At 47.2% G+C, this 69,779-nt stretch overlaps 4 protein-coding genes across 5 annotated transcripts; all 4 read right to left on the bottom strand.

Annotated features, from left to right (window-relative positions):
• Nucleotides 1-47: 47 nt before the first annotated feature.
• ZBTB39 (zinc finger and BTB domain containing 39) lies at nt 48-2,183 on the bottom strand. Its single transcript, XM_065888334.1, has one exon. The coding sequence runs from the start codon at nt 2,181-2,183 to the stop codon at nt 48-50; it is 2,136 nt and encodes a 711-aa protein (XP_065744406.1).
• Nucleotides 2,184-11,738: 9,555 nt separating this feature from the next.
• Nucleotides 11,739-18,663, bottom strand: TAC3 (tachykinin precursor 3). Its single transcript, XM_065887288.1, has 7 exons — nt 18,536-18,663; nt 17,854-17,972; nt 15,342-15,450; nt 15,120-15,149; nt 14,575-14,628; nt 14,098-14,172; nt 11,739-12,028 (listed from the first exon to the last, which is right to left on the bottom strand). The coding sequence occupies exons 2-6, from the start codon at nt 17,965-17,967 to the stop codon at nt 14,099-14,101; spliced, it is 381 nt and encodes a 126-aa protein (XP_065743360.1). The 5' UTR covers nt 17,968-17,972; nt 18,536-18,663; the 3' UTR covers nt 11,739-12,028; nt 14,098.
• Nucleotides 18,664-23,716: 5,053 nt separating this feature from the next.
• MYO1A (myosin IA) lies at nt 23,717-44,065 on the bottom strand. The gene is made up of 28 exons (XM_065888399.1): nt 43,846-44,065; nt 42,198-42,376; nt 41,976-42,091; nt 41,618-41,712; nt 41,320-41,424; nt 41,080-41,126; nt 40,877-40,940; nt 40,576-40,674; nt 38,435-38,538; nt 38,172-38,319; nt 37,578-37,696; nt 37,411-37,497; nt 36,002-36,067; nt 35,754-35,858; nt 33,613-33,675; nt 33,206-33,406; nt 32,806-33,032; nt 32,241-32,441; nt 31,885-31,978; nt 31,279-31,428; nt 31,101-31,169; nt 30,582-30,656; nt 26,173-26,304; nt 25,442-25,548; nt 24,920-25,052; nt 24,653-24,805; nt 24,347-24,474; nt 23,717-24,070 (listed from the first exon to the last, which is right to left on the bottom strand). The coding sequence occupies exons 2-28, from the start codon at nt 42,309-42,311 to the stop codon at nt 23,944-23,946; spliced, it is 3,129 nt and encodes a 1,042-aa protein (XP_065744471.1). The 5' UTR covers nt 42,312-42,376; nt 43,846-44,065; the 3' UTR covers nt 23,717-23,943.
• A 9,140-nt stretch (nt 44,066-53,205) lies between these two features.
• NEMP1 (nuclear envelope integral membrane protein 1) lies at nt 53,206-69,108 on the bottom strand. Of its 2 annotated transcripts, XM_065888019.1 has the most exons (9): nt 68,970-69,108; nt 61,288-61,412; nt 59,878-60,097; nt 58,431-58,503; nt 56,954-57,047; nt 56,368-56,482; nt 55,427-55,652; nt 54,125-54,298; nt 53,206-53,389 (listed from the first exon to the last, which is right to left on the bottom strand). In XM_065888019.1, exons 1-9 carry the CDS (start codon nt 69,094-69,096, stop codon nt 53,206-53,208), a joined length of 1,338 nt encoding a protein of 445 aa, XP_065744091.1. In that variant the 5' UTR covers nt 69,097-69,108. The 2 variants fall into 2 exon arrangements, with proteins under 2 accessions (XP_065744091.1, XP_065744090.1); XM_065888018.1 differs by lacking the exon at nt 58,431-58,503 and having other exon boundaries at nt 60,024-60,097; nt 68,970-69,096.
• Nucleotides 69,109-69,779: the final 671 nt, after the last annotated feature.

Genomic DNA, 69,779 nt, shown 5'->3' with positions numbered 1-69,779 from the left:
GTCCTGGCTGCTGCCTGGGAGCTCCCCCTGGCTCTGCTGGGACCCAGTCAGCTGTCCAGGTTCTTTTCGGCCTCTTTGGAATGGATAATGTACATGAAGGTCTGCTCAATGGTGAAGTCAGGCGGGAGGCTGCCTTTGTGCACGCCGACGTGCTTGCTCATGAGGTTAAGGGTGGAGCTGTAGTGGCCACAGACCGTGCAGCGATACATGAGGGCCCCCGAGTGCGTCTTCAGGTGGCATTTGATGGTCGAGCGGCCTCGGAAGAACTTGTGGCACACCTTACACTGGTACGGCTTCTCGCCCGTGTGGATCCGCCGGTGGTAGTTGAACTCACTCGTGTGGGCAAACCTTTTGCCACACACCTTGCAGCTGTACTTGCTATTCCCGGGTTGGCCCTGCAGCACGAGCTCCTCATTCAGGAACTCCTCAGCCGGCAGCTTCCGCTTCTGGAGAGCTGGGTGCTGTAGCCCCAAACCAGGCCGTGCGTCAAGGCCACTGTTGCATTTGTGCTGGCTGACGTGGTAGCGATAGGCAGCCTCCGACTTGAAGCTCTGGCTGCACAAGTGACAGTGGAAGAGGGCGTCTTCCAGGCTTTGGTGCACAGCCATGTGCTTCTCCAGGAGAGGCCAGTCCACAAAGCTGTTCGCACAGACAGAGCAGGAGAAGACTGAGATACCGAGATGGGAGAGTGTGTGCCACATGAGGCTGCAGAGGTTGAGGTGGCGCTGGTCACAGACACTGCAGGCCTGGCCCTTCAGGTTCAGATGGTCGAGGATGTGGCCCCGGACCACGTGGAAATCCTTGGCCAATGCCTTCCCGCAGGCAGCACACTGCAGCTCTGCGGAGGCTGCCCCTGAAAAGAGACCCAGCTTCCCAGGCAGGGGGTCGTTGGGGTGGACGATGATGTTGTTCTCAAATATTCCATCCCGTCGGTGGAGGGTCAGCTGCCACTGGGTAAAGAACTTAGTTTCACACATGTCGCAGGAGAAGAGGAAAATACCAATGTGGGACAGAACATGGGTCACCCGGGAGTTTCGGTCCTGGAAGTGGGTCTCACAGACCTTGCAGTTGCCGGTCAGCAGGTCCACATGGTCCCGAGCATGCTGTCGGATCAGTTGAATGTTGGGCTCTAGAACTTTCTTGCATACCTGGCAGGGCATGGCCTTATTCTCTCGGTTGTCACTCTCTCCAAAAGTCAGCTCGTCCTCACTGTCATCACTCAACTCAATCACCTCCTCAGCTGTGCCTATCTCCTCGGTGGGGTCTTCAAACTGCAAGTCATCATCCCCCAGGTCCTCCAGCTGGAGCTCCTCCATCTGCCCAAAGCTCGGGTCTTTGGAGTGGTCGCTATTGCTCAGACAGGAGTTGGTCCCAGTGGTGATGTCTATTGCATTGTTGGGGGTGAAGAAACTGTTTTTACTGAAGTCTCCGTTGCTCTGGACTTTGTATGGCTGGCAGGACCTTGTGCTGGTTTGCATGCCCATGCTGACAGGGCCTAGGACAGGCTGGGTCACCACACCGGGAACGGACGTGAATGGAGCAGGGGCATCATGGTCTTCTGTCTTTGGCGGCAGTGGCTGCTGCGGCAGAGGCAGGCTATGGTTAGTGTCACTGGTAACGTTTCTCTCTTCCTCTTTATAGTTTCCTCCAGCATCACTAGGCAACGCATAGTTTCGATCAGGACCAAAGTGCTCCCCCCCACCCTTGAGTTCTCCAAGGGGATGGGCTGGTTCTGCTGAGCTACAACTCAGGGTACTGGAGTGGCTCTCACTGGTGCTGGTCAGGGGCTTGGCCACAGCAGTGCTCTCCAGGTCAGGAAAGGTGGAGTGACAGGCCCGGAGGAGATCCTCCATACCCAGTCGCTCAGCTACCTCGTAAATGACCCCAACGTTGATCAGGTCCGTGAAGAGCTCTGACGTGTAGACAAAGCTCAGAATCTTCTCAAAGTTGGCGGGGGTGATGAAGTCTACCACATAGGTCCTGGCAGCATCAAGCCCAGTGTTCAGGAAGAGGTTCTGGAAGTAGCCAGCTGCGCAGGCCAGCACGGCTTTGTGGGCTGGGAAGGAGCGGCTCCCCACTACGATGGTGACATCACACATGGTCTCGGAGAGCCGGCACTTGTTGAGTTCCTTCAGCAGGTTGTTGGGGTGGTTGGTGCTTTGCAGTTTGATCCTCATGCCCATCTTAGCAGCTCCTATGATGTTGCCTCCTTATCAGCACGGTTAATCTGTGGACAGCAAAAGGAAAAGGTGGATGGCCAAACACACCCCTGCCGGTGAGGAGTTCTGCAGGACAAAATGCCACCAGTCTGCACGTTTCCAAGCCCTGGGCGGAGAGCAAGAGTGAATGGACAGACACCTGCTCCATTCTGCTCGGGGCAAGGACAGCAAAAGTGACAGGGCAGTGACCTCTCTCCCTGCATACTCCCAAAGACAAGAGTTGTCACAACAAAATCCAAAACTATTGAAAAAAATCTGATGGGTTGGTCTTTTTTTTTTTTTTTTTTTTTTTTTTTTTTTTTTTTTTTTTTTTTTTTTATGCGTTACGCGGGCCTCTCACTGTTGTGGCCTCTCCCGCTGCGGAGGACAGGCTCCGGACGCGCAGGCTCAGCGGCCATGGCTCACGGGCCCAGCCGCTCCGCGGCACGTGGGACCTTCCCAGACCGGGGCACGAACCCGTGTCCCCTGCATCGGCAGGCGGACTCTCAACCACTGCGCCACCAGGGAAGCCCGGGTTGGTCTTTAAGAGTAAGAGAAGCTGTAGGCCTGGGTGGACAGAAGCTAGTGCCTTAAAGCCAAGCCAGAAGCATCCTCTCGACACAATCTTATACTCCATTACCAGAGCAACTGGTTCTAATTTTTCTCATATTAAATGCCTAATTTCTTCCTGAATCCAGGCTTTCCTATCTCACTGAGTATATTCTCTTCGCTTATGATGCCAAATGCCATATACATACTTGAACACAATTATCAAGCTCCATTAGCTGTTGGGGACAAGATAAGGATGCTCTACCCTTTAGTTTCCTATCATTGCTGTGATCGTTCAGGCCGTAAAAAAATCTCTTGCTTATTCTTGAGTTCCCATCTCTCCCTACCTACGCTACCTGCCTCCCCTCTTGTCTCTCCATAGCCCAGAGCCATTCAGATACTGCTCTATCACATTCTCTGTATGCTGTGGATGAAGTTAAGACACTCAGACACCAGAGAAGTAAAGCAAAGCAGAACACCACTGTGGCATTTAATATTACCTAAATATGCTTCAATTTTTCTTCCCACCCTTTTCAGGATTTATGCTTATGTTGACCAGAAGTAAGAGATATATACCTGATGCCATAAGAAGGCATCTAATTACATAGGTAACTCCTAAAGGCTTGCTCAGTACCACTTTTTCCCCTTTTTGAGTCCTGCCCGCCAGAAAGAAGACAAACTAGTTGCCTTCTCTCTCGGCCTCACGACTCGCCCTGGGCAACACAGACCCTTTCTTCACCTCACCACATTCGACTAACTCCCAACTTTTTCTGGGGCCCAGGAAGCTTCTGAGCATTGCTGGGTACCAGCCAAGCATCTCCCGGGCCCTGGTGGCCACATATCAGCGGTCAGTAGGTCCGGACACCGGGAAGCCCAAGCGGGCAGTGGGAGGGGACGGATTCGGAACTTCGGAGAAGGCACCCCAACAATCCCGCGGCGCCGCCGTCTCCCCTCTGGAGGGTCGAATCCGAGAGGAAGAGCGTTGGATCTGGCTGGGGCACTCCATCTGGGAGGCATCGAGCACTTCGGTCCCTCCCCAAACAGCGGGGGAATTCCTCAGGGCGACCTCGGGCGGGGACGGGGGCTGGCGGCGGGGAGCGGGGTCGGATGGGGATCGAGGGGATAGGCGGCGGGGCCGGCCAGGGTCGGCGCGCGGCCGGGGAGGATGGGTCCGGCCGAGGGGAGCGGGCAGGAGGGAGCCAAGCGAGAGCGAGAGAAAGGCTGGGACGGGGGTCGGGCCTCGACCGGGGCAGCCCTACGGCCGGGCCGCGCTTACCCGGCTCCGCGGGGCTCGAGCACCATCGCCGCCGCCGCCTCACACAAAGGCCCCGGCCCGCCGTGCCCGGCCCGACAAGGAGGCGGCGCCGCCGGCCGCGGCCAGACTCTCCATCCGCCGCGCCGCTCGCCGCACCGGCCCGGGCCGCCCCCACCGCCCGGCCCGCAGCGCCCCCCGCCGTCCCGGAGGAGGCAGCGCCCCCCGCCGCTCGGCCGCAGCGCCCCCAGCCGCCCAGGAGGAGGCAGCGCCCCCTCAAGGCGGGGCCGGGCGCGAGGCCAGCGGGCCAAAGCCGCCGAGCCTCCGGCCGGCCTCACCCCTCGCGCCCCCTCCGCTTCCCCGTCCGGCCCTCGCGCTACCTGGGACCCTCGGCCCCACCTCCAACCCCCGCGCGGCCCAGGGACCGCCGCCGCCGGGCCCCGCGGGCAACTGTGAGGACGTTTCCAACACCCCCATCCCCAACCCAGGCCTGGCTTTTCTGAAGCACTGATCCTCCGGATGCAGGACCACTCCCTCCTCGCGCTGGTACCTGGAGAAGTGAAAAACCCTATCCCAGCTCTGAGCTTAAATCGGCTTCCCTGTTCCACATCTCATATTCCCAGAAGTTTACTCTCAGAACGTCTGCTGTTGTAGTTTTACACGAAGTTGTGAGACTGTTTGATTAATTTACGTCTCCTCCACCAGGCAGTGACCTTCCTGAAGGCAGGGCGCCGTGGTTCTGCACACTACCGCGTCCCTGCGCTTCCCACACGCTTCTGGTTCATATGATAGGTGCTTAACAAAGCCTGTTTGAATGAATGAACAAGTACTTTTGGGTCCCTGGTGAAGAACCCTCTGGACGTTCACTGTGGACCCTCCTTCCAGCTAGGTGGGCAAATGAAGGAATTCACAGGATCTCACTGCACCTTGGCAGCGCAGGCCTGTTCCCGGCAGCTTGTCCTCCCTGGAGGGGAGCAGAACTTGACACCTCAAAATATGCCTCTTTGGCATAAGGATTATTTTTAAGAAGCAGCAGACGGGAGAAGCTCTGAAAAGTGAGTAGAAGTTACGCTTTTGTAAAAGATATTTACATTTATAAGGGAAATGTCCATTTGTAAGGTACCTCTCTGTACCAGGAAGAGAAGAGTTACTAAATGTCTAGAAACTCTTAGTTTTCCTGGGTATCTCCCATGTATACAGGAAGTATACATGTTGTTAAACTTCTGTTTCTTTTTTCCTTTTAATCTTTTATTATTTACTCAGCCAGGAACCTCAAAGGGTGAGGGAGAATTATTTTTCCTCCCCTACTTCCTCAACTCGTTTTCAGCTCAGTTTCTCTGCTTCCACCCACCCTTCTCCTTCAGTGCAGCAGTTACCCTCCAAATCTTCTCCCCAGATGCTCCTGCCCAAGAATTGTTATCAAACTGAAACTACCTGAGTTTAACTGAGAGATGTGATCAAAATTTAAGGCATTGGCACCATTACCAGCGATCAGTCTGAAGTTCTCATCACAGCTTTTACTGTGACATTCACAGGTCATGAAGGTTTTTTGACTGAATCTCTGTGGTATTCACAGGTCACGACTTCAGGCTCACAGTTTTTTAGTTGGTCATATTTTTTATTCCCTTTTTGGTGTTCCAGTCTTAGGGAGATCATTTGCTTGGTGGTTAGCAACTGACAACATGCATTTAAAGCCTTTAAGAGAATACAGGAGGCTTCCTTGGTGGCGCAGTGGTTAAGAATCCGCCTGCCAATGCAGGACACACGGGTTCGAACCCTGGTCCGGGAAGATCCCACGTGCTGCAGAGCAACTAAGCCTGAGCGCCACAACTACTGAGCCTGTGCTCTAGAGCCCGTGAGCCACAACTACTGAAGCCTGTGTGCCTAGAGCCCATGCTCTGCTGCAAGAGAAGCCACTGCAATGAGGAACCTGCACACAGCAAGGAAGAGCAGCCCCCACTCACCGCAACTAGAGAAAGCCTGCGTGCAAGCAACGAACACCCAACACAGCCATAAATAAATAAATTTATTTTTTAAAAAAAGAGAGAGAATACAGGGCACAAGGAGACTACTATAACGATTATAAGCAGGACAATTCCCAATGTCTAGAGTGCACTTCAGAGCCATGGTCCCCAAGACCCAAAGCAATCAAAATCAAACAAGTCAAAGCAAGACCCCATTAGAGGAGTCACCTTTTTAAGCCAAGTGGCTTGTTCAGTAATCTTATGCAGCTGAGTTTCAACTTCCCCAGAAGTGTTCATTTAGGTACAGTGGGTGGTGGTGGCCATAGCACAGATACCTCCTTGTTCAGCTAAAAGAAAATCAAGAACAACTTTGACTGGAGAGTCTAAGGATTTTTGTTGGGCAGGCATTAGTTTAGCAGCACATTCAGGAGAATCTTTAAGAGTTAAGGAGAGATTTCTGATCACAACCTCATCTGTACTCACTCCTAACCAGGAGTAGAGGGACCTGCCAAAGGAAGCAAATCCTGAATCATGAAAGCCTCCTGGTAGGTCCTTTCTAATTTGATGATGTAAATTCAGGGAAGTTGACCCAATAAGGTGTCTCAGTTTGTCTGTGAACAGTCAGGGGCACAGTTACATAACCTAAAAGGCATTGCCCAGTTATGCACTAGCCATCCAGGCATTCCTAGGCCCAAGGAGAATGACAACCACCACAGACAAAGATTAATTCTGTCAGGGCACAAACCAGTTCTGCTAAGGTGGCACTATTAATGGTCAGATCAGAGTTTTTATGACAAAACCAGCAGTCTGAAATGTTATCCCCCTTAGCAATGGCCTGGGACATATGGATGATGGTGTCATCTTTCCAGACCAATGACAGAGTAAAGGAAAGAAAGAAAAGAAGTAAGGGTTTCAAGTTTAGTTAAAGTAGGAAGTCTTGATCTGATGTCTTGGGTGGAAGAAGTTTACATCAATGTCAGCTACCCCTCTTCTTTGTCAGTTTGATTTTGAGGTCTCCAGCTGGCGTGCAGTTCCTAAAATCAGAAGGAGCCCTTTTTAATTAGGAGCTGTGGACCCAACGTTCAAGTTCCTGAAGTTTGGCTGCCATCCGGGTAAGACCTGGTATAGTCCCTTCCAAGGAGTTTCAAGGGCATTCTATTAGTGATTATTAGTGATTATTAGGTTATTAGTGATTCCAAATTAGAAGGGTGGGAGAAAATTGGAAACATTAGTTTGGAGAGTTGTAGCCAGATATTTGAGGAAACTAGAAGAATTCAGGATCTAGTTTAGTTTTCAAGTATATTACAAAACCTCAAAGATAATTAACAGAATTAGAATCTAATATTTACAAAGGTTAAAACATAATTTTTCTCTCTACAATCACCCCATTTCCCCCCAAAGATAACACAACAATTTGTTTGAATTTAACTTGGCCTGATTAGTTACATAAGTGCAACAAGAGTAGTGATTGACCATATAAGCTCTTTTTTAAGACTGCTTTACTAGGAGTTTCAGATTGAACTCTTAAAAGCCTCTGAAGCCAGGAAGCCAAGCCAAGGACTGCCATTAGATTTTACCTGAAAAACGTGTAGTTTGGGTGAATTCTCCTCTTCTCAAGGTCCTGAAAATATCCTGGGGTTCCTGGACCTGCTGGGAAATGACCTTCCTTACTTACATGGTAAGACTGCCAGGAACCCTGTAAGTAGAGTACCAAGCCAATTTTTCCAAGGGGCTTTACTGGCCTTATAAAGTCAACCTTAGTTCCTTAAAGCTACCTAGTCATATCTGAGTCTATGCACATTTCTCTTAACAATGACATTTCAGTCAAAGCCTTGATAATGTAGCCAGCATTTCCAATTGCATCCTGTTACAAGGAGAGCAGATTTTTATTGGACTTATGCAAATAACTAATCATATTGCCCTGAGAAGAATACTCAAGAGTTTCTGAATTCTGACAGGATCAGGTAGGGAGAAAAAGTACATGTTTCATCTTTGTTTACAAAGGTATATGTTACCAAATTGCTGTAAATCATAGATAGCTTAAGAAAAAAAAGGTTTTCTTAAATTTAGAAAAACAAAACATTAAGGGACCAGCAATGTTGCAAACAAAAAAGTCATAAAATTTTTAATTCTTCTCCTCATTTATTCAGTCCCATGTAAGTAATACTTGTTCTGCTTGAATCCAGTTTTTCCATTAGTTCTGGAAATTCTTACCTTGTTCAGTTATATGCTCTTAAAGTTATCATAAACCTGTACTTACCAAAGTCCTTTCCATGAATCTTCTTGAAAATGACGTACTTTTGCAGCTAATGTTGAAGAATTTGCATAAGGCCTTTAAGAACAATCTCTTTTCCAGTGTTTCCATTGATTACAACTGAACATCAATCCTTGGGGCAGCATTTTGATGATGGACACCTAGGAGGATGTAATAGGGGAGGCCTTGGTGTTGTTCTAGATACCTTTTGTGTTTTTAGTAAGATTTTGCCATTTTTGTAGATATTTATAGCTTCTGGAACCATCGTTCTTAGACATAAAATAGGCAGGTATGCCAGAAGGTGGCATGCTTGACTCTTTGGAGCTTAAGGATCCTGTTATATTTTCAGCTAAGATTTTGGGTCTCTTGGAGCCAAACTAATACCTAAGAGGGATGTGCCACTGGGTTGGAGATTGTGTGGTGTTTTACAAGTGTACCTCGTTGCATGGAAATTTTATTGAGGTTGGCATCAATCTAACCCATTCTATGACCAAATTATCCTAACATGGGAGTCTTTTGGTTAGGTGAGCACTCTAACAGTTTTTTTTGTTGTTTTGTTTTATTTTTTTCTAACGGCTTTTAAGTGCTCATCAATTTTTGTAACTTTATGGCTTCCAAGATTCCCATTAACAATAGCCTTTATCTACACTAAGCGAGACAAACAAACATGTGCATCTTAACACACCAGCAGTAACCAAGAGATGTTACCGCAGCTTGGCCAAGGAAAGTCCCTGAGTGCACCACCAACAATTCCCATGGAACTGGGGACTGGAAAAAAGATTGAACCAGCAGACCCCAAACAATGGGGATTGCAGACTGATTCCAAACAAATGAGGAGCTGCAGCTGCCACCAGCAGTTCCCAACATGGAATCTGGGGAAGGATTCCAAACAAATATGAAACTGCAGACCAAACCACCAGCAGTTCCCTGTGTGGAATCTGGGTACCAACCAGCAGCTGGGATTTTCTGCTCAAGTGGGGGAATTGTGGTCTGAACCAAGGGCTAGGGGATTGGGTTCTAGATGGAATCATCTGGTAGCTCAAGCTGACCTGTGCCAGATTGGAAAGTCAATTAGATCAGAAGCTTGACACAGAGAGTGGAGCTCAGAGCTGAGAGGAACTTACTCACAGCCCTTGGAAACAACGAGAGAGACACAGAACTCAAAAGAGTTTTCAGGGACCATGCCTACGCTTCCCGTTGAGTTGTTAACAAACCCCCTAAAGGTATAGATTAAAGTTTATACTCTTTATACTTGTGATATTGTGATTTATAATAAAATATATATATGGTCATTACCCCCATTTCTAGCACAGAACTCCTAAAACACTTGGAATTTCCTAAGTGATGAGAGCCATAAAGATATCTTTTGTTATGCTATCGAGTGACTTTGGGACTGCACCTAAAGATGGGGACTGGTCTCCAGGAGAACCAACTTTATGATTAAAAGGTTGGAACTTTCATTCCTAAGCCCCTGACCTCCAGGGAGGGAAGAGGGCCTGGAGGTTGAATCAATTATCGTTGGTCAATGGTTTAATCAATCATACCTATGAAATAAAGCTTCCATAAAATCCTAAAGGAACTGGATTTGGAGAGCTTCCAGGTTGGTGAAAATGTAGAGATTCAAGGAGAGGAGGGTGGCATGCTCAGAGAGAGCATGGAAGCTCCACACCCCGTTCCCCTGCCTTGCCTTATGCATCTCTTCCACCTGGTGTTCCTAAGTTATATCCTTTTATAATAAACTGGTGATCTAGTGAGTAAACAGGTTTCCTGAGTTCTGTGAACCACACTAGCAAATTCATGGAACTCAAGGAGAGGGTTGTGGGAACCTCCAACCTGTAGAGAGTTAACAACCTGGGCTTAAGATTGACATCTGAAGGAGGGGTGGGGGTGGGGGACGTCTTGTAGGACTGAGCCCTCAACCTGTGGAATCTGATACTATCTCCAGGTAGATAATGTTGGAGCACTGCTTGTTGGTGTGGGAAATCTCCCCCTCCACACACTGAATTGGGTCTAGAACCTTTAATACCGAAGTCTTTAAAGTAAATCATCGTGTAATAACAATAGCACACATATGCAAAGCTAAATGGAGAAGGGCCAGGAATTCAGCCCAAGGTCTTTTTGACCAGGTCCCCTTAGGCATCAACATCTTTACAACAGGAAGAAGAAGGCCAGGATTCCTTCACACATTCTCCAAGCACAAAAACAGAAATACAATTTAAAGTTTGTCTTCATTTTGCCTGGAATGCCCAGTACTGCAATTTTCATTAGTCCCACCAGAGAGCAACCTTTCTACACTTATGCTCCTACTTGGCAAGAACAGAACCACCTCGTGAAGCTTTCATGACCCAAATAAATTCCCCAGACTCTGCAAAATTACCCCACTTTTAAACTGGCTAGGTAGATCATTTTGAAAAGCCAACAATATAACGCGTTGGGAAAAGGCTTGAGGATTTGGGGTGAGGAGAGCTGTGGGTCCAAAGTTGCCCCAGTCAGGTTCTGGGAAGAGAGCACTTTCACTGGGGTGAAGGACCTGCAGGAACTGGTCTCTGGCTCCATGGCCCTGACTTTACACAGCCTTGGGAGAACTGAGTGTCGACTTTGTATCAGGGTGGTTCAGGGCCATGGCCAAGTCCCCTACACGGGGCTAAGACAGGGAGCCTGAGGACTTCCCAGGCTGTTCCATTAGGGTACAGAACTCCCCTTGGGATCAGTGGGCTGTGATAGTTAGCACATCAGATTAATAAAAGACACCCACACACACCTCATTTAAGTGCCTTATGTACACTGCAGACTACTAGACCAGCATTACAGGGGCTGGTAAGAGTTGCATCACAGAAGAGTAGGAAATAAATGTTTTCCCTTTATAACTGGCCACTAAGGTGGCCAGTTAACACTAAAAAGATCTGCTCTCTTCTTTCTCAGCCCCTATAGTAACTTCCCTGTCTATGCCCCACCCTAGCAAGATCAAGTGCTGTTTTCTTGTCTAAAGCCCTGCTACAGTGTAAACTCTGTTTACGGATCACCATCTTATCCACACGACCTGTTGCGGGATCCAAGTTCAATATTCGGCGACAGAAAAACAGTACAGTACTTGGATGCACCCTCCTCTGGGCTGGATCTTCGCACAGCCTTGACCCCACTTCTCTTCTTTGAGTAGGATTCAGGGACTGATGTCTCCCAGGCCCATCCTGGAAATACAGACAAGCCATTCAGAATATCTGTACTTCTTTATCTAAATCTGGTCTGCGAAAGTCTTTGAGTGCTAGAAACCATCTTCCAAATTCATTTCTTCTTTTAATCACTAAATAAATCTTCTGATACTAATTGTATGAAGCAAGGAGTAAGACACTGTTGGGGAAACCAATATGTGTACAAAATAAAGATACTTCCATTTATATATGATATATGTGTGTGTATCATATATATATATATATATATTTGTGTATGTGTGTGTGATGTAGCTGCAAGAGTCAAGAAAGAGGAAAACCCACCCACCAACCCACCAACCAAATACATCACTCTAGGTCATAATATGTAAAAATCCTTTATTGTTGAGGCGTGGAGAGAGACATCATATTTTTAGGATGCTACAGAAACTCCAGGGCAATCTATAGTCAATGCCTGCAGGGACTGGGGGGGCTCACTAGGCAGTTTCTACAGCGGGTGGGGTAGAGGGTTGGAGAAGGGGTCAAAGCCCAGGAGTGTTACAAGGATGTGGGAGAGGAAGGGAAATAGGAGTGTGTGCACCTGGGGATTGGGAGAGGGTGACAGGTGTCTTCACGATGCAGCCCAGGAGTCCAGAAGTGGAGTGCTGAGGACCAAAAAAAGAAGAAATCACATCTCTGTCCTGTAAAACTCCCACCAACCACCCACTGGGGAGGTGGGGGAGAAAGGGAGGGGCATCTGTAAGGGAGAAGTAGAGAGAATGGAAGTCTTAACCCTCAGCTATCCCTGTAGCCTTTGAACTAGAGGACCGTAGTCTCCTAGCCACAGGTGCATGCGTCTTCCCAGCTTCCATGTTTATCACGCTATGGTCTGAGGGGCCCATGCAGAAAGAAGTACTGGCAAAGTTCATAGCATCCTGGCATCCCTATGAGCCAGGCATACACACAGCCCTGTCCAATGCACCCTGGCACTAATGCTCCCCTGGCCTCACTCAGTCCCTCCTCCTCTTTCCAGAAACCTCCCAGAGGAAGGACAGGCCCAGGGATCACTTCCTTTTTCAGCAGTTTCACATGAATGAGATAAGATGGCACAATGATCTGTGTTGATCCATCTCATCTAACCTCCTTTAAATGCCAGCCCCCAGGGACCTAAGTGTCTATTCTTCCCAGCACCTAACAGGTTGAGAATGCACCATCAGTGGTGAGATTATGAGGGCTGCAATTATGGGCCTGGTCCCTCTGAAAGAGCCTACGTTCACCAGAAAGCATTAAAAGTAGATTTCCACGATGCACTTGTCTCTGCCATTTGTATAAAATACTATGGCAAAATTGTACTGTAGTTATGTTTATGGTTGATGCATAATGCTGGGGAGTGCATATCATCCAGATATAGCCGCCCGTATAATTATCTGACCGTCAGCAGGACTGAAATAACAATCTAATGAGAGCAAAATGATACAGTAAGTACCATGCAATCAGTGAGTTACGGTTATTACGGCTTTTTGTACCCTCTCACCTAACACTGAATGGGGGGCCAGACCCGGCCTCTGGGCCCGGGGAGTCACACACAGGCAGTTTCATTGAGAGCCTGCTCCTGGTCCTTGGGGCTCCCTGGAGACCAATGAGTGTGGGTAACAGGGCCACAGAGAGAGGGGCAGGAGTCTCTGTGAAGACTGAGCCTTCCTGATCCCTCTCCTTTCTTCCCGACACCTTCAGTGGAAGCCAGTGCAAAGAAAGCCATCAGTGAGCTGCTATTGCTGTGTGTGGGAAGATGGTGTCGAGGCAGACGGTTCCGTGTTTTGACAAGACACTTCCCCGGGGGACTCACACTTGCATACCAAGTGGAAGAGCTGTCAGCCCACTCGGGCCCAGGGTCCAGCCCAGACAGTTCCAGGCAGACAGACCGGAGCCCGCCAGGGTCAACACTGGGACCTTCCCCACACTTCCCAGACTACAGTCACAATAAAGCCAACACGCAGCACTGTGTGCCAGGCACTGTTCTGAACACTTTACCTAGACTCAAAACCACAGCCCTGCAAGGTAATACTATGACCCCTGTTGTTCAGATGAGGAAATTGAGGCACAGAAGGGTTTTGTAACCTGGCCAAGGGACACAGCTAGTGAGTGGCAGGATTCGAACTCAGGCCATGCTCATATTCATTACACAGAGCGATTAAGATATAGTTTCCAGCTACTCCCCATTAGATTTCAGAGTTTGTTGCATTTCTTGCTAAATCACCCTTGCAAATAACTATATAGTGGACCCGGTAACCTGAGATTCTGAATGATCTGAATGGTTTCAGCCTGCCTGGGAAGCAAAATGCTTCACCTGTGAATAGATGTGGTACCTGTAATTATCAGATGATGGTCTCTCCACCTTTTGCACAAGTCACAAGAATGGAGTCCAAACAAGAGAAGCTGCTCATCAAAGAAACCCCAGGGGAAACCCCTCCCTTGCCATTTCCTACCACTCAGCCATAAGCAGGGATCCATGAGACTGGAAAGAGATGAGAAACAGGGTGTGTGTGTGTGTGTGTGTGTGTGTGATCACAGGCAAGCACACACTTCGAAGTGTCAGGCACTGGTAGTGTATTTAGGCCATTAATTATGAGCATTAATACACATAGCATCAGAGGAAATGCTCCAATGCTCCTCTGGCAACCTACTCCCCCCACATACACACACACAGTCCCCTCTCCTCTCTCTAAGTACTTACTTCATTCCACATTGGAGGGATACTTGAAGGTGCCAAAGCTGGGGACGTTCTCTTGGTTCACATCAATAGGATTGTCTGTGGTGAAGTAAACAGCGTAGTTAGGAGGGATTTTTCTGCATATGACCTTCACCCTGACCCAATAGCAAAGGGCTGGCTATTAAGGACAGCTTTGGAAGACAGAGTTGGGAAGTAGACGGATGCTCTGTTTGGGAGATGGGGGCGGGGGGCGGGGGAGAAGCAGAGCTTGCCTGACCCCCTGCCAGCTACAGCAGAACTACCTTATAAAGGTCTCCGTCCTGTGCTCCCGGGGAGGGCTGGACTGTGGACCCAAGCCGATTGGGTAGAAGGGGCAGAGGAACCCTCACTGTAGCTAAGAAAAGTCCTGTCTTTCCCTCTGGTGAGAAATATGAAGCAGCTGACTTCTGCTACATCTTTGCCAGCACCCTAGCCCTTCCACCGACCTCCACATTTTCCTACCTGGCTGGATGTTCCTCTTGCCCATGAGACCCACGAAGAAGTCATGCATGCCACCTGCAGAAACAGGGCCAACATTTTCAGCGGTGATAGTGAGGGGCTGATACATTTCCCCAGACGTGTCAAGACTTCTGAGGCTGGGCTTCTGGTCTCTGTTTCAGTGTCTCACCACAGCTTACTCCCCGCAGTTAGCAGGCTGTCCCCTAGGCCCACCCTCTCTGTCTACCTCTCCCTCCCCCACATTTTGAGAACTCTCTGAAATTCTCCCACCCAACAGGTACCTGGCTTAGAATCTTCACAGCCACCAAGAGATCCTCTTGGTTCCCACTAACCTACCAGTGGAGGGAGACTCCACCGTGCTCCGCACACCTGCTTCCTCTGGCTCTCAGCGGCCTCTCCCATTCAGGAAAGGCTGGCTGAACAGTTGCAGCTGGCATGCTGTTTGCGCCAGCTGAGCCGGGGCCAGCCGAAATAGTCACTGTGCCCTGTGCCCATGGAGCTCTAGGCAAGTGGTCAGCAGAGATCAGGAGAGAGAAGAGGCTACTCACGTTTCTGGGGAAGTGACGACTCCTTAGGACCTGTGAAGCAAGAACAGGCATGTAACTGGGGAAAGGAATCTGCTAAGTGATGATTAGAGGGGGTTCAGATCACAGCCCTCAATAATTCACTAAGCCATCTCCAGTCTCCTTCCCACGCGAAGGGGTCTCCCAGGCCTATTTACTCTTCAGAATCCTGCCCCACACGCCCCTCTGCCCGGGGCTGCTTCCTACCCACGCTAGCCTTGCTCAGCATTTTGAGCAATCCATCTAGGGAGACTGAGCGGCTGTCATAGAGTCTCCGGAGCAACGACGGGGGCAGCTGGTAGAGATTCGAGTCCTTCTGGGGAGAGAAACAAAGAGGGCTGAGGAGGAGGCTCACACCCAATCCACTCACTCTTTCCCCACAAGAAATGGCCTCTTCTTGAGCTCATCACAGCTGAACTTAACATCCTATTTCTTTCAGGATTTCCTCTGGTTTTACAGTAGAAGCGAAGTAGGCTCTCAAAGTGTGGTCCATGGACCAGCAGCATCGCCGCTGGGAGCTTGTTAAAAATACATAATCTTGGTCTACGCCAGACCTACTGAGACAGAATCTGCATCTTAACCAGGCCCCCAGGTGACTCATAGGCACAGCAAGGTTTGGGAAGCGCATGTAAAGGGAACACATTGGGCATCCCTGTAGGCCGACCAACTGTCCCGGTTTGCCCAGGTATGTGGGGCTTTCAGTGTTCAAGCTGGGACAGTCCCCAGAAAGCTGGGAGTTGGTCATGCCATATCCCAAGCTCAAAGGGTACTGACCCTTGGGGCCCCCTCCCAGCTCCTGCCACCTCTCAGTGAGAAGAGCCATTGGTTCTTTTCTCCCTGGCACACCCGGAACCCGTTTGACCAACCATGTGGTTTCCCCACTAAGTGAATGAGCCAGGAATTCCCACACTCACAAGAAAGGCTCATCAGACAGAGCTAGTGTCCTCTGGTCTGTGCTCCATGATTGAGTCACAGACAGGACTCGGTCCTGGGGACAGGTGGGGGTAGGCAGTCAGGGCCGCCAGCAATCCTGAAATTGCCCCCACTCTGCACTGTGTCCGTGGATGTTTCTCTCCCTGCGTTTCCCACCACCTCGCCCTCTCTTTTCTTCTCCATCAGGTTTCTGCCTCTGTTTTTGTCCCCCTCTCCCCTCTCTCCCCTGGATTTAGAATTTCACGCGGGCAGCATGCTCAGGATGAAGCCTCTTCTTCCCCTCCACAGATGAACCCCATTCTAGACCTGCTGCCAAACAGGGGTTCTTTCTCATCTTGGTGGTTTTTCTTTTTTAGCAACTTGGGCAAGGCAGGATGGTTGGTGGGCACACATCACACACCCAGTTTATTGCGGCTGCAGAGAGATAATGACAATTGATCATGTTTGGAGATTTTCACCTTGAATCTCAGCGGTTCCTCTCTCTCCAGAGCCTAGGGGTCCTTGGGCGGCTGAGCACACGCAGATGGGCATTTACCCAGGATGCACCCACACACGTGCCAACCTGGCTGCCCAGGCACACATACATCCTACTCCCGTTCCGTCCCAATTTCCCTCATCCTCTCGGACCTGCAGGGAGAAGGGGCAGGATGGCAATCTCTATTTTGTTGACCAAGAGGGGCAAGGTCTCAAAGTAAGTTTGTCTCAGAGGAACAGACCCAGATATTCTGACTGTCTCCAGCTGGAACTTTGGGCTCCAAACACAGTGTCCAGCCCATATTTGGCACTCGCTGTGTGTTTTTTGAACTGGTTCTGGTCGTTTGGAGCTGGTGCAACTACTGCAAGGATGCCAACCTATCATACCTTAGGACACCTCACTAGCTGGATGAAGGCTGGTGATCTCTCTCTTTGCCCAGCCCACAACTTCCCACGCAGCCACTTCCCCAAATTGTTCAAATACTCTGCGCACCTCCTGTAACGAGATGCTAAACAGATCTGAGCTGGAGAGGCAGTTAGACTTCACACACTGAATATGTAGTAAGTTCCACATGTAATCATCTTAAAAACATTCGTACCAATGTAACTGCTGTCTTGTCAAAACCTTGAGAAGACTTCCTCCCTGCTCTCCCCCAGTACCCCTACCCTGACATCTACTCTTTTTCTTAGATGAACTTTGGAAATTGGGGCCCAACCTGTTTTGTGGGGTCTTTTCCTATCTTGACTAAGCAGAGACTAGAGGGGGACATGGGAGAGGAGGGAAGAAAGGGTTGGAATGTTAGGAGCACCTGATGTTATTGGGGGTGGATGAGCAGGGGATAAGGGAATTTATTTGAATTTTGAAAAAAAAAATACATATAGCTGATAGGTAAAAGAGCACACAAATGACTATTGGGGAGAGAAGTTCTGACTGTGTTTCATACCATCCAGGAAGTGGGGAGGATCTGCCCCCCTGCAAAGGGACAGAACCTGAGCTGGACCATAGGGAACCTGAGACAACACTATCCTACCCCTCATAGTACCACCCAATCACCAGGTCACCACACAATCAACCAACCAAACAACATATTAGTGCCGCACATTTTATGTACAAGGTGTCAAAGACATGCAGAGGGACAGAGACACTGACAGACATACTGGGAGAACATGAGGCCACTGGAGAGGCTGGGCTGTCCAACCCTCTGATGGGTAACTCCCAACCCGCCCGTCCCACCTTCCTCCCTACCACGGTGGGACAGGCAGAGTGCAGCCTTATGACGCCAGGCTGGGTGAGCCAGAGTGGGTGCCTTACCTTGCTGTGGCTCCCACCAGGCACCACCTGTTCCTGTGACTCCTCACACACTGCCCCCAAACTCCGAGCCAAGCTGAGGGCCAGGATTACTGCAAACAGCAGGGCACTTCTCATGATGCCTAGGAGTGCAGATGGACAGGACAGAGGGAAGGCAAGGAGGAGGAGGACACAACACAGGTGCAAACATGGGAGACATTCATGACTAGCAGCCTGGCTTGACCCTGCTTCCCCAGCCCCCAACTCTCCCGCCCAAGCCTTAGTCTGGGAGAGTCTCTGAGCTGGGAGGCGCTCAGTTTCCCTGCTCCCCCACCACATATTTCCCCAGGATATGCACCTGGCAATGAGCAATGGTGCAATAATGTGGGGGACTCTAGCCTCCCAGGGAAGATAATAGATTTATAGGACGTGCATGGGTCTATTTCCTTAGTCGGCTTGAGGAGGGATCCTGGGTGCTATTTTCCAGCCCTAGGTACCCCAAGACTTAGGCAAAAACTTTCTAATATAGGAAGAATCAGTCTGTACCCACAGGCTCTAAACACTACATCAACCCCCATTGACTCCTCTTCACCTTCCCAGTATCCTGCTCCCCCATCAAAGGCTGCCACCTGTATTCCCTCCTGACTCTGCCCCTGTCCTTTGGTGCCAGCTCCTGTCCATCCAACATTCTGCCGCTTGTGCCTACCTGTGGAGCAGCTCTGAGCCTGGGGCAGATGGTCCGGCAGGATCAGGGAGCTGGCCGGGAGCACTATCCGCTCCCCACACACTCTGCTGGTGCTGCCGTGAAGAGAGAAACAGGGAGTGGAGGGGCTTGGGGAATGTGGCAGGAGCTCCGGCCCAGCTCCCAGATAAAGGCTCTGGGAGGGTCTGGGGGAGCCGGGGGAGGGGCTGAGAATCACCAATCCCAGGGTGGCTGGAGGGGAGGGGGAGGCTGGTGGGGGGAAGAGGGATATAGGCTGCAGCCACACACACACACACACACACACACACACACACACACACACACACACACACACACACACACACACACACACACACACACACCACAGACCCAGCAGTGAACGGCGGTTATCCAGCAGCCCACAGTCCAATAGCCCCTGAGCTGTGCATGCTAAGGGAGGATGTTGCGTACGGTTTGTCACAAAATTTCCATGCCGGAGCCTACTCAACAGGTGCGGTCCCTGGGCTCTTTCTCCTCCTTGTCCACCCACCAGCTCTTTGCCCTTTAAACTTCCAGCCTCAACTGCCTGGCCAGAACAACTTCTGCCAGGTGCTGCTCTGGCCCTTCTACCACCAGGATGAGCAGGCTCAGGTCCCTGACGATTGAGAGGTGAGTCTGGCACACCCTCCAGTCCTCAGTTCTCCCTCTGTCCTCCCGGCTGGAGCTGACCCATCGCGTTGGTCCTCAGACCAGTAGGATTGGTACTTCTCCCCACTAGTGAATGCAGAAAACTCCAGGGTCTGCCCCCCTCCACCTCCCCAATGCCAGAGCCTCTCCTCATGGCCTCCCACCCCACTCTTGACCCCTGAATCAGCCTGATGTAGTTGCATCCTTCCAGGGTTCTGACTTCTATCCTTCCTGCTGTCATCTCTGAAAGGAGGGACAGAGCACCATGGCTGAGCTCTTCCCCTACCCTCACCTCCGCTCCAGCATTGATCTCTTAACTGCTTCTTTTTCTCCTCACAGTTGCATTTTTTTCCACTCTAATCTGTCTCCCTACAGCTCAGGCATCTTCTCCCCTGAACTTTCAAGCCTCTAGTTCACGCCCCACAGTCGAGGGGCCTTATTCTGCTCACTTCACACCCAAGGTAAGAGAATCCCAGGGGAGAGGCAGAGTCAGGATCTGATCCAGATCCAGAGAGAAAAGACCCAGAGAAAAAAACATACTGCTGTAGGAGACGAGGGGAGGGAAAGAGAAAGCCGGCTCCAGAGCAATCATCACTCTTAGCATTTATAATGGGTGCAGAATTTGAACATTTGCAAGACGCTTCGGCAGAGAGCAATCCAACTGATTTTCATCACCTCCACCGTGTGAGTAGGAAATATTCCTATTTTCAGATGAGAGAACTGAGGCTCAGAAAATTCAGTTCACATGCTCTAGGACATATAGCTATTGGAGAACAGCCTCAAATTCAGGTTTTTTCTCACTCCAAACTTCCCCTTCATTTTACTGCACTGGTCTGTACTTTGACCACTAAGGGAACAGTTAAGTCTCCCAGAGGGAGTTGGGGGTCCACCTCTCCAAAAGACCTGGAGATTTGGGACCTTGTACTCTTCTACATCTTGGGATTGGGAAGAGAATCATAGCTCTGTTGCATATTTACTACAAAGACTTCTGCTCAAAAGCACCTTCCCCAATCACCCTATTTAAAATTACTACCACTCCATTCTCCATATCCCTTCATTTCTTTTCTTCATATATTACATCAAACATACTACAATTTTACTTATGGTCTGTCTACCCCACATCCCACCAGGATGTCAGCATTATAAGGGCAAGGACTTCTGTCGCTTTACTGTTGGATTCCTAGCTCTATAGTGCTTGGCATATAATAGGTGCTCAATAAAAATTTATTTATAAAACAAAAAAGCAAGTCTGAGTCCAGCTTCTTGCATTGCAGCCCACAATGTGGGTCCTCCACAGAGCCTCTCAAGCACTGCTAGGGTCCTGAAATGTTTGTCTCCCCACCCTACCCACCCTGGGGTTTGGGCCATACTGAGAAGTCATTCCGGCTTCACGGGGCCCCATGTTCATCCCCGAATGAGGGCAGCAGCTAGGTCTCAAGGCCCCTTAATTATGTGAGAGGCCAGTGGGGCCTCAATAAAGGCTTCCCGTTACCCAGCTAATTACAGGGCTCTGTGGGGCAACCATGGCCCAGGACTCAGGGTTGGGAGCCATTAGTGGAATAAAAGGTAGAAGTGGAAGGCTGTTTACATGTTAATGGCATGACTTGTTCATGCCTTTGGGAAGCTCTGATGCTATTCCTAATTGGACCAGGTCACCTCCCACCTCCTCCTCTTCTCCTCCCTCACCAATCTGGAAAAGGAGGTCCAAGCTGGGCAGGCTGGAGGAAATTGGGGGTGCAGTAGGAAGAATGTGTTAGACTGAGGGCTAAGAACAAAAGCCTCCTGGGTCCCATCTCTACATCAGCCTCCCTCCCCCACCAACCCATCCATCCCTGCCCCCAAGCCCTGGGACTAGGGAAGCAAGGATTCAGCAAAGGTCCGTCATGAATAATCTCCTTTGATGATGAGGCATCTCACAGAGGATGGCAGGAGCCAAGGATGGGGGGAGCAAGGGAATGGCAGGGAGAATTGACCACCTCTTGATCTCTGGGATTAGCAAAGACTTGAAAGAGCTGATGCTAAGTCAGAGAGGTGATGAAGGAGGGAGGATTTGGAGGGCTAGGGCAGGCTGGGCTTCACTTTGCCCACAAATCATATGCAAATGACATGTAAAGCAGGTGCTGCAGCTACAGAGAACCTAGGTGTGTTTCCCTTGAACACTTACTCTTTGAGCCACACCTCAGACACTAACTGTCACTGGCCTAGCGGAGCAGGATCCCTGGCAGACCATCCCTCTGGAGCCCCCCCCTTTATTGCTGGTGCAGGTTGGGGGTGAAGCCAGTACAACACTGAGCGGAGATGCTTTAATCGGCCATTCCCAGGGGTCAAGGTGGGGCACGTGCCTGTGCGCGCGAGCTGGCCTGCATATGTCCACCACATGCACAGCTTGGGCGCGACACGTGGACCCCTTCGACATCCTGGAGGGGTGCTGGGGGAGGGGGCTGGGCCATATGTGACAATGGGTGGAGATACCAGTGAGGAATGGAAGGATGCCGAGTCCTGTGGCCAGGACACAGTCGGGAGACAACCCACAGCACGAGGAGAAGAGTCCCTCAGAGCCTGGGGAAGAAATAGAGGGCTGAACTAGAGTGGTTTGTGCTGTGAGATGTTCAAATGGCCCCTCTTGGGGGTTAGGGGACTCCAGGATGTCTTGTGCCCCTCAGAGGCTCAAACAGCCTAGACTTTGAGAGAGCTGGACTGGCTGTGAGCAGGGGGGGCAGCAGAACTTCAGCTTCTCCCATCATGATGGAGCCAATTCAAGCCCTATAACACAGGTGGGGAAACTGAGCCCCTATAGGCTTCAGGGGACAAAAACACACACTCCTGAGCTCCAGAAGAGAAGAGAAGCAGAGACAGGAAAGAGGAGGAGGGAGGGAGAGATGGGAGAGTAAAGAAGAGAGGACCCCCCCACACCTCCCTCAGCCTACCATCTATCCACATGACTGACAGGGGGGAGGACAGGAAAGAGAGCAGGGGCCCCGGCCCTCCCCGCTCCTACCATTCCCAGCCCGGAGAGCTGACAGTGCCTTCAGCCCTGGGAAAGGAAAAGCAGGATAGGGAGCAGCAGCTGCATATTCTCCTGAAATTGCTTCTGAAAATGACCAGACACTTCACTGGGAAAGTGACGACAATTTGGGCCCTGGGAGCAGCAGATGAGGCGAGAGCGGGGGCGGTCAGGCTCTGGTCACCACCCCCCTCTCGGCCTGGTTCTGAGAAGTAAAGGACGGGGGAACTGTTGGGGGTGGCGGAAGGGTGGCCAGAGCCCCAACTCTGGACACGGCTCCCCACGGCAGCTCTAACCCCTCACCCACTGGGAAGGGCTGCCTCCCTGGGCCCCATCTCAGCTCAGAGCAGGGTGTGCCAGAACACGGGGCTGGCTTGTGCTCTGAGGGCTAGATTAATCGGCAGTCAGAGGATGAGCTAATCAGGTCTCCCGCCAGCATGACTACCTGGGGAGTGAGCTGCCTGCCAGTGGAAGCTGAGGTGGAGGGAGACCCCAGCCTCAAGGCACCGTGAGCTCAGCGGAGACAGGGAAGAGGCAGGGAAGGCAGAGGTCCGAAAGGAGGCAGAGCCGTCCAGACAGAAACAAAAGGCAGCCGTTTGTGTTCTCGCACAGAGCGCAGTCTACATTTTACTGCAAACCCAGGAGATGCTTGTTCCCCAAAGGTAGAGAGCAGAGTGGGAGAGGCTTAGACAAGACAGAATCTATGAGGAAATAGCCATGAAGGAAGTGGGGGAGGGCGATATTTAAAGCATTATACAAACTCTTACGTGTTAACATTAGTCAGAGCCCACAGCAACGGGGACAACGAGATGGTGTGAGACAGTTGGAAACCAAGAAAGAAATAATGACGATGACACATGGAAAATAAATGAAGACGACACATGGAAAATAAATGAAGACGAGAGGGAAGAGGTCAGTCATAGGGATGGGAGAGTCCGGGTGGGGGGCGTGTCCCCCTGTCAAGTGCCACCAGCTGCAGGCCCCAGCTGTGGGGCAGTGATTAGTAAGATAACTGTTGGCAGCAGCCTGGCATCTCTGGTGTACGGAAAGGAAAGGGGTGTCAGGAGGCAGATGTGACAAAACCCAGTGCTGAGCTTGGGGTGGAGGGGACTATGGAGCCGGGGACCCTGCATTCCCCAGCTCACCTCAGCTCGCATAAGCCCTCCAGCCTTGGGCCTCTTTCCGGGCTAAATCTCCAAAGGATCCCAGTTTCTGCCAAGACAGGGATCCTCACTTCTTCCCTCCAGGGACACACTTAATGAATCAGCTCATTGGCCACCTGCGACCTGAGCCCCATCCCCGACTGCCCCATCCCCACCCCAGTCTCTCCAAACCCCGCCAGAGCTCAGCCGGTCAAGGAGCCCAGAGACAATTTCCCTTCTTTTTCATTCTTATTATCTGCATTAGCTGGCTCCAAGGAGCCTGAGGAGAGGAAAGGGAGGGGGGCAGAGGGTCTAAGTATAAGCCAGTGAAAAGATGGGGGAACAGGGACCCACCCACATGACCATACGTTCGCAAAGCCTCTTGTTTTATTAGTGGGCAAAGAGGCTGAGGGCGGGAGGAAGCTAAGTTTGGAGAGAGGACTGGAAAGGATTGGGAGAAGCAAGGTCCTCTTCAAGGGTTCTGCACTCTCTGAGCCCCACCTCCCATCAGAGGGCTCAGGCACGGGAGCCTCCCACGAAGGTGGGTGGGTGGGAGTAGGGCTGGTGCTGGTCCAGGAAGAAGAAACTGCTGCACCTCCTCACTGCACAGTCACCTCCAGGCAACGACTCCCCTTCTTCTTGCAGCTCAGCTTGCCATTCCCACCACCCCCACGGCCCTGGATGACCTTGACAGCCAAGCTGCTCTCCTTGAACCTCACTGAGAACCTGGAGGGGGAACAGACAGAAAGACAAAGCTAGTGCTCTCATCCCCTCACCCCCTACTCCTGTCTTTTCACGGTGGCTTCCCCTCCCCTTCTTGAGGCAAGTACATCCCCCCACCAGCCCCCTATGTCAGAAGACTCAAGGCCGCAGAGAACTTGGGTGGCCCTGACCTGACATAGTACGCTTCACTTTCTGACAGGACAAATTTCCCCGGTCACAATGACCGCCAGCTTGGTCATCTGCCCCAAGCCATCCCTCACCCCCAGCTCATGGCCTTACTCCTCAGTCACGGTGACTGGAAGCTGCCTCTGCGTGGCATCCAGCACAGTCCGGTACATTTTGGTCAGCAGTTCAATCACATGCTCACTGACCAGCAGGAAGTCCCCCTTGGAGCCCACTGATGATATCTTAGGAAGGAGAGAAACAGCAGGGAAGGGATTCATTTTTTTCTCCTCAGGAGCAGCCTGGGAGATATCAAAGGCCCAGAGTGAGAGGTCTGCTCTCCATGGCCTCCAGCTCGCCCCAGCCCTGTGATGCCCACCACCTTCTCCAGTCTGGGGCCCTGCCCCCACCCTGCTCTGATACCTCACTCAGATGCAAGCTAAAAAGCCCATCCTTGAAGCTGGTGACTGACACCCCGGCCACACTGTTTAGTGTGATGACAATCTTGGCCTGGGAATTCTTGGTGTCTGAGATAATCACATGCCCCTTGGTCAGAAGGAGAATTCGAGAGGAAGTCTAGGGACAGAACAGGAAAGGGTGAGGAAGGGTTGTGATGCATCCCCACCCTTCCAGCTACCAGCCGAGGCTCTGGACCAGGCTGGGGGAGGAGTTCAGGATATGGGCCTTCACCTTGCCATTGCCACGGTTGACCTTCATCACAGTCTCAGCCATCAGAACAGGCCCTTCCTCCCTGCCCTTCAGCTTCTGTAGCTTGGGGTTTCCTTGCAGCCCAATGTAGTCACCGTGGAATGGAATAGGGACACTGAGGACACACGGGAGGTACGCAGTGGAGATAAGGTCCTTACCTCCGACCTCCAAGGTCCTTGTACCTCCCCCCCCGAGTTTCCATCTTGGTCCTCCCGTGCTCCATCCCCCATCCTCCGCCGTACCCTGTGTGTCAGCGGTTCTCAGAGCATGGTCCAGGACCGACATCAGCATCCCCTAGGACCTTGTTAGAAAGGCAAATTCTTTGGCCCCACCCCAGACCTCCTAAAACAGAAACTCTGAGGAGGGCATGCCGCAACCTGGCTGTTATCCAGTCTGCCAGGTGACTCTGAGGCGCACTAAAGTTTGAGAACCACAGCTCTGTTCCACCTGGGGAATCTTCTCTTTGCTATTGATGAAACTGCACAGGGTCTGGGAGGCACTCACCTCTGGGGGTATGAAGCCTTCTTGCCCTTGAACAGTTCGCTGGCACAGAGCTTCTCCCTTAGGACCTCTACCTGCTTCGGGGACAGCTGATCCCGGAATTTCTTGCACTGTGACAGGGGGTGGGGAAGGAGGACACTTCAGAGAGGGCAGAGGCTGGAGGAGCACTGGGGAAGGGAAGGGGGACTGAGGGATGCTGGGGGAAGGGGATGGAAACAGTCAAATACAAGCCCCAGGAGGGCTGTGTGCCCACAGCACAGCACAAGGCCTACTCCCAGACAGGTGCTCAAAAGTATCTCTTGAGTAGAAGAACTCTGTGCTAAGTGAAATAAGCCAAAGGACAAATGTGGCGTGAGTTCACTTATATGAGGTACCTAGAATAGTTAAATTCATAGAGACAGAAAGTAGATCACACTTTCTGGGGGCTGAGGGACAGAGGAATGGGGAGTTATTGCTTAATGTGTACAGCGTTTCAGTCTGGGATGATGGAAAATAGTCTGGAGACGGATGGCGGTGATGGTTGCACAACAATGCGGATGTGCTTAACGCCACTGAACTGTTTACTTAGAAATAGTTGAGATGGTAAATTTTATGTATTACCACAATAAAAAAAAAATTTAAGTGGAAGAGGGAGGCAGAAGAGGAAAATCAGGAGGAGGAGAAAAGAAAAAAAAAAAGACAAATGAGAGAGGAGTTGCCCGAGCACCAGGAGAGGCTGCCCAGGCCCCGCTCACCTTCCACTGGTAGAAGAGCTTCTGAAGCTCGTGGTTAGCTGTGTTGAAGTACTTGTAAGGGGCAGCTGGCCACCTTTTGTCCAAGACGTTGGTAGGCAAATCGTTCTTCAGCCCCAGGAGGAATTTCCGTGCCTGGGTTGGGAGCAGGGGCGTTGGGAATGGGATGACGAGAAGACCTCCTGACAGGCAAACTGGCACCCAGATCCCACCACTTTGAGGGAGAAGGCCACCCACAGGGAGAAGCAACAAGTGGAGCTGAGGAGATGGAAGGGAGTCCCCTCCTGGTCTCTTACAGTGTGAATGCAGACTTGAGGTTGGGCAGTAAGCGTGATCAGGAGATGGAGGGGAGAGAAGGAGTAGTTCCAAGCGGATACCTTCTACACAGGGTGGTGAGGTAGGAGGAGCAATATGAAAACTGGCCTTAATATTTTGCTTCTGTGGCTTCCTATTCTCGAGGCTTATAACTGCCTACAGATGGCTGCCCCACTGTCTGTGTTAGCTATTGGACAGGTGCCAAATCTTCCCTCCTCTCTGCTCAGTCAAGGCCAACACCTCAACCTGGCATTCAAAGGCCTCTACTTAGAGCCCAACCTCATGTCACAGGGTCCCCTGCATTATCTAATCCTGGCACACCAACCAGACTGGACTCCCTGACTTGCCCCGGCCCAGTCCACTCATTATCCCTCTGTGCCTTAGCTCACGCTGCTCTCAGCTCAACTCTGCCGACCCAGATTCTACCTATCCTCTGAGATGCAGCTCAAAGCCCTCCCAGATTCCCCGGGCCAGTGGTGTCTCTCCTTTCTTTGAAGCCCCATAGCACTTTGTCTATACATTTGTTTTTGTACTACTGTTATTTGCATGGAAATCTCCCTCTTCTACAGGGTGAGTCTTTGGGAGTCAGGATGCTAGGTCCTGAGTTTTTTCACCATTCAACATAATTGAGCATCTGTTCTGTGCCTGGCACTGTTCTAGGTATGGGGACACAGCAGTGAACAGAGTAAACAAAGTCTCTTCTCACTGAGTTTACATTCTACTGTGGGTGGAGAAGGAGACAGCCCACAAGCAAATAAACATAGACTGTAGCTTCCAATAATTATATACACTATGATGCAAAAAAAAAAAAAGCAGAACAGAGACAGGAATGAGTGGTAGCATATTCCAGACAAGAAGGAAAGCCAGTGTGACTGGGCTAAATTGAGCAAGAGAAGAAAAGATCAGAGAGTAGGTTAGCCAAGGAGAGATCATGAAGGGCCTTACTGTAGGCTGTGGTAAGGACATTTGGCTTTATGTGGGGTGAAATGGAACACCTTTAGAGGGTCTTAGAGGAAGAGTGACATAAACTGACTTAAGGTTTTACTTTTTACTTTTTAAAATGTAATACAACTTATTTTCTTATTTTGAAATTTTTTAAATTTGAGTGAAAGCTGAAACAACATTGCAATGAACATCTGAATAACATATACTTCTCACCTAAATTCACCAGCTGATAATGTTAACATCTTACCCTATCTTTGTGCTCTTTCTAACACACGCACACATAAATACAAATGCATGTAAGTATATAAATACACGCATATGTACAAATCTTGGCTACTATAGCATCCTAAAGTAGGTTACAGTTATCATGACATTTTCCTCTAAAGCTTAAGCACGCATTGCCCGAGAACCAGAATATTTTCCTACACAACCATGATTCTATCACCATACCTAAGAAAATTAACATTAATTGGACACACTCACCCAACAGTAATGTATATGCAAATCTCTTCTAATGTCCTTTATAAACTTTAAAAATATACTCTTTGACTTTGTTTTTATTTTTCCTGATCCAGGATCCAATCAAGTTTCACCCGTGGCATCTGACTGTTTAGTCTCCCCCAATCTAGAACAAGGACTCTTAAGTCTTTATATCTCAGGGAGCACCTAGCACCCTGTTTATTTATGGGATAGAATTACTGAAGGTATAGAAAATGACTTGACCTTGAACACTTCCAAATTTTCGGAATTTTTGTGAAAACTTTTTACTGAGATATTAGGTTAAAAAACTAAAATAGAAAAAGGCAGAACACACAGTACATTGCTGTAACTCTCCAGGAACAATCCAAGCTCTTTGTACCTTCCACTACAAAGATCTAGTGGGCTTGGTCTAATCACCCTGGAGTCCCCAGTCCTTGGCCTGGTTTGATTTAATTCAATAAACATTCCTTAGCATGTCCCATAATCCCATAATCCACCATGTTCCAACTGATGTGGAGATTCTTTTTTGTTTGTTTTTTTAGATCTAGAAAGTTCTGCTTTTCCCTATGCAGCCCTCCTGCCCACAGGTCTACCCAGAGCCACGGATACCTGGGTTGTCCAGGCCTCTGTGAGTGTGTTGGGAGTGGTGAGGCAGGAAGGGGAGGGGAACAGTCATAGGTGGTGGTTAAAACTAGAGTCAAATAGCTTGTATCTCAGCTCTACCACATACCAGCTATGGAACTCCTACAAGTTATTCAACTTCTCTGGGCCTTAGTTTTTACCAATAAAATGAGGGAAAGAGTATATTTTATTTTTAAAAAGCATATACTTTGAATAACAATTTTCTGAGCATGTTTAACTAACCTAGGTAAGAAAACCATGGTGTTTAATTGTAAATAGATTGATATAAGATTGGACCAATACTTGATGTGTACAATTTTAGTATATAGGGTTTTGTGCTTTTAAAAAGAAAAGGTCAGGACTTCCCTGGTGGTGCAGTGGTTAAGAATCCACCTGCCAATGCAGGCGACATGGGTTCGATCCCTGGTCCAGGAAGATCCCACATGCCGCGGAGCAACTAAGCCCGTGCACCACAACTACTGAGCCCGCTTGCCACAGTTATTGAATCCCACAAGCGTGGAGCCCCGTGCTCTGCAACAAGAGAAGCCACCACAATGAGAAGACAGTGCACCGCAATGAAGAGTAGCCCCTGCTCGCCACAACTAGAGAAAAGCCCATGTGCAGCGATGAAGACCCAAAGCAGCCAAAAAAAAAGTTCAATTAATTAATTAATTATAAAATAAAATGAGGGCAATATAAGGGCCTACCTCAGAGGGTTGTTGAAAGCATTAGAGTTAACGCATGTAAAGGGCTTAGCACATAGTAAGTGAGTTATAGGCAAGGCAATGGCAAAATATGGACTAGTCGGAAACACTGCGGCAATCAATGCCCTGTGGTCCCCTATACGCAGACTTCCACAGTGGGCTTGATTTATTGAAATACTGGTTTAAAGGCAACAGCTCCTGTGGTGACATTCAGCAGATGCCTGATGATATACAGGTGAAAGAGAAGGTAGACTAGAGGTCATTCAGGAGATAAGAGCAAAATCAGATTACAGGTCTCAGGTGTGCAGCAAGGGAGCACGTACTCTGGTAAGGCAGACACCCTGGAGCCTGCCTGAGGAGAGCCCTGGCAATGGAAGAGGCCTAGAACAATGGAGCTTCCCCGGGGAGGGGGAGGAGGACACAGTGAAGACTCAGGGAGGTGGGAAGAGGCCCAGAGCCCCCATTCCTCAACTTAGCCAAGGGAACAGAGAGGAGCTCCAATGCATCTCGTGTCTTTACGAGCAAAGTCAGTAAGAGTCCTGACAACCATCAAAAATCAAATCAGCCGAGGTCAGTTCTAATTCACTCCAGCCCTCTGTCCAAGATCTCCCGCTCTTCTCTCTGGTCTTTCCCAAGGTTTCAATGGAGTGCTGCTCTCCCCCATCTGGTTTCCCTCCAACACTTCTCAGAAGCACTGTTGCTATCGGATGTATGTCTCTGGAAATCACCCCTCTCTGTCCCTGTTTTCCTCTCACTGGAAACTGTCCATAGTTTGAACGTCCAGACCTGCTCTTGGCTTCTTCCTGCCCACCCTGACCCAAGTCCTCCAGAATTAAGGTCCTTCCTGAGATTCAGTTTCAGCCTGGCCTGCTACAGTGTCAGAAGAGATAGAAGGAAGATATGATTCCTCCACCTTCACCCCCAGCCCTAAAATGAATCTCAGAAGGTTGGGTTACTTAACTCTATGTGTGTCCTCTCTCTGCTCTTCAATGAAGCGCAGCCTCTTCAACTGTTGTTAACCACCTAGTCCCAGTCTCTTCTCCAGCCTACTCACCATGGACTAGTTGGTGGATGTGCTGGGACCCCTTCCTGCCACAAGGTTGCCTGCAGTGTCTATTCATGCCAAAATGTGCTCTGATTCTGCCCCTAGGCCCCTAGGCGCTGGGGCCCTCCCCGTGCAGGCTGCTGCCCCATCCCCTCTGCCCCCAGGGTTTAAGTACATCAGATAGAGGAGGCTCTTGGGGAAAAGCTTTGAGTCACCTCCTCTCAAACCCCACATACTTCCTCTTCCCAACCTGTCCCTCCCTCCTCAATGCCCTGTTTCCACCGTCAATCCCCACCACTTACTATGCTTTTGTAGATGAAATTTGACAAGGTGAGAGCAGCCCCTGACCGGAAGTACTTCCGATAATTCTTGCGAGCCTGGCAGGGACATACAAGAAAAGGGCCAAAGTAAAGATAGGGAGTTATACCTGGAAGATAGAAGACAGGCCTAGAAGAGGTTCTACTATTTTTCAACCACACAAAGAACAGAGTAAGGAAAAGAGCTGAGACTATAGCTGGAGGGAGAGAGTAAAGTCAGACAAGCTGGCAGTCAGGAGGACACTCAAAGCAGAAGGCAGAGCTCTGCTGCTAAGTCAGAAACACACCCAAGCATATACTCAGATCTCCCCAAGATGCATCCATACTCCCAGACACACACAGAGCAAACCCAGAAACACACCAAGACACAGACATACCATCACACACAGATGTGTCCTGGGTGAGGGCAGGACCTTCTCTCTGCTACTCTTCCCCACCAGCAGCAGCTGGCATGACCCAGAGGAGCCACATGAGGGGAGGAAACCACTCTCCCTTCCCCATTACCTTCCAACCTCTCACAAAAGCCTGGATCAACAATGCTGATGCCTTCATCTTCGCATAGCGTTTCTTTTGCTGTAGAAAACAGTGGGCCTGTTAGAAAAACTCCACCTCCTGAACCACCTCTCCGCTTCCCCCTCTCCTATTAGAGTAAGGGGGATAGGACTTTGGGGATAACAGATACCATGTTGCCCCGAAACCAAGAGGAAATGAGGATCTGACTCTTGCGCATCAGTTGGTAGTGGATGCGGCAGCGCCAGCCTCGGTACATCTTCTGTATGAGTGTGGCCAGCTGATGGATTCGTAGGCGCCTCTTATCTTCCAGGTAGAAAAGCTGTGGAGAGGTGGAAGGGGGGCAGAGAGGGGCTCACTTAGGGGAACCCCACGGCGCCAAAGGCTTCCTAGCCAGTGTTTTATTCAATCGTTCCTTAGTCCTCTTATTCATTTATGCATTCATTCATTTAATAAGCAGCTACTGAGCTCTGACTCTTTAGCAGGCATTGTGCTAAGACTTGGAAACTCAGACACACTGACTCTCAAGGAGTCCTGCTTCAGGCAGAGGCATTCAGACCAGCAATGCAAGCACACCTAATTCCAGGGCTCAAGGCAGGCAGGGCAGGAACCCAAGAACTCAGTTCCCAGGGATAAAGTCCCTGCAGAGAGGAGACTTCCTCATCCACTATCCATTCCAGGTTCTAGAAGCTCCCGTCGCCCAGCCTCTCACTCACGTGGGTTCTCCAACTCTTCCACCTTCCAGCCCCACCAAACACAAGTGCACCCTCCAACTCACAGTCTTGGGGCTTCTGATGAAGATCTTTGTCTTCCCAAAGGCCATCTCCTCTGAGGACACACTCAGCTCCCCCAGGACCTTCTCGACCCCCTCCCTACAGGAGCAGGTGGGGAAAGCTGCCAAAGGGCATCCCAGGGGAGGGTCCTCTCCCGCCTGTCCTCTACCCCCTTTCACCTCAGGAGAAGAGTTCAGTGTTCAAACAGACTTCAGAGCCTCTGAGAAGTGATCATTCAATTCATTTCCCCGAGAATCCCTTCACGAGCTTCAGCGATACACATGGCACCACCTGGTCTCTTCCCCCACAGAGGTTCCCTGCACTGCCCTTCCCTTCTCCCCAGTCTCCCACTGCGTCTTACCGGTCTCCACCGTCCCAGTGAGGCCAAGTGCTCCGGCTCAGCAATCGGTACCTTTCCAGGAAGGACCCGTAGGCCTGGCGGTAGGCATAGCCTGCTCGTCGCACCCGCACATTCTCCAGCAGCCCCAGGTACCGAGACTGGACGGCCACCAGCTCCGAGGAGAACTCACCTCGCTTCTGATGCTCATTGGGCTTTATACACCTGGTGGGAGGTAAGGCAAGGCCCGGGCTACAGGAGCTTCACCCTTGCCAGTGTCACCCATCCTGGTCTCTACACCTCTATTCTGTACACATGCCCGTTAGCTGAAAATTTTCAGAGGAAGCAGACACACTGGCCTTCCCAGTTTCACTCACTATAGCATGGTCCCTACTTGACCATGACGCTCTGCCCCTTAAAGGACTCTCAGCTCCTCAGCTGGCTCTGTTTTTCATGAGGCAAAGGGAGCTGGTATCCTATTCCAGAGACAGCCACCCCCCCACCCCTGCACGGACATGTTCTACCATGCATGGACCCTGCAAGTGTCATCACAAATGCAGCATGTTCCCCTATGTGCCCAGCATGTCACCTGATGTAGTTGGGTTTCTTGGAATACAGGTTCTTCATGAGAATGGCCACAGAACCCTTGAACTGGACCCCAGCAGTTGGGGGGCGTTTGAGAGACGCCTGCTTTGGATCACCCTCAGGAAACAAGGACCGAAGGAGGGGGTGCTGGGCCTTCCACATGGCCTGGGACAAGTCCCGGAAGAGTAGGTCGTTATTCTTGTCGATGAAGCTGTTCACGTTGTAGGTCACCTGTACAGGAACAGCACTTGGTCTGGAGAGCCCACCACATTGTCTGTCGTGTGTGTGGCCCTCCCAGTCTCACTGCGAAGTGTTCCTGGTTCTCACCTCCCCCCATTGCCTCCCCCATTGCCTTCAGCCTGTGCCCAGGCCCTAGTCTTCACCCTCCAGCCCCGTGACATCACCTTGCCCGCATAGTGGCAGATGCGGAAGCAGCTGAGGCCCATGCTGTGGTCATACTGGTGCTGGGCGTTCTGGGTGACTTTGCTCTCATAGTGGCCATGCTTGGAGAAGACCTGGTTCAGCTTTGCTAGGAAGGTGGAGTCACTGACCACCCCAGGCCGCAGGCACTCCTCGTCCAGCATGGCCAGGATGCCTCGTTGATTCTGGCCAGGGGAACACGATCAGCCCAACCTAGACCTGGTCCTTCAAGACGTCCACATCCTCACTGCCGCCCCTCTGCCCCCTCATCCTTTGCCCTCTTTACCATCCTTATCAAGTGGGGTCAGGGAGGAGGGGAGAGAGAGACAGGGGAAGGGTGTTCAGGCAGTCTGGAGGGGGAGGTCCCAGAGATGAGAGAAGGATAACTTACATGCTCAATGAGGTTACAGATAATGCCATTATCAAAGTAGTCCACCTTCACCCACGGTATGCCCTGGCAACGGGAGATGACAAATTACATGGAGCAGGTCCAAGACAAGTCTCCAACGGTCTCACCAGAACCAGGCCCCCTTTCACCCACCCCACAAAGGACCATCAGAAAGCCCTATAGTTCAGAGGGGTCCTTGGTGTGGTTTCTATCACGTCCTCATCCCTCCAAGGTTGATGGAGAATTTGTGGAGTGGGTGGACAGACGTGTGGGAGGACCCAGAGCAGTTGTGAGAGAGGGTGAGACAGTGCAGAAAGCCATGTAGGTGCTGTAGGTTGGAGAAGGAAGTGGAATATGTTGGGTGAAGACTGGAATAGGGATTACTCCACTGTGGGAGTGGGGAAGGGTCCTTGAGTATGTAGAAGAGCAAATGGCCATACTGTTCTGGCAACAAGCTATGGAACCAAAGCACATAGGTGAGTTTATCATAAAACAACAAAGCTAATTTGATACATCTTCAAAGACCTTCATCAGTGATTCCCAAACTCAAGTGTGCATCACAGTCACCTGGAGGGCTTGTTAAAATACAGATGGCTGGGCCCCACCCCCAGGTTCTGATTCAGCAGGTCTGGGACAGGGCCTGGGAATCTGTCTTTCCTACATGTTCCCAGGGGATACTGCTGCTGCTGGTCCAGGACCACACTTTCAGAACAACTGATCTACATGATACTTTGGGGCTGTATAATTTGTTTTTTAAAAAAGCAAGAATGGTATAGAAGCAGAAGACCCATAAGACCATGCATCTCTAATTTAGAGCCTTGCTGGGTAACAGGCCTACAGACAGGAGAGCTCTGGACCAGCCAAGGGCCAGACCTCCCAGGCTCAGGCCATTCCCAGGTGTGGTTGGGGAACACGAGCCTTTCTCTTCCTCCTCCCTCACAGGTCTTTAGGGAATGCAGAGTGGAATTAAGTAAAGTTGCCCGCCCACTTCATCCCCCAAATACCTCCCCAACTGACCAAATGAACGCTCCCCCAGGACCTTCTAGAATGCTTTCCCATTCTATGCAGCTATAGAAAAGCACCTTTATGTGCTGACGCACAAAGGTCTCTTGTTAACTGGTGGAAGTAAGATGCAGAACAGAGTGTATTCACTGCCACTTGAATAAATTTTGAGGGAACATATATTTACAGATTTTTTTTGATTACACATAAAAGACCTCTGGAAATAGGCCGACTTCAGTTGCCTCCAGATGCGGGGGGAGAACTAGGAAGCTGGGATGGGGTGGGAGGGAGACCTTTCTTTATACACCTTTTTAAGCTTTTTGAATCTTGAAGCATGGGAATGTATATCTATTTGCTGATTTAAAATTTTAAAATAAAAACATACAAAACTAAAAAAACTTTTAGTTGTGACCACATTGCCTGAAATTCTGCCACAGCAGGTTCCTGAGGCTCACAGGGAACATCCCTAGGAGGGTTTTGATGAGTGAGACTCAGCCATTCACACTTTGGAGTGAATTAGCTCAGAGAGCTTTTCTAACACTTGGCCATAGGATACTGCGGGCGGGGGGGTGTGGGGGGGGTGGGGTGTGTGGTGGTGGCGGGTGGGTGGGCGGGGGGGGTGCGGTTTTCGCTGACCAGGGGAAGGAGTGTGGAAACTTTGAGCCACGGGGCACTTCTGGTGAGGAAGTCTGGGTGCTACAAGAGGGGACGGCAACATCAGTCCAGCCCAGAGGAGACAAAAGATTCTGAGACGTCAGAGAAGGGCACTGAAAGGGATGTGGTAGGGTGCCAAGCCCAGGAGAAATGCCCTTTCTAGATTCGGCTCATAGCCTGCCCTGGGCCAAGCACAACTGTCACTTCACTCTTGTCAGGCCTCTCCCCCACCCCTACCCACCCCAACACCCTTCCATCAATCTGTTCCCTTCCTCTCCTGGCCTGGAGGGCAGGATGGGGAACTGGGGGTGGAAAGCAGAGAATTAGGGCTTCTTGGTAATGCTGGAATATTCAGCTGTGCAAGGGAAACTTTCTGTCCTTAGTGTTCTCATCTGGGGACAACTGAGAGGAAGCTGTGATGAAGGAGAAAGATCTGGCATACGCCTAGAAGTCATCTGAGAGAGGGGAAGCAGGAAGTCCTCGTTTACCTCTCTCTTATATTCCTCTTGCTCCTCTTTCAGCGTTATCTCTATGAACACCTGCTGTAGCTTCTCATTGCAGTAGTTGATCACAAATTGCTCAAAGCTATTATCCTGTGGTGGGTACACAGGTTAGAGAGTGAGACCAAGACACTTCCTCTGTCTCAGCCCTACCTCCCCTCTCTCACACCCCCCTCGGAGCCTGCCGCTCCTAACCCTCAGGAAGCGGGGTGCTGAGGTTGCTGAGGCTCTCTCACCTCTAATATTTCAAAGCCATAGATATCCAGGACCCCCATGACCTTCCTTTTCTCCCCCGTGCCCACCTGAAGAGGAGGAAAAGATAAATCTGAGGACCGGCCCTCTACACACCAGGCCAGGCCCCTCTGGGATGGATGTGAGTAAAGCAGGGAGCGAACAGAACTTGGGTGAGCTTGACCAAGCTGGAAAGGAATTGGTGTAATTTTACTCTCCCTCTTCCTCTATATGCTGAAGGACAAGCAAAGAGGGAGGAAAGGAGGAAAAGGAAGATGTAATAGATTCCAGGAAAATGCTCCCATGGTACAAAGTAGAAAGACGTTAAAATCTTCTCAGGAAAATATCCATCCCTTATATTTGTAGAGCGTTTTACAAAAAATCCTATGATCTTATTTCATTAATCCATCTATCCCTATAAGGTGTGATTATTCCCATTCTATAGATGAAAAAAAATCAAACTTCAAAAGAGCTAAGCATTTACCCAAATCTAGATTCAAATCCTATATTACCCTGCTGCCTTCTGGTAACAGATTCTAAATGGATGGCACTTTCACATACGAATTTTTAAATAATAGCTCTATTTTGACCTAATTTGCATACCATAAAATTTACCCTTTAAAAGTATACAATTCAGTGGGACTTTTTTTCAGTATATTCAAAAGGTATACAACCACCAGCACTAAGTTCCAGAGCATTTTCATCATCCCCAGGTGAAATCTTATACATGTAACCCATTAGCAGTCACTCCCTATTCCCCTGCCAACTGCTGACCTACTTCCCACCCCGATGGATTGCTTACTCTGGACATTTCACGTAAATGGAATCATACAAAATGTGACCTTTTGTGTCTGGTTTCTTTCATTCAACATCTTTCCGAGGTTCATCCACGTTGAGCATGTATGAGCACTTCGTGCCTTTTAATGGCCAAATAATATCCCACTGTATGGATATACCACATTTTGTTTATCCATTCATTAGTTGATGGACACTGGGGTTGTTTCCACTTCTTGGCTACTATGAATAATGCCTCTATGAACATTTATGCACAGGTTTTTATGTGGACATCTGTTTTCAGTTCTTTTGGATATATACTTAGGAGTAGAATTGCTGGGTGTAACCACGTACACAATTTCATCTGAACCTCACTAAATCCTGTGAAATGAGTAGGCATTAGTGTGTCTCATTTCCCAAATCGGGAAACTGAGGTTCAGAATCTCTGTGAAACTGAAAGACCACACAGTTGGTAAGTAGGGAACCCAAATAGATGAACTCAAAAAGACAGAGATGTTTCCAAAACACTACATTATCGTGAATAAATAAATACACCCTATCCTCCTTACTCTGTTCATCTCAGAACCCAAGGCATGGGGCGGACAGAGGAGACTGCTGAGGGAGGAGGGCAGTCTCTCACCTGGATACTCGCATTGATCCGATTCACCAGCCAGGTGAAAAGGCGGCTGTAGACGTTCTTAGCCAGAGCATCCCGAGCGTACTGAGCCTGCAGGGCAGTGCCAACTGGTTAGTGTGGCAGCCACAGAACAGACTCAAAACTCAGCCTCCTCCCACAGGGCCCCTCACCTGGACGACATTCAGTGCAGTGACCACTTTTTCTTTGGCCGTTTCCATGGTCCTTGAGCACAAAGCTCTCTCTAGTTCCACTGAATTCAAAGCCACCATTTCCCCAATCTCTTGAATACCTGGAGAGATGAGGAAATACAACATGGCCTGAGAGAGGGCTTGCTCCCAGGGGAGGGAGGGAGGGCTGAAAAGTGGAACTGCTGAGAGCCTGCTGTTCCTGGGTCTTACTGGGAAAGTCCTTACAGCCAATCCAGAACATGGCTCTGGAGGAATCTCTGGGGAGGAGGAGGAAAGGGAGATCTTGACACTTTGCATGCATTATCTCCTTTAATATGAGAATCTCCTGAAATGAGTGTAATTGTCCCCATTTCTGCAAAGAATCCACTGAGACTCAGAGAGGTCTCAGAACCTAGGTCTACCAAACATCAAAACCTCATTCCAATATGCCTCACAGGGAGTTCTGAATGAGTATGTTTGGGGAAGAACTCCTAAGCAGGCAGAGGGGGACTGAATCAGAGTGAGGTCTATTATGCTAGAGATGGTGGAAGAACAGAAATTGTAGCAGGAGATTCAGGGAGCTGGTTGGGTGCAGACCTCTCCCATCACGGATGCCACTTGCTGGTACCCCATTGGCCTGGAACTCGTCTGCCAGTTCCACATTCCCCAGCTTCAACACCAGGGCCACCACCTCTAGCACCTGCCGAATCTCCTCCTTGGAGAACCCAATCACAGTCATCGCACTCTTGGAGAGAAAGGAGAAGTCCAAAGTTGAACTGCGGTGCCAGTCTAACACCTCCCTTCTCAAAGCCAGAGCCTGGGCTCAGGGCATGGCCTAATGGCCCATCCCAGGTACTCACCTGGAGGGCCTTGAAGTTGGCAGTGTCGTCCATGCCATCCACCCTGGATGCCCCTGGGTTCAGGTAGGCATAGCCATTTGTGTCCCGCTCAAGCTTCAGGGCCTCTGGGAGGGCCAGCATGAGGGAAGAGGGTCAGAACACATGCTTTCTGGAGTCCTCCAGCCTTGACCCTCACGGCCCTTGTCCTAGGTTGGTTCATTCATTTATTCAGAGGAGCCATTTTTTGTTTTAGGTTCTTCCCCTGCCTCTTTTGTTTTGGGATCACTAATTCCTGTGATGATAGACTACATGTTTAAGTGGTATTTAGGGTTTGGGTGTTCATAATTGTTGAGGTTTTCCCCAACTTTTATGAAAGAAAAGCCTCATTCTACTCTTTTCCCCACCCTCAGGGTTCCAAACAATAAAAACAAACAAGAAACCTCTCTGTCCTGCTCAGTTCTCAATGGTTCTCGGAGGATGAAGGTGAGGAAAGAAGGGTGAGCACACATCTGCCACCCACCCCCAGCCTCAAGGCCTCACCCTAGGCCCATGTTGGCGCACCCATCATTTGTTCACAAAGCACCAACCAAGTGACAGATACTATGTTCCCCAACCCTGACTCCCTTCGGGAAGGTTTTCTCTGCACGTAGCTGAGCCAAATGGCCCTCTTGTGTTCCCCCATTGTGCATCTCTACCCCAGACCACATCACATGGGCTGGGCTTTGGGTTTTTTTCTGTCCCTCCTACCAATGAACAACTTGTGTGTTGGGACTGTGTTTTTCATCTTCGTATTCTGTGTGCCTGGCTGGCATGCAGGAACTTTTTTCTTTTTAATAAATGAATCAAGGGAATGATCAAAGCCGTTCACCTAAGATGGGAAGGAATAGGTTAATCATGGAGCTTGAAGGGTATCAGTTATCTGTTATTCAAATGATCTGAGAATCAGGGAGTGACCCTCAAACTAGAGTTTAATGGCAGTTTCCCCTGAGACACAAATTTTGAAATAAGAGCCTGCTAAAGAGGGGTGTCTGGAAGGAGAATGAGTCAGAAAGGCCCTGGGATGATGACACCAGGGAGGGAGGCCCCACCCAGACTCAACTTAAATCAGTGAGTGAGAATCAGCCGGAGCACAACTCTAGTACCTATGATTCAGAAAAACGGAATACAATCAAGACAATTAAGCCAAGAGGGAGGATGAGACCTGTGGGGGCTCTTGAACCATAGAGATCTCCAGGAGGGGGAAAGGAGACAGGCACAAGTCCAGCATAGAATAACCAGAAACCAAAGGGACAGGTTCTTGGAGGCCAAGATACCCACAGCACCCACAGTTAGAGGGGGGATTGAGAGGGGAAACTCTGGCAGGGCTTTAAGTCCCATCAGACCCTGCAGTAATGCCCATCCCGAGCCACCTCAGGCCCATCCAGCATCCAGGCTGAGATGGTCTCTTCCCCAAGACAACGTAAGGTGCTCCATGCCTTCTGCCCCTCTACCCAGCTGCAGAGCCTATTGGCACTGATCACACTGTATTGCGATGTAGCTGTTCATGCATCTGCCATCCCTAGAAGACTATAAGTTCTTCGAGGACAAGGTCTCTTACTCACCTCTGTATCCCTAGAAGCTAGCACAATGTTCATATGAACACATAGTAGGTGTTCAAGAGATGTTTGATGAATGACTGAATGGAACCTCCACAGAACTATCTAAGAAGAGAAAATCAAGGACAAGGTCCTGGGCAAGGCAGATGTACACCCAGGACAACTTCAGCTAGAGCTCATTGAAAGTTCTTGAACACTTGTAACATCCTGCCTGCTTTCCTGCTGAGCTACGGATAAAGTCCCTTAAATTGAAGATAGGAGAGATGGTAGATGGAAATAAGTGTTCCATTTTTGAAGCCAGCTTGGGGAAAGAGGAATCCAGACAAGACAGAGAAATAAGAGCAGGGAAGAGGTAAGAAGGCTTATTCCTAGCAATAAAACCCCAGAAAAGGAAGAGAACACAGAGGTCAAGGGATTTGTTCCCAACAATGGGTGGATGAGATTCAGGGTGGGGACTGTGCTGAGATTCAAGGGAAGAGGGCTACAGGGATCCAGAGGGGCCCAGGGGTTCAGGGCATTGAATGGAGGCTAGGGATGTTCTGCCATGTGTCGGGGGCAGGCACATACTCAGCAGCTGTGGATCTGCTCCAGCCAGTAGCTGATAGAAGATGTGGAAGTTCCTTTCTCCTTCAAGGTGCTTCACCACGCGGGATTTCTCAAGCAGATCTGGCAGAGAATTTGAAAATCATGTTCTGAGGACCTGGGAGGTACTGCAGCTTCCCTCTAATTCTGCCCTCATCCCTAGTGTTCCTAGTGGTTGGGAAGCCTGGTAGTCTAACATTCCTCCTTCCTACAGCAGCAGATTAGCCAAAAGGAACACCGTAGGGGCAGGTGGGACAGGTGGTAAGCGCGATGGGGAGACACGTACAGTTTGTGATGACGCCACCAAGGGGGGATCCCTTGAAGTCAAACTCAACATCCATGTATTTTCCCTTCAGAGACCAGAGAGAGAGAGAGAGAGACTTGGCTTCCTCCTCTTCTCGCCACCCTGTCCAGGAGGGATCTGCGCCTTGTTCCTCCCTCTCAAGGCCCCACACCCTCTTGTCCCAGTCCGGGGAGATGTTCACTCACAAATCGAGAGGAGTTGTTGTTGCGAATGGTCTTGGCATTGCCAAAAGCTGCGGAGATGAGGGGAGGGGGAATACGATGGCTGAGGCAAGAAGAGGGACTCCAGAGCAGGGGAAGGGGGAAGGCCCTCCAGCCATGAGGCCGATCTCAGGTTTCTCAGGCTGAGCAGGAACAGCCATGTGGGGAACACTGGGGACGGTAGGGTGGGGTGGGGGTGGATCGGGCAGAGACTGGACTTCTCACCCTCCAGCACTGGATTTGACTGAAGCAGTTGTTCCTTCACAGAGTTCACCCGTTCCCCTTCCCCACAGACAGCCGCCACGTAAGTCATCACTAGCTTACTAGCCTCTGCAAGAGAAACCCTCGCGTGAATCCCCACCAATGCCCTTAACCTCCCTCATCCCAGCACCTCACACCACTCAGAGTCAGAAAAAGCCAGGGAGGAATTCCAGGGGGTGGGGGCAGAACTGGGCCTGGCTTGGAAAGAGACAAGGGGGTAGTTCCAGCAGTGACTCCATGGCTTCCCCGCCGGGCGCCTCACCTGTCTTGCCAGCTCCACTCTCACCCGTGATGAGGATACACTGGTCTTGGTCCTGGTCCCTCAGTGACTGGTACGCCTCATTTGCCAGTGCATAGCTTGTGGGGAGGAAGTGGGTGGTGACTAGTGTGGGACCAGTCCAGGACAACACCTTTCACTCGACCCCCAACCCCCAGACTCATTCGCCCTCCCCACTTGGACCAGACCAAGGCAAGTGACAGGCCTAGGAAGGGGCCTCCAGAGGGCCAAGGGAGGAAGGGGCAGCTGGAGAACCTCCTTCAGGAGGAAGGAAAGAGGAAATTAGGATGTATCATCATAGCGAGCCGGGGCCCTGTCACCTTTCCTCGGTCCCTCTACTCACACATGGGGCTTCAGCTCGTAGAAGGTATAGTCCCTGTATCTGGCAATGAACTCTGGGCCATAGATGGGCAGCTGTTGGTAGGGATTCACTGAGACCAACACGTTCCCAATGTAGGTCTGGAGCCAGGGAAGATGAAGGGAATGAGTGAGGGTGGGGGTTAGGGGGAGGCACATGAACTCTCTGGCCACATGGCCACAGGCAGGGGCACCCGTAAGCACTCACATAAATCTCCCTGTTCTCATAGCGCAGCTGGAGGTTCTTGATCAGAGACTCCTGCTCCAGGGGTTCCAGGAGCACAAGGTCCTCCACCCCAATGGACCCTTCCAGGAGAGTCATGTCCAGAGGAGCAACTGATCCTGGGATCAGTTTGTTGATGTCTGCTCAGCTTTAGAGGCCAGTAACTGTTTGAGGGGAGGAAGGCAGAAGGACCTAAGAGAGCTTTCCCCTCCCCCAGTCCTGGCCCTAGAGAGAGCCCCCAACCTGGGAAAGGCCTCTGGGCCAGCCCAAGCTAACAGTGGAGGCTGCAGAAACTCCTGGTGGGAGGCGAGGGAATCCTCTGCTCCCTGAATTAGGGTTGGTGGGGGTGGGACAGGACCACCAGGGTAAAGAAGGCACCCAGTAGGCAGCAGCTGGGGGAGCATCCTTGTGCTTGCAGGGGAGAGGGCTGGGGAGGAAAGGGTAAGCAAACTTCATGCCACAGCCAGGCACCAAAAGCTCCCTCCCTCCTGCACGGAGGCCAGGGTCCAGACTCCCTGACTCTTTGTCCCCCCTTCTCCTTCTCAACTCCCCGCCTCTCACAGCCCCCGTTTCAGTCACCCAGCACACCCCATACCCCTTTGAAAAATTGTGCCGGTGTCTTTCCTCCCGTCTCACTGCTACAGTGAGATTCATTTTTTAAATGGGGACTGGAAGAGGTGATGAGCTCAAGGACAGAGACGGAAGTTCCTCCGTAAAAGGCTAGAATACCCCAAAGAAAATGAAAATGAGGTTTGTTTCCCCAACAAGCAAGTAGCTGTCAGGACCTCTGGATGTGCCTACATGTCTGTCCTTATATTTTCATGTCCAGATTTTACACCCATGACCATAAGCTTCTGGCATGGACTTTGCCCCAGAGGGACACACCTAGCTTTTTAGTAGCTGGTGGGAATGGGCAGAGTCAGAGGGGCAGGGGACACCGTGCGGCTCGGCCTCCACGCAGTAGGCATATGGCAGGTGCTCCCTAGAGTGGAAGCCCAGCCCTCCTCAGTCTTTCCTGGGGGACTGAGTAGGCAGGGCGACCAGGTGCAGGACGGGACTATTACAATGGTCAATGCCACTCCCTAACAGGAATAAAAGAGCCACATCCTCCTGTGCCGCATTGCTGAAACTGACTGGGGGAAGGGAGGGAAGCAGGAAGGGAAGGTGGGGCAAGAAGGGGGCACGGGCTGCCTTCTCCCTTCACTCTGCCTTCCCCAAGCTTCGGGAAAAGGGAGCACCTGTCACTTCCTGTAAAGTCACAACGGAGGGAGCAATAAGAATAATGACTATCGCAACCTTTAGCAATCAGGTAGTATGTACTACGGGCTAGGCAGGCTCTAAACACTTTACATCCACTAATTCACTTGATGCTAACAATATCCCCATGAAGTAGATACTATTATCATCCCACATTTTCTAGATTAAAAAATAAAAGTTAAGATTTTAAATAACTTGGCAGGGAAGGGAGAGAAGCAGAAGCAGGGCTGGGAGAAGGCATCTTCTTTGGATTTAGATTTGAAAGGAATGGGAATAAGATTGGTTGGAGGTGGGGAAGAGGGAAAAAAAGCAGCCCCCACATGGGGCACCCAAAGATGTGAAAAGAGGAGTACAGGCAGGTTAAGGAAGGACTCACCCAATACTGGAACTAGGGTGTAACTTCAGTGTCTCTTGGAGACTGGTGGATGAAATCCCAATTCGACAGGAAGGGGGCATAGGAGTCCCAGGCCCCAAGGCTGGAGAGGTGCCCTCGTTAATGGGAGCTGTCCATGGTGTCACGGAAGACAGGAGATATTCGACCCTCTTCTTCCCAGTGTCCACGATTCTGACCTTCCTCTGTGCAGCCTCCTCCAGCCAGGGCTCCCTGTGCCAGTCAGGCCAGGCGAGCCCTGAGATGGCTGCTCAGCACAAAGTCCGAGGCTGTTCCTGCTGAGGGTGTGGCTCACTTAACCCTTCACAAGGCCTGCAGCCCCAGAGGGAGACACTCAGTCGCATGAGAAAGCCCCCTCTAGGTAGGAAGGGGTATCTGGCTGGCCTTAGCTAAGGGGTTCAAGCAGAGTTCTTGCTCCATTGCCCCCAAAATTTGGAAATGAGGGCAGAAGGAGCAGACTTTATAGCCAAGGGAAAGCTTTTTCCAAAACTCAGGAATATTGTCAAAGAGGAAGTTAGGCTGGGGTGTCTTCTAACCAAAGAAGTAGTACCTCCCTCAAACCTACCCTTCCTATCTTGTTCGGAGCCAGGGGGTACTGATGACATTATTGGAAGAACTAAGCAGACAAAATCCCCAAATTTCTCTCCACTTCCCTCCCCCCGTGAATCAGACCCCATCATACAGAAGTTAGTGTTAACAACTGACATTTCATTCATTCAGTGAACTCCCACCTGCGTCACCTCATTGAATCACACCACCCTGTGAGGTAGGCAGTGCAGACTCACTCCATTAAAAAGGAAAATTAGAGACAAACACCGAGGCTCAGAGAGGTTACACAATGTGCCCGTAGTTCCACAGATGACACATGGCAGAACCAGGAACAGAAAAATGCAGCTTCCTGACCCTAAGTTTGCCACAGGTTCCAGCCCAAGTCCTGGTATTTCTCATTTTATTCCTTCTGCTGTGCTAGAATACCGAATAAGACCCTGGGATGCTCTTTCCTGGGCACTATCTCAGCTGGAAATAACTCCCTCCAGTGGACAAGAAGCTTTAAAATCCTATTTCCCAGGGTACCCCCTCATCCACCCAGGAAAATTCCTAAACAGCAGGCTCCCTATGCCCACCATCCTCCCTCCCAGGTATGCACAAAGAGCAAATTAGGTCATTACAAACACTTAGCTGAAGATAGAGACTTGATTCTCCAACTCCCAGCCACAGCTGCTTGGTTCAAGGTCCAAACTCTATTGCTCTCACAGAAGCACTCTGCATAAACCTGGCCCATCAGCAATTCCATTACCAACCTGCCCTTACATAAATTATTGATCTACTAAATATATATATATTTGAAGGGGGTAAAAAGCAAGAGGCGAGAGAGAGAGAGAAAGCTGAGTGGAAGTGACATCAGAACATAATCCCATGTACAGGGAGAGCAGTATCACAGCAGAGGCAGAAATGACTAAAGTTCCCCTATTTTGCAGTGGAGGAAACATACCTAGAGTGAGAAACCACTTTCCTAGGATCACACCGCTGCAAACCTGGCAGCACCAGGACCAGAACACAGGTCTCCTGTACTCCAGGCCAGGAATCTGCAGCTGCCTACAACTGAGGTTCATTTGTGTCCATCCACAGACTCATTTATCAAGTGCCTACTATGTGCTCACATGGGAGAAGTGACTCTAAAATGCCATCGCAACCTCAGGCTTAGAAACAATGGCATGAACATCACAGCTAGGGTGACCAACCATCAGTGGTTTGTCTGGGACCTGAGATGAGTTTTCTGGACATGGGTATTTGAGTGCTAAAACCAGTAAAGTTCTGGGCAAACAGGGATGAGTGGGTCATTCTAAATTAACAAGGTACAAAATACACATCCAACTCAGCTGGGATTTGAAGATCTGTCAAAGCACTCTTGGGGTGGAGAGGAGGCACAGGGGATGCAGGGTTGTGGTCTCCTGCTTCCCAGGCAAAACTGAAGCAACTGGAGCTTGTTGGTCTTCCTCCACTCTGACTCTGAAATTCCCTTCCTTATCCCCCCATTAGAATTTCTAGTCTGCGTAGGGGGAAATGAGGGAACTTTTTTCCTTTTTTTTGCATTGCGTCTTCGTTGCTGCGCATGGAGTTTCTCTAGTTGTGGAGAGCAGGAGCTACTCTTCATCGCGGTGCACAGGCTTCTCATTGTGGTGGCTTCTCTTATTGCAGAGCATGGGCTCTAGGTGCATGGGCTTCAGTAGTTGCAGCACGCGGGCCCTAGAGCGCAGGCTCAGTAGTTGTGGCGCACGGACTTAGTTGCTCCGCGGCATGTGGGATCCTCCTGGACCAGGGATTGAACCTGTGTCTTCTGCATTGGCAGGTGGATTCTTAGCCACTGAGCCACCAGGGAAGTCCCATGAGGGAACTTTTTGAGGTGATGGAAATGCTCTATAACATAACTGTGGTGGTGGTTACACAACTGTCTCCATTTGCCAAAATTCAGCAAGATTTAAGACTGGTGAACTTTATTGTATTGTACAATTTTATAAATTATACTTCAGTAAAGCTGGCAAAGAAGCACTAGAAGCAGCAGCAGTAATTCTAAGCCCTTCAATGCTGACTTCTGAGAGCTGTGAGGGCGGCAATCTAATTGGTCTCATTCACACTCACTAGTCCTCCCAGGGACATTCACTTTTTTAAAAGATGTTACACAATAAAAACACAGGAGTTTTCAGACATGGTGGAGAAGATATTTTGTGGTAGAGGGTCTTTTTGACCCTCACAAACTATCTGGTGTCAATTAGTAACAACATTGATCAAGTACAGTTGACCCTTCAACAACACAGGTTTGAACTCTCTGGTCCACTTAAACTCAAGATTTTTTTCAATAAGTACTTACTGCTGCTACATGATCCATGGGTGCCTGAATGTGCAGATGTGGAAGCACAGATACAGAGGGCCTTCAACTGTAAAATTATAGGTGGATTTTCCACTGGACAGAGGCTTGGAGACCCTAACCCTCCCCACCCCCGAGTTAAGAGTCAGCTGTGCTACTATGTGCCAGGTAACAAGCTAAATGCTATCCAAAGTGAGGTCCACAGACCAGCAGCATCTGAATCACCTGGGAGCTTATTAGAAATGCAGAATCTTAGGCCCCAACCCAGATCTACTGAATCAGAAGTCTGCAGTTTAACAAGGGCCCCAGATGATTCCTATGCATGTTAAAGTTTGAGAAGAACTGCTTTACACACCTTATCTTTTTTTTATCCTCACTAAAACCCTATGATCTTGCAAACCTGGCAATTATGCTTTAAGTTTTTATTGATTCAACCATTGATGATCATCCAATGTCTCTTATTTACCTAGTTTGGTTGTAGAAGGAAGAGGAGAAAAGATGTCATCGGTGTGCATTAATCTACATAAATTTACATATGATCCACACCCTGTTTTCTTCCTATTTCACCAACTGTCTTTGAAAAATGGACAGTGGATTTCCATGTAGTCAAAATAACTCAGAAGAGACAGGTACAGAATTAATGCAAATGCTATAATGGATTCCCAGAGCAAAGAAAATAGCCAAAACATAAAAGAAAATGGAAGGTACCAGACTCCTTCCTAATGCAGAAGCTGGGCCTAGTCATAATCGAAGGTTTTTTTTTTGTTGTTTGTTTGTTTTATTTTTGCTGCATTGGGTCTTCATTGCCACACACTGGCTTTCTCTAGTTGCAGTGAACAGGTGCTACTCTTCGTTGTGGTGCGCAGGCTTCTCACTGCAGCAGCTTCTCTTGTTGCGGAGCATGGGCTCTAGGCGCACAGGCTTCAGTAGTTGCAGCACATGGGCTCAGTAGTTGCAGCATGCGGGCCCTAGAGCGCACGGGCTTCAGTAATTGCGGTGTGTGGGCTCAGCAGTTGTGGCGCACGGGCTGTTGCTCCGCGGCATGCAGGATCTTCCTGGACCAGGGATCGAACCCGTGTCCCCTGCACTGGCAGGTGGATTCTTAACCACTGCGCCACCAGGGAAGTCCAAAACTGAAGTTTTTATTCCATGCCCCCTAATACTCACTACAGCCCTGCTCCCTTTCACCCTACATAAAGCTCTTGGCAGGAATCTCACAGCTGGATCCATAGGTCTTCCCCTCACCCCAATTGAGAAACAAAAGAAATACTTTATGCCATTAAAAAAAGAAAAGAACTAAAGTACAGATAGCTCCCTGGACCAGGAATAACCTATACATTGTTTTCCTATGAGACAGCACAGTGGTACAACCTTCTGCTCCTGCAAGAATACCCCTTAGAGATCTGGCATCCTGGGAAATCATCCAGTCCAAGGAAGTAGACCAAGACAGACCCAGGATGGGGAGCAGTAGTTAAGAAAAAAAGGAAAATAAACGGCATACAAAACAATCTCATCAGAAAGATGAAACAGAAGAGCTAATTGCTGATTACCTGAAAACAAGAGATCAAACAAGAAAAGTGCATGTTCGGGACTTCCCTGGTGGCACAGTGGTTAAGAATCCGCCTGCCAATGCAGGGGACACGGGTTCAAGTCCTGGTCTGGGAAGATCCCACATGCCGTGGAGCAACTAAGCCTGCGTGCCACAACTACTGAGCCTGCGCTCTAGAGCCCGCAAGCCACAACTACTGAAGCCCGTGAGCCTACAGCCCGTGCTCCACAACAAGAGAAGCCTTTTTAATAAGAAGCCCGCGCACTGCTATGAAGAGTAGCCCCTGCTCACCGCAACTAGAGAAAGCCTGTGCGCAGCAACGAAGACCCAACACAGACAAAAATAAATAAATTAAATAAGTTTTTTTTTTTTAAGTACATGTTCAGGGCTTCCCTGGTGGCGCAGTGGTTGAGAGTCCACCTGCCGATGCAGGGGACACAGATTCGTGCCCCAGTCCAGGAAGATCCCACATGCTGCAGAGCGGCTGGGCCTGTGAGCCATGGCCGCTGGGCTTATGCGTCCGGAGCCTGTGCTCTGCAACGGGAGAGGCCCCAACAGTGAGAGGCCCTTGTACCGCAAAAAAAAAAAAAAGTACATGTTCATTAAGAGAAACCACTATATAGTCTATAAAACTTTATTAAAATTGGGATTACTTACAAACTTGTACAATAAAAATTAAAAAATATATAATAAGACGTCGTTGTTTTTCCTTACAGGAAAGAGTGAAAATGAGACCCATGGCAAAGAGTCATCCCTGATCATTTTGTTGCTTTCAAACATTCATGAACTTATTTTAAATATAAATGACAAATCTTTTAAAATAACACTAAGGCATTACCCACAGGCTAAAACTTACCCAGTAACTCCCTATTTCACCATCAATTCTAGAAACTTGATAAAGGGAGGCAACTGCAGGCTGTAACAGTCCTAACACTCACCTTATGAGCTATCTATTATGTTAATAAGAAAAGAATGTTGTCCATGCTGTAGAAAATTTCGGAGAAGGTGGTTTCACCATTTTCAAGTTATTGTCAAGAGTGTGAAAAGGAAGATGAGACACATGGGCGGGGGGTATGGGAGACAAAAGCCCCAAATTTGGGGATACTGTGTGCCATCCCCTTCCCCACTAAAGCTGTGTGTTGACACTGGTGTGAATCCGCTTTATTCCCAGCAGTCTCTGGCTCCCATCATATAAGGCACCAAATTCCCTTTTCAAGGTAATAACTGTCTAGAATCCAACTCAACAGCAACTGAATCCATAAGCTAAGTTACCAAGAGATACCCCTGGAACACCACAATTGCATAGGTTTCCCTAAAAATCAATTTCTGCTACATCAAAACATAAACAAAAGGTTTTAGGTGCATTTGCCTGTGCAATGGCTATTTTATGTTTATTACTTGGTTTCAGTGCCTATGTAACGTGAAGGCATAATAAATCTGTCAAACTGTCCTCTCCTTGGTTCAGATAAAATTCTTGGCATTTCAATATAGGTTATTATCTCTTATGTCAGACCTGAGTCCAAAGGAATACTAGAAGGACATTTAATTTCCTTTTCACCTACTTCAACTTTCACTACTCAATTCAGAGAAAAGTTATGAGTACATAGCTAGGAACCATTTTTATGTAGGCATCCATCTGGGCCCATCATTTTTTCTGGAACAACAAAAAGATTGAGGGCAATTGCATAATCCATTCCCAAGCCTTTATGGATATCAGGGCCTGGGGGAACTATCTGGCCTATTTGGGTCCTTTCATTCATCAACTCTCTATTGTATATGTAAAGTGGGGATTGGGTTGAAGGGAACACAGTCAATGAAGAGAAGGCTAGGCCCTAAAATGGGATGTATTAGCACAAAATGGAACACTGGGACTCAAAGTCTATCATCAGCAAAATCCCGTAACTAACATAAAGGTCATGAATTTGGGGGAAGAAATAAACTAGTTTTGGTGGGATGAAGGCTGATAGGAATTTCTTATTAGAAGATATCAAAGTTGCTAAATTTTCCTTATTATCAGTCATTGGTTCCATGGGTCTTCTGAAAGTAATCTGAGTGGGAAAGTGAAGGGGAAATGTTTTAGGCCAGTTGGCTCTTGTATTCCCATTAATGGGAGTCATGCTCTACACAACTTGGTCAGACCCATTAGGGGCAATAGATTTCTGATGCTGATGGGACCCAGAGCCCTAGGGCCAATTTACAGCTTGATATTTGCCGAGCAAGATGCTGACATGGCAGCAGACATAGCTCCAATGTCCAGCTCACTCCACAGTTATCCCTTCAATCCTTCTTGATGAGATCTGTCTGAGACGAGACTATGCTGAAACTGCAAGAGCTGTAACTGAAAATGAAGTGGGGGCTTCAAGTAGTGACTGAGCCAGCAGACTAAGTGGCCAAAAGGGAAACAAGAAGAGCTCCTAAAAAAGGTTTACGAAGTCAAGCAATCTCCAGGCGCACAGAGGCTCTGAAGCATCTGGGGCAGAGCCACACAGGAAGACAGGGCAAGGACACAGCACACCAGAGGCACCGTCCTTCACTGTCTGAGAGCAGCTCTCATGCTGCAGGACCCATTGTCATTGCCACTGCCTACAGCTCAGTTCTCCAACTACCAGACAGGGAGTAATAAACTGAGTTTGATTTTACTCATCCCAAATTCAAACACAGTGAGAAAAACTCATCTTGAGATGGAAACTGTATATCACAAGGGGTTTACTAAACAGAAAAAGACGAGAATCTTTCTCTACTTCACAATGCTTTCTTGCTGAAATAAAGACATGAGTCGGGAAAAGTCACACTGGAGGCAAGCAACCATGTCTCTAAGTAGTTATATGGGGAAGGCACCAAAGTCTCCAGGGAATCCTGAGACCATTTGTACAGCCGAATTATTTTTTCAAATCAGCTTAGGTTCAAACATGCTAAGTCTCGATTTCTATTAATGAGGCAAAAAATAGTAAATTTCAGAGGTCTTAACAGTTCTTTGTAGAGAGATAAAATGTTACCATGTACATAATTCACAAAGATAGAAAGGTTTCCTAATATAAAGCAACTTTAACCCATGGCATCTGTCCAAATACTGCTTATTTTTCACTTTCTGCTATATGTCTATTTGCTGCCAACTGAGGTAGTTGTCACTTTAGGACAGTTTAAAGCTATGGGAAACACCGGCAGAAAAAAATCAACTGGCCACCTGGAGAGGAATCTCAGAACTGACATCTTGGAAGTCTGTAATGGAGTCCAGAACCTTTCAACATGATCTGTTAATGGCTGGTCTGAAGGAGTCATTACAGCTTTTTAAAAAATCATCTGCCTTCTCCATGATCATGGTTAAGCCACTCAGTCCAATGCTGTGCTCCTGCCATCAGTGTCTATCTTCCTGAATAAAGTAATTATAGCTTTTTCCAAGGTACGAGGGTCACAAAGACAGAACCAAGTGAATGACAGAGACTTGGGAATTTGCTCCCTCATAAATGGCACTGCTTGTTTATAAAGGTACTTTGCAATGGCAAAAGAAAGTGAAACCAATGCCACTGTAATAAAAAGCAGCATGAACCTCTGGTCAGAAATGGAATTGCAAATAAGTACAATAAATTCATAGAAAAGTGCATCTGCTCCTGATGGCTGAACAGGCACCCAGAGGCATAAGGATCATCTGGAGGTCTATCTCCTGACAATGCAAACTGTGGCAGCCACATAGCTACAACGTGTATATTGTATCAAGAACCTTCACAGATAGTTTTAGGCTCACAAATTAGCCAGACTTCCGGTGGGGAGGGATACAGGTGGTACGGAAAGGCTGAAAAGAATAGGTAGAATGGGTAGACAAAGGAAGGCAAGGGAAAAGGAGATAGTTTCTTGATCCCACAGAAATTCAAAGATATGTGACCCACTGACAGGAAAAATGGAGAACCTTAAAAAGCATTTAAATTCCCTAAATAAGATCACTCCTCCTAACCAGCAGAAACAATGCTATTATAAACCAAAGGGAAGAGAATATAAGAAATGAAACATGTATATACTTAATGAAACATGTATATACTTAAATGTATATACTTGTATATATAAACATGTATATACTGAAATGTATATACTTCAGAGGTGAGGGAATAGACCCTTCCTGAAAGGGCAAATGGGGCAACGAGGACTTAGAAGGGAAGAATGCAAACCTATTTTTAAAATAGAATTGAAAATTAAATATAATAAGAACCCCAACAGACCTCATCTACAGAAAGGCCTGCAGGCAGGACTTAGAATATCATAGGTGTGAGAACTAATCCAAAGCTCAGCAACAACACTCGTTGGGCTTTAATGGATAATCCATATTAATAAATATGTAGGGGCCTATTGGGCTTGTCACTCTGGAGCACTTGCTGGCTCTGGAATGAGTTTGTCACATTTTTAAAAAATGTATTCACTTAAAAAACAAGACAGACAAATAATAATCTATTTTCCTCTTAAAACAGTTAAAACAAGGATTATGCTAAAGTCACTGAAATAAAAGCAGAAGTAAAAGAGGCTCAGATTTGTGGATTTGTCTCTGAAAGATGCAGCCTATAGTCTGAAAGCATTACTTCACATATAACAGTTATCACTTCTGAGTTTGAAATGCCACGACTGAATCAACTTTCAAAGAGGAGCTGGAACGCCATGCTAGCTGTGGCAATCCAGTTTCTTCGGAAATATAAAGGTGGGCCATGAACTTAACCAATGGGACGTGTTGGGAAGCAGTCACTACTTTATCCACTCTGCTTCCTCGGGACCCCAGAGACCACCAAGACCATTTCCAGAGGGAGGTCTACTCAGGCCTCTAATTTCAGCGGGAGAATTTCAGCACTATCTCACTCAACTTCCAAGATTTGAGAAGCAATTGTGCAACACATGCAACCTGGACCATTGAGGTACCAAGCCAATCCACATAAAAATAACTGACGACCACCTAAGTCAAGAAGCTGTTCTGTTGTGTGATGGGGGGGTACCGAGAATCTAAGTCCTCCTCTTCAGAGGATGTTTCTTCATAGAGTTCATCCTGGGCAATAATGCTCTCTAACCCATACTCCTGCTCATGGACAGCAACCTCATTGGGTGTGAGGTGGAAAGATCCTTCCACAAAGTCAGCAAATCTGAAAAACAGAAGATAATACTCATTAGGAACCTGCCTTCTGTCCTGTTTTCTTTCAAAATAAGAATAAACTGAAACCCTTGATATGCTCTCAGCTCAAATTATATTGAGTCTAGCCAACACCCTTATCCTTACTCTGGCAGGTAAGTAGACTAAAGCAAGAAATAAGAAGAAAAGGAAAGCTGGGATCATAGGCCAACATCTCCTGCAACCCCATCCTGCTTAATAAGCACTTTTAGTTATGGAAGCTTAGTTACCCTTTTTAGTTATGGAAGTGCTAAAGTTCCTTTAGTCATCCGTAATCCTGATAAGATTAAGGGGCATTACACATTTATTTGTGTTTATGGCCCTATAAACTTTATGCCATCAGGATACCAAATTGAAGCTTCACATGTTTCTAAATAAAAAGGATCCCCTCTCCTAAAAAAAAAAAAAAATTAAAAAAAAACACTCAAGAGAGCAGTGCAAAACTATCAAAGGGGAAACTTAATATGATACTAAAGTCTTCTCATCTCAATGCTAAAATCAAAGCTAGAGTAAATAGTTCTTTGAAGAATCAGAAAACAGGCTACTGCTTAACATGTGATATGAGTACCTTTCTCTTGACTGCTCCTAGATGAACAAGGAAAACAAAGCCACAAATACAAAATGATTACAGAAGCATAATCTCTGTTAAAACTGAAGGTCACAAGCACCCTGACAGACACTTGGCACTTCTGGCAAAGAGTTTATTTACCTTTTTGGAGACTGGATTCGAGAAACAGTCTTCCAAGCCGAGCAGTCTGGACTGTTGCAGTATTCTCTAAGCTTCTCTAAAGCCTTTCGGGTCTCTACCTCTCCTTGTATCCGATATTCTTCTTCTGTCAGAAGACGAGGGGGGACAGCCTTTTCTGTTGCATTACACATCTTTCTGTGCTCACCAAAATAACATCATGAATGATTAATCAGTAATCTACATCCACCCTTACGTCTAACTCCCTTCAGTGGGTCAAGCATACAGCAGAGACCCTGAGCATTAAGAGTCACTGCTCCCACCTTTCTTCTACAGACATCTTTAGTTATAATGTACCCTTGACATGTTAGACTATGAGTGACAAGTCAGAGTAGTCAATATTATTCATTAATGTGAACAAATTCACTTATTTTCCAATAAGTGACAGACAAAATATTTATTTCCCAATAAATGGAAAAACCACAAGAAATGATGGCATAAGACTGTGGTTCATTAACTTGGTTCCCCCCGAACTGAAGACATTACTTTGACTATCTGTAATAGAAAGAACATTGATAACCTCAGAACCTATGACCATTCCACAGTCACCATACAAAGTGACAACATGCTTTGAATTACATCTTAAACTAAGAATAGGACTCCCAGGGGGCTTCCCTGGTTGCACAGTGGTTGAGAATCTGCCTGCCAGTACAGGGGACACGGGATCGAGCCCTGGCCTGGGAGGATCCCACGTGCCGTGGAGCAACTAGGCCCGTGAGCTACAACTACTGAGCTTGCGCATCTGGAGCCTGTGCTCCATAACAAGAGAGGCCGCGATAGTGAGAGGCCTGCGCACCGCGATGAAGTGTGGCCCCTGCTTGCCACAACTAGAGAAAGCCCTCGCACAGAAACGAAGACCCAACACAGCCAAAAATAAATTAAAAAAAAAAAAAAAAAAAAGACTGGGGAAAAAAAAAATAGGACTCCCAGAGCAATCTGAGAGCCAGTGTGAAATAATCTGAAACCAGGTGACCTGAGGCATGTGGTATAAAAGTGATATACTTTGCATCACCTAGTGGTAACAAGAACACATGACACTTTACTAGATGTTTTTATTTTATATATAAAATAACCAGAATTTATAAATTCTATAAAAATGCCTACAGAGAATCTAAAAAGAAAGACTTGAAGGAAATAAAAGTGAAGCATAATACCATAAATTTGCATTAACAAAGAGGCTCCCAGGTCAACACCTCTGTCTCCTTTTGCTGCAACTGCATCCCACATTGCATGTTTCAGTACAAAGTTACACTGCCTTTCAGTCACCTGTAGGTGATGTACAGCCAGTGAATAGGGTACTCCAGGCTCTTAGTACACAGTGCAGTGATGATAATGGCAAGGGCAATGTGTGGTATCTGGATACTGGAATACATGAAACATAAGCCCATCAGCTGCAAGGTCCAAGTCAGCAGGTTGATACTTCGTTCATTCTCCAAGGGCCCATACTTGTAACAGACTGCAAAACTCATGAATCCAACTGCAAGGACATAGCCTATGAGAAGAGTTATCAGAAGACATTCTTTTTAATCTACAGTTGGTAAAAATAATCTGTGTGGGGAGCAGCAGTAAATTCACTATGTAGCGCTTAATGAACCAGGGAAATAGGTAAGATCTTTACTCAATTATTCACACTTTTTTCATTATTCATATATGTTAATCTCTTTAAGCTTCTATCCCTTCTACTATCCTGAATTTATTTCATTCTCAAATGGAGAATTAAACCTACATGTTGAACAACTCTAAAATAGTCTGTTTAAAAAACCTAATATATGAAAATCCAGATTAATCTGCTCTCAAAGGATACATTAAGAGTTACTATCTTTATAACCAAAAGATTCTCGCTTTATAGATAAGGTTCACTGTAGAGTCCTTTACTTCTTAAGGTCCTCAAGTGTATTTAAAATATGATTATATTCATAAAGTCAATTTACGGCTTTTCAGAAAGATGGCTACTGTGTAAAGAGAGATGTATTTATAAACACCAAGAAATTAAAGTCTTCTCCCTAGCAGCATCATTTTAATTTAAGAGGTGACAACTGTATAGAGGGGTTAGAAATAAGTAAAGAACTATGATTCTTACAAGTTAACAAAATGGCATAGACTATTAAACTCCTGTAAGCAGTAAGCAAGCAACATCTTTTCATGATCAAATTAACTAAAACAGCCTATAAACATATAAAAAGTAAAGCAAAACCAACAACACTTACTTAAAAGATACTGCCAGTAACATCTCCAGATCTCTTGTAAATTTTTAAAAACTAGCTGAATGAGGTACAGAGAAAAGGACCAGCCTCCTACCAGGATGATGTAAATGGGACTTTTCTAAGAAAGAGTAGAAGTGAAAGCAAAAAGTTACAATGGGCTTTCCATACATAAAAGAAACAAAATAGAACTGTGATTTAAAAAAAAAAAAATTCAACCTACTAAAAATGCACAAAACACATCTCTTAAAAAGATGTCCTTTATATTTTAAATGGTACAGTCTGCAAAGAAAACTGGGAAAATGAGATGCTAAATAACTTAAAAGCCTGGCTATATAATCTATGTAATTAACAAACAGGAAGAAGACTTTAATCACCCCCACTGTATACAGGATTTCAAATAAAAAGGGAGAGATTGTATGTAATGAGGCTCCAAGTTTCATCATGGAAAGTACCTTTCTGAATCAAGGAAAGAGTAGGACATTTACTTATCAGCCATCAATGCAAATTTTCAGTGCTGTAAGATTATCCAAAAACAATCCTTCAACTATCCAAGCTCATCCTAACTGCATGTGAGGATTCTGCTCCTTACCTTGGGCATAAACTTGGACAGCATAAAAATGATGATTAGTAAAGAGGCCACAATTCCCACACTCATCCCAGTGGAATAGTAGAAGATTTGACTTCTGGAGAGAGAAAATTCATTTCATAACTACGTGTGTATTCATATATGGCACTGTTCAAACTAGACAACTAACCCAGCCAAAAGATAGACTAAAGGTACATGGTGAGAGCAGGTATTTGCCCAACACTTGAGGTGAGAAAACTGAAGAGACTAGTACAATGTAGTTGCTGCCAGATTATGAAGATTAGTATCAATAAGGGCCCCTCAAATATATCCCAGTAATAAACCTCTGCTTAGTCTCCCGCTCCCATCCCCAGTACCTCTCCCCACGCAATTTCTAATGAGAATCTTTCTTCTGGGAACTGCAGAGCTTCTCTAGGGAGAAGGAAGAGCCCCAGTAGACACTGGAAACTAGAACTGAACTGATTACCCAGAAGGATAAACCAAACACAGGGCACAGAACAGAGAGCTCCTCTTCCTCTTCTAGGTTCTTTCTACCAGATATCCCTCCCTCACTTTGAGTTTCTCTCAGGATCCCCAAAATAAGGAACAACCTCCACCAACCTTGCTCCAGCTGACCTTCAATTGGTAAGCTTTCACTCACTACTCCACAAATATTCTCCTTGTGTTCAAAGTTAATGTTAATTCTACCTTTGTTCAATGTTTGTTATCTATATGTTTTCTTTATATTTGTACATGTCTGTTTCATCTAGCTAGTAGGTTCCTAAAGGCAGGAAATGAGTAAGTGGTTGATATTTGTTTCTTTACTTCTGAACAGCATTAAACTCATCAACACACAGCCCTGTAAAAATGAGGGCTAAACATTTCTAACGGTGGAAAGGGTGGTGCTGTATTGGCTAAATCCCACACATGATGGGTAACCTAATGGGGGAATTTCATTATTACCAATCTTATTAATACAAGAAAATAATTATAACACATATTGCTTTTTTTAATTATTGAAGCAGGCAATGGCCTAGCCATCCATAAAGGTCCTAGAAAAGGGAATGGCAGCACTTCAAGTCTTTATGATAAAAATCAAGCAGGGTTGGACTTCCCTGGTGGCGCAGTGGTTAAGAATCTGCCTGCCAATGCAGGGGACATGGGTTTGAGCCCTGGTCTGGGAAGATCCCACATGCCACAGAGCAACTAAGCCTGTGCGCCACAACTACTGAGCCTGTGCTCTAGAGCCCGCGAACCATGACTACTGAGCCCATGTGCCACAACTACTGAAGCCCACACGCCTAGAGCCCGTGCTCCGCAACAAGAGAAGCCACCACAGTAAGAAGCCCGCACACTGCAACGAAGAGTAGCCCCCACTCGCCGCAACTAGAGAAAGCCCGTGCGCAGCAATGAAGACTCAACGCAGCCAAGAATGAATGAAAAAAAGTCAAGCAGGGTAGGTCTGAGCCTCCTCATTCTGCCCGCTAGCCTTGGAACCTACCTGCTCAGCAAGTCACCACAAAAAAATAGAATAAGTCCAAGGAGAAAAATGAGGAAGAGTTTGGGGTCAAATCCTGAAATAAATAAAAGACTTCTGCTTAATAGGGGAACAAAACAATTTAAGGCATTACAGAATAAAAGACAATGTTGGCATCATTGGTCAGCTAATAAAATATATGCAAACAGCCCACCTAAACAGCATTTTAAACTCCACAAAAAGCCTGGGCACCCTTCCAAAGAGAAAGTATAATTAGGTCTCTGTCTAACCTGTACTTCCCTCAAGAGTTTATTTTTATTTTGGCTACTAAGCTAAGGCTAAAAGAAGCTAAGTTTTGCTTTGGATGGAGCCATAGTGCCATCAGCGCTTCATGCAGTTGCCCACAAGGGGTCTCCACCACTCTGGTTTTCGGGCCTTAAGTCACACACGCTCAGATTCAGATGAGCCCAGAACTTGGGGTCAGGGCCCTCTGCTGTTCTCTAACTGTTGGTCTCTGCTTGACCAACACCACCACCTACTTCTCTTCACTACACAAGCACTGTGTTGGAAAAGCCTATACTCAAAACACATCTCACCCAAGACCAGGGGGCCCAAGCATAGACCCCTTACTGGCATACCAGACACTCCCACAGCTTTCACATTCAAGAGCTCTTGAGTCTAGGGGAAGTCCACAAACAGAACAGGAGTGAGAGGGATCAGTAAATGCAAAAGGAACACCAAAAAACAGGCTGATCCTGTTCAACCAAAGAACTGTGGAACCCTAGGACAGTTAGAAGGGCACAACGTATTTCGTAGCAAAACCCAGGAACATTTCTACTACTTAAAACATTACTCTCCTAAGACAGTAGTTACCAAGGAGAGACCAAAAGTCACAGAGAATCCAACAGGATAATGATCCACCTCTTCTGTGAAACTTTCTCAGACACATTCAGAGAAGGGAAAACTCCCAATTAGACTGAATAATCCTGAAACTGCAGTGATCTTCATATTTATTTATGGTTCCACATATATTCTTCTGTTTGTGAGGTATTCAGTTCTACCCTTCTTTAGTTTTTATTGTTAACCATTCATGTATTCAAATGTAGACCTGTACATTTCAAGACATCTATCTTTGTCTATAAGTGCCCAGAAGACAAGGAATACATCTATCTTACTCTGAAGAATACTAGGCATATCAGCTCAGAGCCATTGGAAGTATTAGAAATACAAGTCTTCACAATTCCAGGTAAGGAAGTACTCAGAATGACTTATGGTAAAGTCTCAAATCTAGGCCTAAAGGGTTTTATGAGGGGTGGAGGCTCTCTGAACTGTTTGGAGCAGTGGTATATTCAGGTTATAATCAGAACCAAAATGGAGCTGTCTTGGGCTGACTTTTCTCACTAATTACATCCTTGAAAGCTCAGTCCCTTCTCACCATAGAATCCGTCAGAAAAACAGAGGTAAGACTTACTCCGGGTCACAGTGACACTGTACTTGGTGTCTTCCTCTATAATCTCAACTTTGAGGCAGGTTTTTGTGCTGTATAGACCCACGTTAACATAGGTGTCATTCAATTTCTCTTTTAAAAAGGAGGAAAAAAAGTTCCAGATACTAAACTGCTCTAGCTCCTTCAGTTTCTCCTCATTCTCCACCTGGGTGACTCGGACCAGTTTGGAACTATTTACCCGAATCTGTAACACAAGTAAAATCAGGATGAGAAAGAAGAAAGTAGGAATTTAAAATTTTCCCAAATATAATTTAAAAAAAAAAAAAAACCTTTAGAGTAAATAACTAAATCAATAATGGCACCAGCTTTCCACAAGGCTTATGAGAAATACAGAGATACAGCAGCTAAAAGACAACTGGGCAAATAACACTGTACATGGTACAGAGAGGCAGCTGTTAGAATGTTTTATTGTTAACATGATCTGAATCTAGTATTAGGCCAGAACATAGGGGGAAAAAAAAAGACTTCCAAGCTGAAAGAGTTACCAATACAGCTATTTATGAGAGATCATGCAAAGCAAGGGTCTAGAATATTAAGAAAACTGCCAGGCATAAACAGCACCAAAAATGTTTCCCATAATGACAAGCTGAAAAGTTCAACCCTTTGTCACAAATCACTGATTATGGGTAAATGTTGGTTATAATGTGCTCCAGATGGAATATGATCTTTATATCAGACAATGAAAAAAGAGAATTTTTTAAAAAAACCCACGAGCCCACCTTATGTTTTTGATGTGAACAAATCACTTATCAGTAACTATGCTTATAGCAGCAGAAACATTTCCAAGGACTCATTTTGTTCAATCATTACAGCCAGACACTCTGGCTCAACAGTGTTATGAAATAAATGAGACCAAAGTCATTCTATCAAGGGGAAACTTCAGCTCAGGGCATTTATGCCCTTGCGTAGAATCAAAATAGGATAGGAGCAGCAAGGCGAGAGTTTACATCCTGATAGGCATGCAACAGTTTCCAGCCCAAAGAAGGCCTAAGACGTTTAAAAAGAAAGAGAGGTCTATACGTGTGTGTGTGTGTGTGTGTGTGTGTGTCTCTATAAGTGTAAAAGGAGTGAGGGGAAGAGAAGGAAGTAGTCTCTTGGGGAAAAGGAGGAAGGAAGTTTATCTCAGGCCACTTAAAGAAACAGAGAGAGAAACACAATATAGGCATAAATGCTTTACTGATGAAAACACTGAGATTAAGAATAATCATAATCTTATCAAGGTTGTTAATTTTACACACACACACACATATATATATATATATATTTTTTTTTTAACTGCTTATGAGAAGGGAAGAAAGTGTCAATGTACTCACTAATCACAGACAGACAGATATTCACAGAAACGGCCCCTGCCAGGAGCCTCCAAATCATTACCTGTATCTGTGTCCATATATCATGCCACTTTGGGAAAAGCACATTTTTATAACAGGATTGTTGACTGGTATTCATATAATACACTTTGGATTCCTGAAGCATGACCACGTTTAAATCAATTCCGGCTTTATGCAAAGAAAGAAAATAACCATTAAGTATAATAACAGAACAAGCTAGTAACTATAACTCATTTCATAAAAAGAATTAAACTGACCACTTTCTTAAAGCTGGGGTTAAAAATATCAGCGACTAAGACACAAAGAAGAAAACTGAGATGAGAGAAGAAATAAAGCAGTCTTATTCCTGCCAAATGTAATTAGTTAAATATTACAAATAGTCACTAATCCAGGATACGTAGTAATAAAAGTCACTATTATGTGTTTATTAAGACAGACAGTATGTTGTCTGTCTCATTTAACCCTCCCAACAATGCTGTGAGGTTGGCACTCTCATAACCCCCATTTTACAAATGAGGAAACTGATGCTTAGGAAAGATTAAGTAATTTGTCCAAAGTCACACAGCTAGTAAACAGCTTAACTGAGATTCACACCCAGGTCCTGTTTCTCTTATAAAGGCATAGCTAAAGTAACCCCATCTGGTGACTTTCTCTATCCATATCCTGAGTAGGATGAACAGAATTAGCAACACTTTTTGTATTTAGAGTACTTTAAGCAGATACTAAAAGACTGCAAAGTTGCTTTTTTCCAGCTGTTTTGTTTCATTCAAGTTTTAAGAGCAGCCAATGAACATATGCAGTCCCTCTGATTTTACCAAAACAGATCTCCCCTGAGGAATTTATGTTCAATCTCAGCTAATTTAAGGTTTACAAGTGACCATTATCATATCTTCCCACCCAAGTTTGCACAAGTTACCTTCTTTACCACAAAACATTTCAATATCTTCTTCCTTGCTCTACACTGTACTTACCAACTCATTTAGTGCTACTCTAAGGGGAAATTTAGTTAACTCTTTGGTTCTTAGTATAAAGGTGGGTAGATTTAAATAAACAAAACACCCCAAAACACAAAAACCTCAAACAAACCTTAGAAAGCCAAAGTTACACACACAAAAAAGGTAATGACACCCATCAGTTCAAAATGGTTTTAGAGTGAAGCTCAAACTAATTTTGAAGTTAAATTCGGTCTTAAACCTAAATATTGGGCTTCCCTGGTGGCGCAGTGGTTGAGAGTCCGCCTGCCGATGCAGTGGACATGGGTTCGTGCCCCCGTCCGGGAAGATCCCACATGCCGCGGAGCAGCTGGGCCCGTGAGCCATGGCCGCTGAGCCTGCGCATCCGGAGCTTGTGCTCCGCAACGGGAGAGGCCACAACAGTGAGAGTCCCGCGTACAGCAAAACAAACAAACAAAAAAAAAAAACCAAAAAAACAAAACAAACCTAAATGGTAAGAACGAAAACTAAAAAACTCTTAGGAGAAGAAAACAGGTGTGTAAACCTTTGTGACCTTGGATTTGACAATGGTTTCAAAAATTTTTAACTTTTGTGTTTCAATGGCCACTATCAAGAAAGTGAAAAGATGACCCACAAAGTGGGAGGAAATACTCGCAAATCATATATCTGATAAGGGTCTAATATCCAGAATATATAAAGAACTACTACAATTCAACAATAAAATAGAAATACCCTAATGTTTAGAATGCATAAAGGATTTGAATAGACATTTCTCCAAAGAAGATATACAAATGGCCAATAAGCACAATGAAAAGAGATTCAACATCATTAGCCATTATGGAAATGCAAGTCAAAACCACAATGAAATACCACTTCACATTCATTAGGATGGCTATAATCAAAAAGAGGACAATAACCACGTGTTGGCAAGGATGTGCAGAAACTGGAACCCTCACACATTGCTGGTGGGAATGTAAAATGGTACAGGTTCTCTGGAAAACAGCTTGGCAGTTCCTCAAAAACTAAAACACGATTATTACATGACACAGCAATTCCACTCCTATGTATACACCCAAGAGAAGTGAAAACATGTTCACACCGAAACCTGTACACAAATGTTCACTGCAGCAATATCCATAATAACCAAAAAGTGGAAACACCCCAAATATCCATCAGCTGATCAACGGATAAGCAAAATGTGGTATTATATACAATGGAATATTATTCAGCCATAAAAGTACTGATACATACTACAACATGAACCTTAAAAACTTTATGTTGAATGAAAGCCAGTCAAGAAAAAGTTCACATATTAAATGATTCCATTTATATAAATATCCAGAATAAGCAAATGCGCAGAAAGTAGATTAGTGGTTGTCAGGGGCTAGGAGAAGGGAATGGGGAGAGACCTTTAAGGGGTATGGGGCCTCATTTTGGAGTAATAAAAATATTCTGGGGATCCCTCGTGCTGCAGTAGTTAAGAATCCGCCTGCCAATGCAGGGGACACAGGTTCGAGCCCTGGTCCTGGAAGATCCCACATGCCGTGCAGCAACTAAGCCCGTGTGCCACAACTACCAAAGCCTGCGCACCTAGAGCCCATGCTCCGCAACGAGAAGCCTCCGCAATAAGCCCTCGCACCGCAACGAAGAGTAGCCCCCACTCGCAGCAACTAGAGAAAGTCCGCGCACAGCAACGAAGACCCAACGCAGCCAATAAATAAATAAATAAAATCTATTTTAAAAAATTCTGTAATTCGTCAGTGGTGATGGTTGCACAATACTGTGAATACAGCTGCCCCATGGACGACCATGCTTAGGGATGCCACCTCTCTGCTCAGTCAAAAATCAGCGTATAACTTTAGTTAGCCCTCTGGATCCACAGTTCCGCATCTGTGGATTCAACCAAGCAAAAGATCAGGTAGTACTATAGTATGTATTTATTCAAAATAAAAATCCACGTATAAGTGGACCCATGCAATTCAAATCCGTGCTGTTCAAGGATCAACTGTATACTGAAGACCAATGAATGGGTGGATTTTATGGTATGTGAATTATATCTCAATATTTTAAAATTCAGTCTTGATATTGTAGGGGAGGAAAAGTTTTCCTTGACCATCTTGGGTCCCTGGCTGGGTCCAAAAATTAAACTGACAAAGACATATTAACAGGAGAAAAGCATACAAATTTATTTCATATCTTTTACGTGACATGAAAACCTCTAAGGAAATAAAGACCCAAAGAAACAGACCCACGTACTTTTATGCTAGGTTTGACGAAAAGTGGACATTCGCAGAGGAACGATAGGTTGAGTATGAGGTAAGTGTAGTAAACTGGGGGAAACTGAGCAAGGCCTGTTTATTAGGATTCTTCTTCATGCCCCTTTGTCTTCGAAGATAAGGATGCTCCTTTCCTCCAGGTATAGGGAGGACACCTCTCACATGAGGATTTTATGGCCTATTTCAAGGAAAGAGGGCAAAGTGCGGGAGGTCAGAGTGACTTTTCAGCTTTGCTGTTTTCTCAAACTCCCTCAGCTTAAAATATTCAATATGCCAAGGTGCCATATTTTGGAGTAGTATGTCCTGAACCTCATCTATCAATCTCTCACTAGGGTTTAATTCAATAGTAATTTGGATTTCCTCCAAGACTATTTTTCATAAATGAAACCCTTTCAAAATCCTATTGACAGGGGCTTCCCTGGTGTTGCAGTGGTTGAGAGTCCGCCTGCCGATGCAGGGAACACGGGTTTGTGCCCCGGTCCGGGAAGATCCCACATGCCGCGGAGCGGCTGGGCCCGTGAGCCATGGCCGCTGAGCCTGCGCATCCGGAGCCTGTGCTCCGCAACGGGAGAGGCCACAACAGTGAGAGGCCCGCGTACCACAAAAAAAAAAAAAAAAAAAAAAAAAAATCCTATTGACATTTGTTTCACTAGCAAGCCCAAATATACTGAAAGAACACCCACTCACAAATATGGATCAAGAGTTTATTTTCTTCTGGAGACTGTAAGAGAGTAAGATTATGTGAAGCTTAAAACTAGTGTATTTACAAATAAATTTAAAAAAACCCAAGAGTCACACTTTATTAACTCCTTTCTCCCACAGCACCAAGTAATATAACACAACATCTCTTTAAGCCCATTATTATTTTCAAGAGGGTAGTAAGATACAAATAATATGTCAACAGCACAGGAGATTTGAAAAACTTAATGCCAAGAAAAGACATCAGTATTTTTAAACCAATTTTAAAATTCTTCAATGTCATTTTCCTAAAGAAATAAAACTTTTATAAAAAGCAACATTTGGGGGGTAATTCCCTGGCGGTCCAGTGGTTAGGACTCCCGTGCTTCCACTGTAGGGGGCACAGGCTCTATCCCTGGTCAGGGAACTAAGATCCCACGGACAAATAAATAAATAATTTAACAAGCAACATTTTCTTAAACCTAGTTCTTCCTTTACCCAAGTTCCACACCACGCAAAGGAAAGCGCTGTAAATAAACAAACAAACCTCTCTAACACCAACCTCCTACAGAAATCAGCACCTTGGCCAGCCATATCTTTGGAAATTCATTGAGAGGGAAAATACACCAAATCAGCCTAAGGGGATAATCTGTGCAAACAATCACCACTCCAGCTATAGCTTAAATTATTAGAAAAACATAGAACTAAACCAATTACCTTCAATATATACAAGCTGTCAAAATGCTCATGTTACAATCTTGTGCTTCCCATAGCAAAAGGACATACACAACACTTTCCTTCCCCTCCCCAAAGTGAGTTAGCCAGCATGTTAAAAAGCACAATTAAACATTTAAAAAATGCCTTCTGAGCCCAAAGATCTAATTCTTCTTGGAAAATGCCTCCTTGGAATTTAGTGAATCACAACTTGCTTATTGTATTTACCCATAAACCAGCTACTTAAAAGTTAGTAACTTCGTATTTACTTATATTCATCAATCAACACTGATCATTTAACATCTACTGGTAGAAGGTAATGAAAATGATTCATAGTATGTGAGGACCAGAAAAGACCCTAAAAATTTATGAAAAACCACCTCTTCTAATTCTTAAGTAGCCTCTATTCATTTCTGTCAAGAGGTAATCCAGTTCATACTTAAAAGCATCTTAAAATGCTCCTTAAAAACTAGCATCTTCCCTGGTGGCGCAGTGGTTGAGAGTCCGCCTGCCGATGCAGGGGACACGGGTTCGTGCCCCAGTACGGGAAGATCCCACGTGCCGCGGAGTGGCTGGGCCCGTGAGCCATGGCCGCTGAGCCTGCGCGTCCGGAGCCTGTGCTCCGCATCGGGCGAGGCCACAGCGGTGAGAGGCCTGTGTACCGCAAAAAAAAAAAAAAAAAAAACTAGCATCTTAAATTAGTGGGCTCAGCAAAGGATTATTCAATGTGATGCTGGTACAACTGAATGGTTATTTGGAAAATAAAATCTATCTAGATACTCACCTCACACCAAATACTAACATTAACCACTGATAGTAAAATGAAAAATAATTAAATTGTACCACAAAATATACATATACAAAAATTTAATTTTGGAGGACTCTTCAAGTACAAAAGCAATGGAAATAAATCTAAAGAATAAAATCAAGTGATCACATAAAAAATATAAATCTTCTATTTAAAAAGATAAAGGGGACAAATTAAAGTTCTGTAATAAATAATAAACAAATAGATTATAAAAATATACATCCTTAATATATTAAAAACCTCATCAACTGATTTTAAAAGTACACAAACATCCCAATAAACAGTAATCACAATAAACAGGCCAAGAGCAAAGGACACACTCTCCAAAAAATGTAAACTCTAAACAGAAAATTAAATAACTTATTAATATTTGAAAGATGCTTCCTCACAAATAACGTAAGAAATGCAAAGTAAATTAAGATGCCACTTTCAATCTACCAAATTAGCAAAGGTGTTTCTGTCTGGAATATTCAGTGCTGGCAAGGGTATGGGTCACAAGCAAATATAGCTGATAATCGTATAAACCGGCACACCTTTTCAGAAAAATATTTTAGCGAGATGTTTCAAGGGTCTTAAATATATTTTCATTTTTGATTGAATAAATCCATTTCTGAGAATCTATCCTAAAAAAAAAAATCTGTCCACAGGATGAAACTAAAAATAACATTTATGAAGAATTTTAAATGACATAGGAAAATGTTTATGCTACAAAACCAAATGAGAAAACTATCTCTGGCAGCAACTGGTGGCCTCCAGGGAAGAGAACTGAAGTGCTGACAGGTTTATGAATATATTATCAATTCAAAAAAAATTTTTAATTAAAAACACGTGGAAACAGACCAGAAGAAAGTGTGCTTTAACAGACTGCCTCTGAATGGAATAAACAGTAAGTGATTTTTCTACTTCCTTATACTTAATTGTACTTGCCAAATGGTCTAAAAGAACTCCCTGCCTTTTCAAGTACTCCATTCTCTCTTTAGGTAGCTCCCACTTTTAGAAAGTTCTACTCGATTAACATGATTGTCTCCTTGTAGCTGCCACCTACACGATCTATTAGGCCACAAAGAACACGTATCCCAAGTTTACCCTTCTCCAAACCAAAAAGTCCCCATTCCTCTCCTTATTAAAGAAACTTTGAGCCTGCTGATTGAGCACGGACTACGTGGGAGCATTTTGATATAAATATTCTCTTTCATTTCCACAATACACAGCCTCTAAGGTTAAACATCTGGTCAAAGTTCATTCAGATCATATGTAGCCCTTCAAATGTTACTCTGGGCCCTGCCCCTGGAAAAGTACCTTCTTGGTTACCTACTCCCCTCTCCCTATAAAAACCGTTTCAGAAGGACGCTGCAGTTTGAAACTAGTTCTATGGATCCTGAGATAACCTTAAAGCTGCAGCTAAGGATAATCATAAGTGACAGCAAGAGATAGGCAGCAAACGACGGAAAGGTGAGAGAGCATATGTGTTTACAAGATACGATTCTCCTTAGCCCCATGAGTCTCTACTCCCTCCAGTGGAAGCTTGGAAACATCGCTTATCTTTCTGTTGTGCACTTAACAAGGGTAGAAGGAGGTTTTTTTACAAACACACTCTAGGTTTTCTGAATTAGAGCGTTAAAGGAAAACAATTTCATCCCAGTCCAGAGCCAATTTATGCAGTAGCAGGCATCAAGAAAGTCTGCTTGAGGAATGAATAAATTTCCAAAAGAAAACTACTCGATGCTGACTAGCGTTTTTGGAAACGGGAATTTAACGGCTCCAGGTCGGTTCTACAGGGCCGGTTGGAGCCAGGATCTTACAAGGGCGTAAGATACTGAAAGAGATCACTGCATTTCAGTGAGCTATAATTATCTGCTCAGCCACCCATGCCGAGTCCTGACAGCATACGCTCAGGTGTTGCTAATTTTCTGAATGAACGGTATGCTCCCTTCCCAGTGGCAGCTCTGCCTGTCCATTCGGTCCTCGGGTCACCTTCCTTTGAACACACACACACAAAAAATCGAGGAGGCCCATGCAGCAGGATGCAGCCCCCAGGACCGCTTCTCATCCACTGCAGGCCTCCCCGTCTCCGCCAAAAGGGCTTCAAGCTCCTCCCCACTCTGGGTAGCTCCCGCAGGCCACCCCAGGGCCCTGGTCCCTCAGTGCTGGCGCCCGTTCGCCAAGGATGAAGCTTCTTCCTTCGCACCACGCCCGCGCCCATCAGAATAACGGCCCACGCCCTGGGGACGCTCCCCACTTTTCTAAATATAACCCCTCGGTACCCGCTCCCTCGGCTGCTGCTGCCGGGCGGTACCTGAGCCGCAGACCAAGCAGCCGGAGAGGACCAGGAGCAGTCGCACTGCACCACCGCCCCCGGCCCCCCAGCTCCAGGGCCCGGCACCAACTGCAGATAAGACCGCCACTTTCATTCCTCCCGCCATGGTCTCCTCACGCCACCTCCTCCTCACGTGCCTCTCCCCAGCAACTAACCCGGAACTGGCAGGGCCAGCAGCCTATCCGCTACAACACCCGCCCCCTACCAACCAATCGGACGGGCGAGGCTTCGAGCCTTCAGTCCTTTATGGACCCTATAGTCCCGCCTCTTAGCAACTGATGCGCGAGGGCGGAAAGAAGCAGCTTTCAGCCTATTAGAAAACTGGTTCTCTTATTAGCAATGGCGACAGGAAGATCCCACCCCTTAACAACATGCTTCCGTCTCCAGTTTATTTACAACTGGCGCGATTGATGGTAAGCTTAACCAGTAGAAAATCAAATTTTTTTGGTACGCGGGCCTCTCACTATTGTGGCCTCTTCCATTACGGAGCACAGGCTCCGGACGCGCAGGCTTAGCGGCCATGCCTCACGAGCCCAGCTGGTCTGCAGCACGTCATCTTCCTGGAGCGGGGCACGAACCCCTATCCGCTGCATTGGAAGGCGGACCCTCAACCACTGCGCCACCAGGGAAGCCCCGGAGTGAACTCTTTTTTACCAAACTTGATATTTCCATCGAAATTGGCTCAGGTTGACTCTGTTTACTTTCTTTCCTTTTCACCACGATCTTGTCACTGTGGGAAACTTAAGACATTGTGTCCTCCAAAATCCTAAATGATTTAGAAGGGAAGTG

Source organism: Phocoena phocoena, chromosome 11, assembly GCF_963924675.1.
Source record: "Phocoena phocoena chromosome 11, mPhoPho1.1, whole genome shotgun sequence".
NCBI lineage: Eukaryota > Metazoa > Chordata > Mammalia > Artiodactyla > Phocoenidae > Phocoena > Phocoena phocoena.
The sequence above is the reverse complement of the archived record's forward strand: the minus strand, read 5'-3'. Positions and strand labels throughout refer to the sequence as shown.

Excerpts from the sequence above, each read along its gene's own strand:
- NEMP1 (XM_065888019.1), bottom strand. The coding sequence starts at position 69,096 with ATGGCGGGAGGAATGAAAGTGGCGGTCTTATCTGCAGTTGGTGCCGGG. Across the intron at positions 54,299-55,426 it reads TGGCTGTACATCACCTACAG|AAAGATGTGTAATGCAACAG; the intron begins GTGACTGAAAGG and ends TGGTGAGCACAG. Across the intron at positions 53,390-54,124 it reads CGAATCCAGTCTCCAAAAAG|ATTTGCTGACTTTGTGGAAG; the intron begins GTAAATAAACTC and ends TCTGTTTTTCAG.
- TAC3 (XM_065887288.1), bottom strand. The coding sequence starts at position 17,967 with ATGAGAAGTGCCCTGCTGTTTGCAGTAATCCTGGCCCTCAGCTTGGCT. Across the intron at positions 15,451-17,853 it reads CTGGTGGGAGCCACAGCAAG|AAGGACTCGAATCTCTACCA; the intron begins GTAAGGCACCCA and ends TTCTCTCCCCAG. Across the intron at positions 15,150-15,341 it reads GCTGAGCAAGGCTAGCGTGG|GTCCTAAGGAGTCGTCACTT; the intron begins GTAGGAAGCAGC and ends CTTGCTTCACAG.
- ZBTB39 (XM_065888334.1), bottom strand. The coding sequence starts at position 2,183 with ATGGGCATGAGGATCAAACTGCAAAGCACCAACCACCCCAACAACCTG.
- MYO1A (XM_065888399.1), bottom strand. The coding sequence starts at position 42,311 with ATGACTCTCCTGGAAGGGTCCATTGGGGTGGAGGACCTTGTGCTCCTG. Across the intron at positions 32,442-32,805 it reads AAGAAACCCAACTACATCAG|GTGTATAAAGCCCAATGAGC; the intron begins GTGACATGCTGG and ends ACCTCCCACCAG. Across the intron at positions 24,806-24,919 it reads TCAACCGTGGCAATGGCAAG|ACTTCCTCTCGAATTCTCCT; the intron begins GTGAAGGCCCAT and ends TTCTGTCCCTAG.